The following is a 72,089-nucleotide window of genomic DNA, read 5'->3' as shown; positions in this document are numbered from 1 at the left end:
TTAAACTTAAAATTGTGAGTGCAGATTTTTATGTAAAATTCCAGTGCTAGGAATTTTGTGTTGATAGTGGATAGATACAAAGAAAAATGACATAATTTCTCCCAGTGAAGTAAGCTGAGTTCCAACCAAAGGAGACAGGCACAAATGCAGGTAGTGATCCATGAAAGGAGGAGGAGAAAGGAGTGAGTGCTTTGGACACAGGATGTAGGCAGTCTTAGGACTGAAGATGAGACTATTGGTGTTCTATGGACAGAGTCACTTCTTTCCAGCTTACTCATCTGAAAAAACATCCTCAACCTGAAGGCAGGGTGTATCATGGGTAAAGTCTATTTTTAAACTTAGGCCCTAAGGTAGGGTGGCATCCTTCCAGATATGGACACAAGCAGCTGTCTGGGCTACTTTTAAATTTCCTTCCAATGTGTTGTCCTCTTAGGGCCAGGAAAATAAAGCAATCAAAATTCCTGGAAATGAAAATTTTGCCATTGAGTTGAATGAGAAATCTATTTAAACATTGTGATTTTCCTCAATAATGAAGATACTAAGTGATAATAAATATCTTTCCATTGCATATACCAGTGGGAAATTAATTGATCAGGATTGATACAATAAACAAGCAATTGAGGAGAATGTTTGAGCAGAAATTTAGCAGTCAAGCCTCAAACTGAAGAACTGTTTCCACTAGACCGTGATTCTGTTCTGTGCAAACATCGTAGACTTTTGCATATTTTGATTGATAAAATATGCTGAATGAGATACTTTCAGATTTGCATAAACCAAACATATTATAAAAATAAAGTTTTGGGGAGTTTTAAAATTATCTTTATGACTAATAATAGGAAAGGTAAAATGGTGGTTGAAAGGAAAAACTCTCATTTACCTGCTGATTTGTTTTGTTCGACTTGAAATATTTCCTTAATATTATCTATAAGATGTTAGAAAATATCTATGTCCAGTTTAATTTGAAGTTATTCAAGTGTTCTTTTTTAGTTTTCATGAAAATCTGTGTATGTAGAAAAATGCATTATAAAAAAAAGCAACCATATGAATCACATCAGTTTGCTGTCTCCATGTCAACTATTTCTCACCTTACTTTTATTAACTGTAAGATTAAAGGTGGGGAGCAACCAAATGCTGGGCAGGATTTTAAACAAGTGAGTCAAAAGCTCCCAAAGGGAGACTCCACTTGAGGTTCTTCTTCAACTGAGACCTTTGCTGTCCTCTTCTAACCAACATCCTCCCCTGGTTCTTAGAACATCACATGTCCAAATTAGAACCATTGACAATGTTCTGAAAGCTTGAGAGCTCTTGACTCTGAGTGTTTCTCTGAAAAGCAATACACAGCCCCCTTCCAGAAAGACCCATAATAACTTAGGACAAAACTTAACCCAAAGAGGGACCTCTCTGCCTCTTGACCAGGTTAGACACTGCTAGGGAGCCTTATCCAGTTCTGATACAAAAAAGTGAGATAATTGAGGACAGCCCCTTTTGACTAAGCATTTAGTCCCTGTTATCCAAGGTCATCCACCAAAAGGCAACTACTTCCTCAAGGATGTTGCATACTTCCCTATCTTTGGTTCCTCCTACTCTGGGATCACCTCTCACAAGGTTTTCTACATGTGGTCTATAATCTCATTTCATTAGAGTAACTAATCTGTTTTTCCTTTAATTGAACATTTTTATAGAGATGATTCTAGATTTAAATCTAGTTGTGAAAAATAGTACAGAGAGATCCTTTCCTCACTTTGCCCATTTTTCCCTAATGTTAACATTTTGGAAAACTATAGTATTTTATCACAACCAGGATATTGACACTGATGAAATCCACCATCTTACTCAGATTTCCATGGCTTTACTTATATTCGTTGTGTATGTGTGCATTTAGTTCTATACAATCTAATTACTAGCATAGTTTCCTGGATCCGCCATCACAGTGAGGAATTGCACAGCTCCAACATGCTCTCTTCTGTTGCTCTTGTATAACCCTGAATAACACCTATCTCCCTCCTGCACCCTCTACCTCTGCACCTAAACCCTGGTAAGAAGTAATCTGTCTTCCATTTCTAAAATTTTTAAATGTCATTAAAATCAAATATAAAAAATGACTTGTTTAACCATTCACCTTTTGAAGGAGAGCTGGACTCTTTCCAGCTTTTGGCTGTTGAAAATAATACTGCTATGAACATTTATGAACAGGTTTTATGTAGACATAAGTTTTCATTTCTCTTGGATAAATGCCCAAGTGTAAAGTTGCTGGGTTGTATGATAGTTGAATGTTTGGTTTTATAGAAACTACCAAACTGTTTTCCAGAGTGGGTGTACCATTTCACATTCCACTAGCAATGTATGAATGATACGGTTTCTTTGCAACCTCATCAGGATTTGGTGTTGTCACTGTTTTTTATTTCAGCCATTTTGATAGATGATATCTCATTATGTTTTAATTTTCATTTCCCTGAGGGCTAATGTTGTGATTATTTACCACCTGTATATATTCTTCTTCTTCTTTTTTTTTGAGGAAGATTAGCCCTGAGCTAACTGCTGTCAATCCTCCTCTTTTTGCTGAGGAAGACCGGCCCTGAGCTAATATCTGTGCCTATCTTCCTCTACTTTATATGTGGGACACCTACCACAGCATGGCTTGCCAAGTGGTGCCATGTCCGAACCCGGGATCCGGGGCGGGTGAACCCCAGGCTGCCGGGAAGTAGAACGTGTGAAATTAACTGCTGCACCACTGGGCTGGCCCCCACCATCTGTATTTATTCTTCAGTGAAATGTCTGTTCACATCTTTTACCCATTGTTTAATTGGATTGTTTGTTTCTACCATTGCTTTCTGAGAGTTTTTCTATTCTAGATACTAGTCCTTTGTTGGGTACGTGTAAGTATTTTCTACCAGTCTTTAGCTTGTCATTTTATTCTCTTCATATGGGCTTTCATAAAACAAAAGCTTTCAATTTTGATGTGGTCCAATTTATCAATTTCTCCTTTATGGATCATGCTTTTGTGCTAATCCCATCTTGACTAGACTAAATCTCAAAGATTTTCTCCTCACAGTTTTATACTTCTACATTTACATTTAACCCCATTATCCATTTTGAGCTAATTTTTGTATAAGGTGTGAGCTTTACATCAAGGTTCTCATTTTTTTGCATATGGCTGTCCAATTTCTCCAGCACCACTTGTTGAAAGAGCTGTATTTCTGCTATTGCACCTTTGTCAATAAATTCAGCATATTTGTGTGGGTCTGCTTTTTTGTTTCCTACTCTGTTCCATTGGTCTACGTCTCTATCCCTCTGCCAATACAACCCTGTCTTGATTACCATAGCTATATAGTAAGGCTTAATATTTGGAAAAGTGATTTCTCTCACTTTATTCTTTAGTGTTAAGATTGTTTTACCACTTCAATAGCCTGTGCCCTTCTATACAAATTTTAGAATAAGCTTATCCATGTTGACAAAAATCCTTCCTGGGATTTGGATAGAAATTACATGGAATTACATCGAACATATACATCTATGTTTGTTAGTATATGTATTTATATTTATGTAATATTTATATGGTATATTATTATATAAATCATATAAATATTTATATATATTCATTTGTTTATATGTATATATAACTTTAGGGATAATTGACATCCCATTACTATTTTGAATCTTTCAATCTATGAATGTGGTATGTCTCACTATTTGACTAGGTGTTCTTTGATTTCTTTCACCAGCATTTTGCAATTTTCTGCATACAGATTCTGTATGTATTCCATTAGGTGCATACCTAAATATTTCATTTTCTTTGTGTTTTTAATTTTGGTTTTCATATGTCCATTGTTATTGTATAGAAATGTGATTGATTTTTATGTGTTGGTCTTGTATTCTGTGACCTTCTTGAACTCACTTTTTAGTTCTAGGAGGATATTTTTGTGTGTAAATTCTCTGGGATTCTCTATGTAGACAATCATATCATCTCCAAATAAGTACAGTGTTATTTCTTCTTTCTCAGTCTATATAATTTTTATTTCTTTTTCTTGCCTTATTGCAGTGGCTAGAAATTCCAGTGTTGAGTAAGAGTGGTGAGAACAGACAACCTTGTCTTGTTTCTTATCTTGAGTCGAAAGGATTCAAGTTTTTCACTGTTATATATGATGTTAACTACAGGCTTTTTTTCTAAATTCTCTTTATCAAACTGAAGTAATTAACCTGTCTTTCTAACTTGTTGAGAATTTTTATTGTAAATGGAATCAGATTTTGTCAAATGCTTTTTCTTCATTAATTGATATACTAATCTAGTTTTTCTTCTTTTTCTTCTTGATAGGGTGAATTGCATTGAATGATTTTCAAATGTTGAACCAGTCTTGCATACCTGGAATACATCCCAGTTGGTTATGATGTATAATTGTTTTTATACTTTTTTGGATTTGGTTTGCTAATATTTTATTGAAGATTTTTTTCATCTAAGCACATAAGACATATTAGTCTGTAGTTTCTTATTTTGTAATCTTTGATATCAGGTTAATATTGGTGTTTTAAGATGAGTTGGATAGTGTTTCCCCCTCATTTATTTTCTGGAGGAAATCATGTAAAAATGGTATTAATTCTTCTTTAAATATTTGATAGACTTTCCAGTTAGACCACCTGGGTCTGAAGATTTCTTTTTGGGGGGTTTTATTTTTATGAATTCAGTTTCTTTAACGGTTACAGGGTGATTCGGATTGTCTTGGTTGAATTTTAGCAGTTTGCAGTTTTATTCCAATTTTTAAGGAATTGTTCCATTTCTTCTAACTTGTAGAATTTATGATCTTGTTGTAGTATTCACTTACCATCTTTTTAATTGAGGTCAGATCTTTATGATATATTTTATTTCATTCTTTATGTTAGCGATTTGTGTGTTCTCTATTTTTGTCAGTCTTGCTAGAGAGTTATAATTTTACTGATGTTTTTCATAGAACCAGCTTTTTTCCCACTAATTTTCTCTGTAGTTCTCCTATTTTAAATTTCATTGTTTTATGATTTATCTTTATCATTTCTTTCCTTATAATCACTATGGGTTTATTGTACTCTTCTTTTCTTTATCCTTGAAGTAGGAACTTAGGTTATTGATTTGAGACCTTTCTTCATTTCTAATGTAAGTATTTAGTGCTATAAATTTCCCTCTCTAAGAACTACTTTAGTTGCATCTCACATATTTTGATATGTTGGTTTTTTTCATTGATTTCTATGTAATTCTTATTTCATTTGAGCATGCATCTTTGATCCATGCAAATTTTAGAACTGTGTCTTTTAATTTCCAAATGTTTGGAGATGTTCCTCTTATTTTTCTGTTATTGGTTACTACTTTGATTCTATTATTGACAGAAACACATTCTGTATCATTTCAATTCTTTTAATTTATTGAGGTTTGTATTATAACCCAGATTACAATCTATTTTGGTCAATGTTTTATAGGATCTTGAAAAAAAGGTATATCTTGCTGTTGTTGAGTGAAGTATTCTATAAACGTCAATTAGATCATAGTGATTGATTGAATTTTTCAGATCTTCTATAGTCTTGCAGTTTTCTACCTAGTAGTTCTGCTGGTTGTTAAGAGGGGAGTTTTGAAGTCTCCACCTATAGCTGTGGATTTCTTCATTTTTCCTTTCAGCTGTATCAGTTTTTGTGTCTCTGTGATTGAATGAGAAGAGAATTTCTTCTAAGCAGCATATAATTGGAACTTGTGTTTTTATGCACTCTGATGATCTTTTGTCTTTCAGTTGCTGTATTAGATCTTTTACATTTATGGTGCTTATTGACATGATAGCACATAAATTTGCCATTCTCTTTTTTGTTTTCTCTTTATTTCTGTTGGTTCATCTTCCTTTGCTTATTTTTTCTTGTCTTCCTATGGAATACTTAAAATTTTTGGGGGGATTCCATATTGATTTGTTTATAGTGTTTTGGATATTATCTCTTTGTATAGTTTTAATATTCATTGCTCTGGTTATAACTATACACCTATGTGACTTATACCAGTTTACTGGTATCAGCAATTTACCACTTCAAGTGAAGTGTGGAAAACTCAATTCCACATCTTTTATAAGCTATCCAATTTGTCTCTTCACTTTCATATGTAATCCACTGCCTACTTCAGATTTTGTCAACTCTTCCTGGGACTAAAATCATGTGCCATATAATGACATTTTGGTCAATCTTGGACCACATATTCAACAGTGGTCCTGTTAGATTAGTACCATATAGCCTAGGTGTGTAGTACCTTGTGCCATCTAGGTTTGTGTAAGTACTGCAGAGGAAGAAGAAATTTTTCTCTACCCTTCTAGGTTCTTCTGCCTGGCCTAAGAATTAAATTGACATGAAAAAGATTAACAGGAAAAAAACAAAGAAAAGTTTAATAACATGTATACATGGGAGAAACCCAGGAAAATCAAATAACTTGCCAAAATGGCTGAAGTTCTCACCTTAAACCCCATCCTCAGCTAAAGACAAAAGATGTTGGGGATGGGGGGATTCAGGGACTTCAAAGGGAAGGAAGGCAATTCACAGGTATATGAAAAGGAGTAAATGTTTGGAAAACAAATGTGTGGGCACACAGAAACAGAAGAACATGGAGGGAGCCCAACAACTGGGCTTTTCTAGGTTCCTCCCTGTGTGCCACCTAGTTCAAGTTATGTTAAGACGATAGCTTTCTTCCTGAGATGTGTCGTTTTTTCATTCTGAATTCTTTTAGGCAACTAAGGGAGGGGTAATAAGAAAAACTTTCTGATTTTTTTTCTTAAAAATAACTAGCCTAAAGCAATCCTTATGTTAAGGAGTAACAAATTTTGTTCCCCTTCAGTATACTCTATAATGTTTGCACGAAGAGAAAATTGCGTGAGACACATTTCTCAGAAGTATCCCCATCGTTAAATGACATGACTGTATAGTAACAGCTGCAAAACTGAGCTCCCTCCCTTCATATTTTAGCCCCTTGGTCTGTCCTCCTCACTGAGCCACTAATCTAGGACCTTCGCATGCTTTCTGCTGAGACATCAGATGAGCCCCTCTAGGCTCACTGCCTTGGGATTGCCTCTCACTTCTTCCTCACTTGTACACCTGGCTGCTTGGAGTCCCCCACATACCACTGTCTGTTTCACTTTAATGCTTTGCTTGTTCTGTTTCCTCTGCCTAATTCGTTTATTCTTTACCTTTTTTCCCTGGCTAATTTTAACTCACCCTTACAAGCTGAGTTAGGCATGACCTCTCCAGAGATGCCTTTCATAATTCCTCAGGATTGGTAAGGTGCCATTTTTCAGGGCTTTCCCAACGTCTTACCCATTTTTCTGTTTCTGAGCTGTATTTATGTGGCTGTCTCCCCTAAGGCTGGCGCCACATCAGTCATCCCCATCATTGCAATTGCTACACTCTCTTACAATTAATTGCCTGTTTACTCACTTATTTACTCAGTTAGATTATAAACTTTCTGAAGGCAGAACTTATGATTTATTTATTCCTGTATCCCCAGAACCCTTTAAACATTAGACATTTAATCTTTGTTGAATGGCTAACTGAATTAATTTCACCTCTCATTCATTTTTTTCTTCCTTTTCAGATTTCTAATGTCTTTTCCTGGTTTTTTCTTTTCTTTTTTGAATTGGAAATTAATATCTTTTATTTCCATGTTACTGAATAAGGAATTCAAAACAAGAGTGAGATATAATGTATTTTGCAAGCCTTTTTCCTATAGGAACTTGATTCAGGAAATATATTCTGTAAATATATACTTTCCTTACACACAATGAACAGTGTTTACATAGTTCAAATAGGAATTCTGATGCAAAAGAGGAAGTACCTCAGGACAATGGACTCCAAGTGAAAATGGAATCTGTGAGGATCTAAATCTGTGCGTCAGAGTCAGCCACTGGGCATGATTTAAGTCCATTTACTCAGTAATACTCCCTGAGTACCTTCACACAGTGGAGTTCAGAAAGAAAAGATACATTTCTTTGTTTAATGACACTTTTAATGACTAAGTTGACTCTAAGCAAGTTTCACAGTCATATTCTTCCAATATATATAAAGTCAGGTTAATTTCTCACCACTTCACATAAATTATGCCCAGTGGTCTAATAGGCTAGTTCTTACTAAAGATAGCTAAGAAAAGCAATAAAAGAAAATAGGTTCCTCTCACTCATAATAAGCTTAAATGATAAACTTAAGTTGCCTTTTTTCCCCCCTCAGGTTAGTCAAAGAACAATGATTTGAATTTCCTCTGCCATGTCACTTAAATATTCCCTGTATCGATGAAAATATTCTGGAAAATCACTATAACAAATCATTTTGGGCACTTGTAGATGGTTTGTATCAATACAATCAAGAAGTTGATTGGTAAACTTTGAGATAAGATACTGGCCAAAAGTTTGAGATCAAATCCATCTCCTGTAGAAGTTTATCATCATCAGCTTTTATGACTCTCCATGTCTGTGCTGATACCCTGATATCGTGCCACATGTAGGAGTTGCAATTTGAGTGGATAGGGGAGCCCTGAAGAAGGCTGTAGTAGGAAGGACTTGGGCTCTGGACTCCTGTAGACCCCCACACAGATCTAGGTTCTGTAACTTGACATGAAGTGACTTTGGGCCATCGGTGACTTCACCCAACCCTGTCCTCTTATCTATAAGTTGCATATAACAAAACTCGACTCTCATGTATATCCTAAACATTAAAAAGGACAGCTTATCCCAAGTTGCTGGCACAGGTTTGGACTCAGGACCTATTGGTTTCTGTCCTACCTGTGCTCTACCCCAGGATTTCAATGCTGTGAGGATCTGTCTCTTGGAAAGAAGCATTTGTGTTCACTGTCAGCTTCAAGGGGGGAGGCAGAGAATAGGCTCTTCCCTCATGAGTTTTATAGCTATGTTGGCACCTTAGTCCCACCCCTAGACCAGAGGAGGGAGAGGGGCAGCCCCCACACCACCCCATGAACACCCCACACAAGGGTCTCTCTGGATGTTTACGGCTCTGCCTTGAATGCGAAGAGGCTCCCAGGGAAGGGACACACAAATACAGCAGAAACAGAGAGTTTGGGAACACAGCATCCCTGCTTGGCACAGAAGCCAAGTGTACTGATATCTGACTGAAATCTTGACTCAACCAAAAGTGGTATTTAAAATATTTGGCTATTACTTTTATATTAGTCACACACACACACTCTTATTTGTAGAACAAGGCTTATTACTTTTCAATATCCTAACCTGGGGTGCATATGGAGAGAGAATGGATAGCCATTTATCAGGAGAGGTGAGGAGGGGCATTAGTGAGAGAGGAATTAGAGAACTTGAGAACATTGGGGAGAGACAAGAAATGAGTAAGAGGCACACCCTGGGCAGATATTAAAAGGGCGTGAGGAAACAGTGAAGGTGTGAAGGGGAGGATCAGAATCACCACCAGTGCTACCTAGATGGCAGCAAACAGCTCGCTTTTACACTAGATTAGGTAGAATTTCTATGCTTCCTTCGTGTTCCATCCTGCCGCATGAACATTCTCCTGGTCTGCTGAGGAGGTAGGGTGGCTCTTGAATGCCACACTGTACTCAGAAGGACACATCTTGTGCTAATTTAAGCTCAGAGCAGTCAGAGAAGAAAGGGGGTTCTGCTCTACACAGGTGTCTCAGGGTTGTCCTGGGGTCTGCATTGTTCAGAGGCCATGTCCTTTGACCATGCTAACCCCTCATCTCTGGAGAAAGGTGGGATGGAAACGAGGACCTGAGCTGTATTTTTCTAACAATAAGTGGGAAGCTGTGTTCCTGGCTCTCATTTGAGAGTGTTGCTGTTGGAACTTGCTCTCTCACTGAAGTGTGCTGTGTAACGTGACACAACATGGATTCCAACCCTGGTGCATGGGTTCACTGTGCTTTCTTTTCAGAGCCAAGAATGTGCCACATAAAACAAAACAGCTTTTAAATAGGCATTAAAAACCCTTATAGCTTTCTGCCTCATTGCCCAAAGGCAGAAGAGCCATCAGTGGTTTTAACCTGGACCTCGACAAGCCTTGGATTTTAATGTTATAGTTGTCCACTTGATGTAATGAGGATGGTAAAGTCCAGGTCAGAGAGTTCTGAGTTCTCTCAAGGAGGACAGGGCTGGAATATCACACACAGTGCCTTTGGTTGACCAGTGTGATTACCCCTAAATAAATAAAGTTGCCTGGAGAGGAAGTGAAGTGTGACCAACACAGGTGTTGGTCTCAGCTCTTCTTCTAGTGAGCTTTGTTGCTGTGGCTGGTTCATGGAAGTTTTTTGGGCCTCAGTTTCTTCTTTTGCACACCTGGGTGGGTTAGACGACACACCCCCTAATGTTCCTCAGGTATCAAGTCTCCATGTTTCCCAGGTGTGATTCTGGCCATCACTCTCCTGCTTACTATGGGTAAGCAAGCAGATTCTGGAAGTTACTTTTGCATACGCAGGCACTAAAACAGTAGGCATTGGGCAATGCATCCTGCAGAGCCTTGGGAATGCCTTCTCTCAGTGTGAGTGGGATTAACAGAGCCAGGATCTCTTCCTGGTTGGGGAAAGCCCTTGAATATGTTTGTGTACCATGCAAGAAGTAGGCAGTCTTTTCTCCTACTGCTGTTTGTCTGGTTGAATATTTCTCATGAAAATGAAACAGTATTATATAGATTTCTACAGAAATGGCTTCCTCTCCATCTTCTCTCCAAACAGCATTCCATTATTTTCCTCTTTAAAAGGATGAACACTTAAACCCAGGAGTTACTGAAACCTCTATCACCTTTGTTTTTTGGAACTGTTGAAAATTCTGCTGAAAGACTATAATTCAATCCTAATTCTAAAAAAAAATAACAATAAATTTGGCTTTGCCTGCATCACATTTAAGGAAATTGCTTATGCTTTTTTTCTACTAAATTTTTTTCCATTAAATTTTCTATTAGATTTAAATGATTAACAATAAGTAAAGCCGCTGGGTTTTATATATTCTTTAAAGTGTGACGGAGGGCTTTTTTTCCTAGTCACTTGAGCGTAGGTATTATCATCAAACATCTGACATTATCTTGCCATCAAACAAGAAATGAGCAATAGTGTTCAAGCCAGTATAGTTACAAGACTTTGAAAAATTTAAGATTCAGAATGAGGAGGGAATAGTTACAGAGTACTTTCTGCAGAGAGTTCCGCATGCTGATGATCTTACACTGAGGGTAAAATTTGTGGAATATGATGTTTACTGTAGGCATGTCAGGCACACAGGGTGGGAGAGGCCTCCATTCAAGTCACTGAACATTGACTGAGCACCTGCTGTACGCTGCATGTGATGGTTGGCTATGAGGACACCACAGACAGTGTCTTCTTTTTCAGGGATGGTTCATTTCTTCTTGGGGACATCATACCTCAGATGACAACAATGGAAGATTTTGTATAATCAGACACTGGAGTATAAACTCATCCATTTATTCCATATTTATTTAGCACCTACTATGCACTAGGCAACTATAATTCCATATTGTTACACTGAATGTACTTTAAAATTCAGGGAGGTTTTGATTAGTTGGCAAACCTGAGAGTGTTTGTTGAATTATATGAAAAGGAAGAGTTGTCTGATCTTATCTGTCCCCCTGACAATATCTATCATGCCGACATCCCAAACCTTCTCGTTGTCACTGGGTGTCCACAGCACTATAGCCTGGTAGACTCACCCACTTGTCCCTAGTAGATGTCTGCCAGCCTTGTACTGCTGTGTCGTGTGCCTGTCCCATCTCTTCTAACCATTCAGAGAGGAAGCATGAGGGTGAATAATTGTGAAAGAGAGCAAAACAGAGGCTGCACTGAGAGTGATAGTTGTTTGGAGGAAATGGGGATGGCTCTGAGAAGTGAATTTCCTAGTTATGTAATAGTTTGATGAGAGGGAATGGGAGAATGCCAAGCAGAGGGGAAAGAGAGCAGAGACTAAAAGTCGGTAAGTGGGCAAGAGTATTTGAAAGGCGGGAAAGGAACATGTGTTTACATTGATCACTTACAATGAACACAGACACTTTTTCCACAGTGCAGGAAGGCCAGTCAATGAAACAGTATCTTCTCTATCTAATCTAATAGCATTTTCTTCCAAACTTTTGCAGTGCCTCAGTTTATTCCATGCTGTGGTGATGTGCCAGGCAGGATATTATAAATTATGCCTTGAAAGCAAACTTTATGAAAATCTCAAGGGCATAAAACAGCAGAGTTTATTTGTTACAAAGACTAAGTGTCCAGGGCAGATCAGCAAGGTGGTCAGGCCATTGCTGTCACATGGTGACAGTGGGTCCACGTGGAAATATGCATGCATATTTAGGAAACTACCAATTTAAGGTAAGGGGTGGAACGAAGACCTTCCAGCTCCTGCTTTCATTTTCGTAATGAGATAGAAAACTGCAGATTGTAGATTTAAATCCAGTTATTATCCCATAAACCTGTCTTAGTTTTTTTACAAATGAAATACTTCATTTCAAAAATTATACTCAACATTACATTAAAGACTGCATAGTGATAAATAGATTATTGTCAGCTTCCAGTGAATTCTATAGAGTGGTATGGCCTTGGAGGCTGGAGCGGGGTTGGGGGGGCACATTTACTTTGCTAATCTTAAAAATCTTTTACATTAGGAATTTATACCCACCTTATATGAATTATTTGAATGTTCTATGTTAGACATATCCACTTGGTATTCTGTAGATGCTTAGAGACTACAAACAAACCAGAATTTTGTGGGACTTATCTCTTTCTTCCATTTTGCAGTTAGAAGAATTTTGCAAAAAACTTAATTTAAAAGTACAAGAAACAGGTGATCCCTTCCTAGCATTCTTAAAATGATGCTGCTCCAGGAAATGTAGGATTCCACTAATTACACAGGAATTCTGGCAGCATTTGTGGTATTTTTCATATTTTTGGACTTAGTGGGAATTCCTAACAATTTTCTAACCCATTGATTATTTGCATCCTGCTATTTAGGAAATCAGTCCTACGAGAACACTGCTGTTGGCTAATGGCATAACAGAGAGCAAGTGTAACATTTGTACGGTAGAGTGTTTGCCTTTATTGTTAATATTCATCATATCCAGTGGTTCAGTTCTCAGATTTTTCCTTGCCCCAGTGTTCACAGTCCCACCTGTTCCTTTGGAAGCAAGCGTCCTTGCTGAGAAGCACTCCCCCTGGCATATGTGATACAGTCCACCTGGCCTTGCCTTCTTGCACTGCACTCTCCGAGGTAATTGACCTTGTAAGCCACAACAAGAAAAAGCCTGAACAAACCAGCAGGCATGCTTGCAGGTCATGGCACCAACCCTGATACATACTTTTAAATGATGCCCTGCCACAGGGTTCTCAGAATGGAATGCAGCCAAATAACTCTTAATTCATATAATTTAAACAGCAGCCTAAATGACTAACTGCAAAGGGCAAAATATAGCAGAGGTATTAAGAAAATAATCTAAACTGAGTTGCAAAATCAAATGAAATCGCACTTCCTGTGTGATTGAAATTAGCTGACTTTGAAAGGATGAGCCTCATCGTCACTCTGCTTTAATGAGCATTTGCATGGCTCTGGGACCAGAAAGATAAGTATGCTCGGTACACAGAGGAAGTGAGAGCTTCCCAAAGCTTCCTGGGCCTTGAGCAGTAGATGCAAACGTGCATCTTCCTCCAGGGAATTACCAGCTCCCCATTGTGATCTGCCCAACTTGTTTTCCTGATCAATGGCACTAACATATCTTACAAATATTTTTTAAAACATTTTAGTGGAACTTTAGTAGATTAAGTCATTTTTGTGTTTTTAAAAGATAATAAGCAGAAGGAGATTCAAAGAAAAGGATACTCATTCATTCATTCAACTGATATATGCTGGGGGACAATTTTGTATTTAATATTGGATTGTTGTTACTGATAGAGAGAAGAAAGAGACCACACTGTGTCCTCAGGATGCCCACAGCTTGGGCAGACGTGCAGAGATGAAACTGGAAGATTGAACATTGTGTCTGCATCCTGCGCTTTGCAGATTCGTGTTCCTGTATGCTATTGAAGGACTTATATTTTCCTGAAATGGGCTTCCCTCTCCTAATCTCGAGGGTTTCTGGATATTCTTGGTGTGTCCCATGTGCTGGGACATGCTTTCTTCTCCCCTGATCTGGCCTCCTGTGCCCACCATACCCACCATATCACAGCACTGCTGCTCTGCTGGGCCCCAAGGCGGTGGGAATGCCAGGCCCCCAAAGTGCTTAGGTGGGTAATGTCGACTCTGAGGCACCCAGGTTTTTTCTCAAAATGAAGTGGGGTGAGTCCTGACCTCTGCACTCCAGAGCCATCCCTTGGGTCCTCGTTTATCACCTCACAGAGCTGTCTTCTCATAAACCAGATTTGAGCATTTGTGTGGCTCCATAGGCAGGAAAAGAATAAAAGTAAAGATACTAGTGAGGAGGCCGAGAAGGACAGCTAATGTTTCCTGAGCTCTTACTAGCTGCCCCGGCTGTTAACTTCTAACCCTCTCACCATCCCAACATCAGATAGGCAGCACAGGCAAGCTGTGCACAGCAAAGGCAGGTGCACTGGTTCATGCCAGGGACTCAACCAGCAGAGACAGAGCTGTGAGACCCTAGAAGTTGTGCCACCGTCAGGTGATTTACACCCAATCCTCATTCTACATCCCCCTCCTCCCTACCCTGCTGGGTTCCCTGTTGGCTACACCCAAAGCCGGTGGGCACAAATGTGACAGAGAGCAGGGTAGGGGTTGGGGACTGGATTTCCAAATCCAACCAGAAGAAATACAGAATGGATTTCAAGGCCAACCAGAAGACGTCAGACACAAACCCTGTAAAGCAGGTGCTCTCCCAGCCCCTCATCCCCAATTTGATAGGAAAGTGAAATTTTCTAGGCAAGCAATGGAACCAGAAAAGAAGCTTCCTGATTTTAGAGGCAAAGTATTTTAGAGCCACTGGCCTAGAATTCAAATCACACACCCTATTCTGAGCAGTCACCCCTCTCCTCTAGACACCATTCCTAGTTACTAGCCAAGCTTTTCTGCCCCATTCTTTCCTCTCTTAGGATGCAGTGTTCCCCTGAAGGATCCCATATTTCTCATGGAAGTAGACATCTGGTAGGCCTGCAGTGCCCAGACATGTGTGTTGGCATCTCTGGGTGAACACACCTGGTCCCTCCCCTGGAGATGCTCAAACTCCATGAGAATCACAGGGCAGAGTCATGGAGAAATGGACCCAAAATATGCCTAACATAAAACTGAGCTAAAGTGTTAATGTTGAGTAAAAATCCCTCCTCCTTTGCCCACAGTTACCTCCACCACCCCCACCCCCTGGCCCTGCTCAGTGTCACATTAGTCTCTCCAAAACAAAAATCTGGCCTTGTCTATCCCTTGGTTAAAACTCCCTATGGCTCCTCAAACTCCCAGCAGAGCAGGCACTGCACATAGGACCTGACTTGCCTGTCTCCTCAGTTGCCTCTCCTGGGAGCATCATACAGTGCCATACAGGGCCTGCTCTCTAGCCATGCTGAACCACTTTTATTTTCTAGAAAGTGCCATATCCCTCCACACCTTCGTGTTTGTGTTCGTCTCTGCCTGAGATGTCCATCTTCACCACAGTCAAAGACCACATATGCATCCTTCGAGATTCAGCTCCAACATCAGCTCTTCTGCAGATCTCCCTTGCTCCTCTTTAAGCAAGTTAAGACTTTCCCCTTCTATGCTCTCCAAAGCTTGCACTAGCATCATCACAGCCACCAGTATAGTACTGTAGTGTATTTATTCTTCACCTGTGCTCGCTCAGCCAGCCAGGAGGGTAGGGACTCTGTTCATTTTTACCTTCAATAATCAGCATGTGCTCAAATATTAAAGACAGGAAAAATACTTACATTTAATCATTAAATATTGATACTTACTAGTTAACTTAACGCAGAATGCATAGTTTTTAAACTTCAAACCTATAGAGGACCTGAAATAGATATTTTCCAAAGAAGACAATACAAATGGCCAACAGGTAGATGAAAAAGGTGTCCGACATCACTAATCATCAGGGAAATGCAAATCAAAACCACAATGAGATATCACCTCACACCTGTTAGAATGGCTATTAGAAAAAGACAAGAGATAATAAGTGTTGGAGAGAATGTGGAGAAAAGAGAATGCTCGTTCATAGTTGGTGGGATTGTAAATTGGTGCAGTCACTATGGGAAACAGTATGGAGTTTCCTCAAAAAATTAAAAATAGAGCTACCATATGATCCAGCAATGCCACTTCTGGATGTATATCCAAAGGAAATGAAATCACTATCTCAAAGAGATATCTATATCCCCATGTTGATTGCATTATTTACAAAAGCTAAGCTATGGAAACAACTAATAAATATTTGCAAAAGTAAAAGTAATTATTTTTATAAAAACATAACTTTTACACAGAACTTATTTTATGAGCTATAAAATGAGTTCACAACAGAAAATGAAATCAATGATTTAGTGATCTTTCAGTGCCGTAATATATCTGAACAATCTGCTCCTTTTTACTTACTGAAAAAGAAGAAAGCCTAGCTCCAAGGTTTGTTTCAGCCATGGAGAGTAAGAACTGTCTCAGCTGAGAAGTGGAAGACTGTGAGTAGAACAGAAATTGGAGGGGGGCAGGGGCAGGATCAGGAGTTTGGTTTGGGTTATGTTAAGTTTGTGTTATCTGTAGACACTGTTGTGGGTTGAATTATGTACCCCCGGAAATTCATATGTTGAAGTCCTAATCCCCATACCTCAAAACGTGGCCTTATTTGGAAACAGAGTCACTGTAGATATAATTAGTTGATGAGATCATGGTGGAGTATGGTGGGCCCCTAATCCAGTATCACTGGAGTGCTTATAAAAGGAGAACATTTGGATATGGACATGCATGCAAGGAGAATGCCATGTGAAGAGGAATGCAGACATCAGGTGCTGCTTCTACATACCAAGGAATGAAAGATTGCCAGTGAACCACCAGAAACTAGGGGACAAGCATGGAACAGATCGTTTCTCAGAATCCTTAGGAAAAACCAAGCCTGCTAACATCTTGATTTCTGGCTCCAGAACTGTGAGACAATAAATTTCTGTTGTTTGAGCCACTCAGTCTGTGGTACTTCGTTATGGCAGCCCTGGCAAACTAATACAGCATCCAAGTGGAGACTGTAAGTAGATGTTAGAGTCAGGAATTTTGGAGAGTAGACTGGGCTGGAGATAAAAATGTGAGATTCGCTGATGGATAGGTGGCATTTAAAACCATGAGGCCAGATGAGATCACTGGAAGAGAGCATCTATGGAGCAGAGCAAAGCGCAGAGGTGTGACTCCTAAGCTCTGCAACCCAGCAAACGAAGACCCCGTGAGGCAGCAGGGAAACTGGGGCTCCCTAACCTGGGGAATAAGTGATCAGGCTTGTCTTCCTCCAGGTGACCCCAGAAGCTAGAGCAATGTCTGATACGTGGGAGACCTTCAGTGAATAGTTGCCAAATTAGTCAATGGCTGTGTTATCCTGTGAATTATGCTGTTGGAATGGCAACTTCTGTTATTTGGTTACTAGCTCTGTTTTATATAGCAGCATAAACTTAAAAGTGTTGATTTTAAAGCAAGTATTTATGATTTATAGCAAGATAACTGATTATTCACACATTCCTGAAGATCAATAGACTTAACAAGAGCTGATTTTTTTAATAAGCCTGCATTCAAGGTTGGGAAATCCAAATGGTACAAACCATTGTATAGGGAAACTTACTCATCACTGCCCAGTGGCCACTCAGCTGGGATGGATCCAACAAAGGCAGCCAATATCATTGACCCATGCCTGTTTGTGTCTCCAGCAATACTTTGTGCATATAGTAGACACACACACAAGTGCACACACACACTCAGTATTTCACTTTCCTTTCTTTAAACACAGATGAGCATCCTACGCACACTGCTATGCACCTTGTTTTTTCCTCTTTTTCTGTTTTACTCTATTTCTTGGAGTTTCTCCCATCTCTGTACATAAACGGTTTCACCCCCTACCATTGCCTGCAAAGTATTCCATTTTCTGGATATAACACAATTTATTTAAACATTCCTTCATGATGGGCATTTAGGTTATTTCCAGTCTTTTGTTACCACAACCAGTGTTTCCATGAGTAACCTTGGCATCTTCCATTTCCCATGTGTACAAATGTATCTGTAAAATACACTTCTAAAAGTGGAATTTCTGGGTCAATGGATATGTTAGTTGTAATTGGAACTGATTTTGCCAAATTGCCCTCCAGACACTTGGGCCAGTTCACATTCTCACCAACAAGTGCTTGTTCCTGGACACCTTGCCAAAATTGTGTTCTCTCCAAAATTTTGGTCTTTGTTTTAATCTAAGTGAAAAATTGAATTTTCAAGTAGCTTTTATTTGCATTTTTCTCAGCATGAAATTGAGAACTGTTTCATATGCTTAAGAACCATTTGAGTTTTGTCTTTTGTCAACTGTTTATATCCTATACTCATTTTTCCATTAGTTTATAGGATCTCTTCATACATGTCAGGAAAATAGGTCTTTTTTTTATGGAATGAATTTCAAAGGTATTTTTTCTAGCTTCTCCTTTGCCTTTTGTTTTCACCTATGATGGTTTTTGACATTGATAACTTTATTTTTATGCAATAAAATTATCAATCCTTTTTTTTATGGCTTCTGAATTTGTTTCTTTGCTATAAAGGCCTTTGCTTCTCTGGGATTATAAAATAATCATCTTAATGTTTTTCACTATACTTTTAAATTTTTACTTTTTACTTATATGATTGGTTTATTTTATGCTGTTGATGTGAATCCAGTGTTTTTTTTTTCCCAGATGGCTATCCACTTGTCCCAATGTCAATCACTGAATAGTCATTATTTCTTTTTTTAATTTTTATTTTTTTTCGGATGTACATCATATTTCAAATTCTGGATACATTACATCATGTTCACCACCTGAACACTAATTATAGGGAATCCCCTCACATGTGACCCTAATCACCCCTTTTGCCCTCCTCCCTCTCCCCTTCCCCAATGGTAACCACCAGTCCAATCTCCAATGCTATGTGTTTTTTTTTTTTTTGTCGTTTTTATCTTCTAGTTATGAGTGAGATCATATGGTATTTGACTTTCTCCCTCTGATTTATTTCACTCAGCATGATACCCTCAAGGTCCATCCATGTTGTCACAAATGGCTGGATTTCGTCATTTCTTATGGCTGAGTAGTAGTCCATCGTGTATAAATACCACATCTTCTTTATCCATTCGTCCCTTGATGGGCACCTAGGTTGCTTCCAAATCTAGGCTATTGTGTATAATGCCACAATGAACATAGGGGTGCAAGTATCTTTATGCCTTTGTGTTCTCAAGTTCTTTGGATAAATACCCAGCAGTGGAATAGCTGGATCATATGCGAGATCTATCCTTAATTTTCTGAGGATACTCCAAACTGCTTTCCATAGTGGCTGCACCAGTTTGCACTGCCACCAGCAGTGAACAAGGGTTCCCTTCTCTCCACACCCTCTCCAACATTTGTTGTTTCCTGTCTTGTTAATTATAGCCATTCTGACTGGAGTGAGGTGATACCTCATTGTAGTTTTGATTTGCATTTCCCTGATAGCTAATGATCTTGAGCATCTTTTCATATGCCTGTTGGCCATCTGAATATCTTCTTTTGAGAAATCTCTGTTCAGATCTTTTGCCCATTTTCTAATTGGATTGTTGGTTTTTTTGTTGTTGAGCTGTATGAGTTCTTTGTATATTTTGGATATTAACCCCTTATCTGATATATGGTTTGCAAATATCTTCTCCCAATTGTTAGATTGTCTTTTCGTTTTGTTGATGGTTTCCTTTGCTGTGCAGAAACTTTTTAGTTTGATGTAGTCCCATTTGTTCATTTTTTCTCTTGTTTCCCTTGCCTGGTCAGACATGGGACTTGAAAATATGCTGCTCATACCAATGTCATAGAGCGTACTGCCTATGTTTTCTTCTAGAAGTCTCGTGGTTTCGGGTCTTACATTCAAGTCTTTAATCCATTTTGAGTTGATTTTTGTGCATGGTGTAAGGGAATGGTCTACTTTCATTCTTTTGCATGTGGCTGTCCAGTTTTCCCAACACCGTTTATTGAAGAGACTCTCCTTTCTCCATCATATGCTCTTGGCTCCCTTGTCGAATATTAGCTGTCCATAAACGTGCAGGTTTACATCTGGGCTCTCAATTTTGTTCCATTTATCTGTGTGTTTTTGTGCCAGTACCATGCTGTTTTGGATACTATGGCTTTGTAGTATAATTTGAAATTGGGGAGTGTGATACCTCCAGCTTTGTTCTTTTTTCTCAGGAATCCTTTGGCTATTCGGGGTCTTTTATTGTTCCATATAAATTTTAGGATTCTTTGTTCTATTTCTGTAAAAAGTGTTGTTGGAACTTTGATAGGGATTACATTCAATCTATAGATTGCTTTAGGAAGTATGGACATTTTAACAATGATGTTAATTCTTCCAATCCAAGAGCACAGAATATCTTTCCATTTCTTTGTGTCTTCTTCGATTTCTTTCAATAATGTTTTATAGTTTTTGGTGTACAGATCTTTCACTTCTTTCGTTAATTTTATTCCTAGGTATTTTATTCTTTTTGTTGCAATTGTAAATGGGATTGTATTCTTAATTTCTCTTTCTGCTACTTCATTGTTAGTGTATAGAAACACAACGGATTTTTGTACATTGATTTTGTATCCCGCAACTTGACTGTATTCCTTTATTATTTCTAAAAGTTTTTTAGTGGACTCTTTAGGGTTTTCTAAATATAAAATCATGTCATCTGCAAAGAGTAACCGTTTCACTTCTTCTTTTCCAATGTGGATCCCTTTTATTTCTTTTTCTTGCCTGATTGTTCTGGCTAGGACTTCCAATAGTATGTTAAATAAGAGTGGTGACAGTGGGCATCCTTGTCTGGTTCCTGTTCTTAGAGGGATAGCTTTCAGTTTTTCTCCATTGAGAATGATATTTGCTGTGGGTTTGTCATATATGGCCTTTATTATGTTGAGGTATTTTCCTTCTATACCCAATTTATTTAGAGTTTTTATCATAAATAGATGCTGTATCTTGTCAAATGCTTTCTCTGCATCTACTGAGATGATCATGTGATTTTTATTCTCCATTTTGTTAATGTGGTGTATCACGTTGATAGATTTGCGGATGTTGAAACATCCCTGCATCCCCAGAATGAAACCCACTTGATCATGATGTATGATCTTTTTAATGTATTGTTGTATTTGATTTGCTAGTATTTTTTGAGGACTTTTGCATCGATGTTCATCAGTGATATTGGCCTGTAATTTTCTTTTTTTGTGTTGTCCTTGTCTGGTTTTGGTAGCAGGATAATGTTTGCTTCGTAGAACGAGTTAGGAAGCCTCCCCTCCTCTTCAATTTTTTGGAAGAGTTTGACTAGGATAGGTATTAAGTCTTCTTTGAATGTTTGGTAGCATTCACCAGGGAAGCCATCTGGTCCTGGACTTTTATTTTTGGGGAGGTTTTTAATTGCTGTTTCTCTCTCCTTACTGGTGATCAGTCTATTCAAATTTTCTACGTCTTCTTGGTCCAGCTTTGGAAGGTTGTATGTTTCTAAGAATTTATCCATTTCTGCTAGATTATCCAATTTGTTGGCATATGCCTTTTCATAGTATTCTCTTATCTTTTGTATTTCTGAGGTGTCTGTTGTAATCTCTCCTCTTTTGTTTCTGATTTTATTTATTTGAGCCTTCTCTCTTTTTTTCTTGGTGAGTCTAGCTAAGGGTTTGTCAATTTTGTTTATCTTTTCGAAGAACCAGCTCTTGGTTTCATTAATTTTTTCTATTGTTTTTTTAGTCTCTATTTCGTTTATTTCTGCTCTGATTTTTATTATTTCCTTCCTTCTGCTGATTTAGGGCGTTGTTTGTTCTTCTTTTCCCAGTACCTTTAGGTGTACTTTTAGATTGTCTATTTGGGACTTTTCTTCTTTGTTGAGATAGGCCTGAATTGCTATAAACTTCCCTCGTACACCCGCTTTTGCTGTATCCCACAGGTTTTGGCATGTCGTGTTTTCATTTTAATTTGTCTCCAGGAATTTTTTTGTTTCTCCTTTGATTTCTTCATTGACCCAATCATTGTTCAGTAGCATTTTGTTCAATCTCCACATTTTTGTGGCTTTTCTGGTTTTCTTTCTGTAGTTGATTTCCAGTTTCATACCTTTGTGGTCAGGAAAGATGCATGGTATTATTTTGATCATCTTAAATTTATTGAGACTTGTTTTGTGGCCTAATATGTGATCAATCCTGGAGAATGTTCCATGGGCATTTGAAAAGAATGTGTATTCTGTGGTTTTTGGATGGAATGTTCTGTATATATCTACTAAGTCCATCTGGTCTAATGTGTCCTTTAAGGTGAGTGTTTCCTTATTGATCTTCTGTTTGGATGATCTATCCATTGGTGTAAGTGGAGTGTTAAAGTCCCCTACTATTATTGTGTTACTGTCTATTTCTCCTCTTATGTCTGTTAATAATTGCTTTATATATTTAGGTGCTCCTATGTTGGGTGCGTAGATATTTACAAGTGTTATATTTTCTTGTTGGATTGTTCCCTTTATCATTATGTAGGGCCCGTCTTTGTCTCTTATTACAGTTTTTGATTTAAAGTCTATTTTGTCTGATATAAGTATTGCTACCCCCGCTTTCTTTTCTTTGCCATTTGCATGGAATATCTTTTTCCATCCTTTCACTTTCAGTTTGTGAGTGTCTTTAGGTCTGAAGTGTGTCTCTTGTATGCAGCATATACATGAGTCTTGTTTTTTTATCCAGTTGGCCACCCTACGGCATTTGATTGGAGCATTTAATCCATTGACATTTAAAGTAGCTATTGATAAATATGTATTTATTGCCATTTTGTCACTTTTTCTTTTTCTTTTTGCATGTTTTAGTAGTTCTTCTCAGTTCCTTTCTTCTTCTCTTGCTCTCTTCACTTGTGGTTTGATGGCTAACTTTAGTAATATGTTTGATTTCTTTTGTCTTACTTTTTTTCCTGCTTGTTATAGGTTTCTGGTTTGTGGTTACCATGAGGATCCTATTTAATATACTATGCGTATAACAGTCTATATTGTGTAGATAGACTATTTAACTTGACCTCTTTCTAAAAGCTCTACTTTTCCACTCCCCTCCTCCCGCATTATATGTTTTTCACATCATATATAGTCTTTTGTTTAGTGTGTGTATATCCATTCCCCTCTTATCATTGAAATAGGTAATTTTAATACATTTGTCATTTAAACTTCATATTACCTTCACAGGTAGTTGATCTGCTGCCTTTACTATACTTTGACCTTACAAGTGATTTTATTGCCTGTTTTTTCTTGTTGTTGTTTTGGGATTTTTTGATACTTTTTTTTCTTTTATCTCTATTTGTGGTCATTACTTTCCCACTTAAATAAGTCCCTTCAGCATTTCTTGCAGAACTGGTTTCTTAGTGATAAACTCCTTTAATTTTTGCTTGTCTGGGAAGCTCTTTATCTCTCCTTCCATTTTGAGTGACAGCCTTGATGGATAGAGTATTCTTGATTGTAGGTCTTTTCCTTTTAGCACTTCAAATATGTCATGCCATTCTCTTCTTGCCTGTAGGGTCTCGGCTGAGAAGTCTGCTGACAGCCTGATGGGCTTCCCTTTATATGTCACTTGTGGCCTTTCTCTTGCTGCTTTTAGGATTCTCTCTTTGTCTTTAATTTTTGACATTTTGATTATAATATGTCTTGGTGTGGGCCTCTTTGGGCTTCTCTTGTTTGGAGCTCTCTGTACTTCCTGAACTTGGATGTCTGTTTCCTTCCTCAGGTGAGGAAAATTTTCCTCTATTATTTCAACAAATGAATTTTCTGCCCCTTTGTCTCTCTCTTCTCCTTCTGGGACCCCTATAATCCGAATGTTAGCACGCTTGATATTGTCCCAGAGTTCCCTTACACTGTTCTCATTCTGTCTAATTCTTTTTTCTCTTTTCTGTTCTGCTTGGGTGATTTCCTCTAATCTTTCTTCTAGTTTGCTGATCCGTTCTTCTGCTTCCTCTACTCTGTTATTGAGTCCCTCTAGTGAATTTCTCATTTCCAGTATTGTATTCTTCATTTCTGATTGGTTCTTTTTTATATCTTCCAATTCTTTGCTGATGTGCTCACTGTGTTCATCCATTCTTCTCTGCATATCTGTGAGTATCCTCATTATATTTTGTTTGAATTCTTTGTCGAGTAGGTCGCTAGTTTCTGTTTCACTTAGTCCTTTTTCTGGTGTTTTGTAGTGTTCCCTTGCTTGAAAGTATTCCTTTGCCTCCTCATTATGCCTCTTTCTCTCTGCTATTTTCTTTGTACTAGGTGAGTTGGCTATGTCTCCTGATCTTGGAGAAGTGGCCTTATGTATGAGATGTCTTATGAGGCCCAACAGTGTGCTTCCTTCTCGTCACCAGTCCAGAAGAACCAGGAGTGACCCCTTTGTGGGCTACTTGTGTTCTTCTGCTGTGGCAGGGTTGCTCCCACTGCAGGTACCCAGGGAGTCTGATCTTTCCTTCCCTGGCCAGCTGTTTGTAAATCCGGTTTGGAGAGGCCTCAACATTGTTGGCTACAAAGTCTATTAGCACACTCTTATTGCAAGTGTCCTCTTAATTGGGTTGGTACCCAGTGTAGCTGGTTGCTTGGCTCAGGGGCATATAGTTGTGATAGGCCTGAGGCCAACAAGACTGATGTCAGTTCTCTTAGGAGTGCAGCGGAGTGGAGCTAGCCCTTGGCATGGAGGCACTCAGTTGTTTCAGGCTTTGGAAGGTGGGGCTGATGCTTTTTATGGCTATTTGTGAAGCACAAGTCTTCTGCCGCTGATAAGCCTCACCCCCCCCCCCCCCCCACTGGACCACATACACTGTCAACACAGTCCTGGTCCGTGCACACTTCTCAACCCCCTGGAGCGTACCCCGCCACTACACTTCAGAGGCCCCCATCTCTGCCCCAAGGCCCCCCACAGTTCACCTGGTCCTCACACAAGCCCTGCCCCACAGAGGCAGACACCCTTGCCTGCCTGTAGAGGATCAAGGCACTCAGTCAATGCAGGCTGAAAAGTAGCCTGAGGGCTTGCTGTTAGGTGGGGCCCGTCCCTAGGGCGGGTTGCCTGCCCTGGCTGAACTGGATTAAATCTGTGCTCTAGTGGGTGTGGCAGACCCCTGGGCTAACAGCCCAAGGGATGCACCTCAATGGCCCCCACCCATGTCCATATCAGCACACCTGGACCAGCTCAGAACAACGGCCCCCACCAATGTCTCAGTCTCATGAGAGGATCCTCCTCTCACCACGATGCCCCCAGAGCCCACCAGGTGAGTCCCGCTCCACCAAAGGACAGTCAGCCCTCTCTCTGGTGATTCCAGGTCACTGCAATGAGTGAGTCTGTGCGTGGGCCCCCCAAGACCCAGATCCCTTCGGCTTTCGGCTGATAGCCCCTCTGGGGTGTCCTCGCTGCAGTCAACAGCCAGCAAAGCCAGATAGCAAGACCCCCATCCCAGCTGGGCCGAGTCCGAAGGATGGTTACAGCAGCACTGCCCCTGCTCCGGACCCCACTCCTCCAGGGAGGGCTGCGCCTCGCCAGCTGAGAAGCTCCGCTGCTCCCAAAGGTGGCTTTTTTCCTCTCCGGCCGAAGTCACTGCCTCTTCTGCTCTCGCCAGGACCGTCCCTTGTCGTGGGGGTTCCTCTCATTCAGTTTTCAGCTTTCAATCCAGGGTGATTCCCCCCAAAATTGCTGCAACCCGGTTGTGTTTATGGGAGGAGGCGAGCCCAACATCTGCTCACAGTGCCATCTTGACGAGAACTCTGAATAGTCATTACTTTTCTTCTTCAATATCAAATAATTCCTTTATTACACATAATACTCACAAATACATTTGAGTCTACACCAGAATGTTTTATTCTATTCCATTGCTCTGTTTGTTTGCTCTTGTATCAGACCACATTAATTTTAATTATCATGGATTTATAGTATGCTAATTTCCTCGAAGCATTGTTACCCTCTTTTTTCTCTTTCTTTTCCAGAACTTTTCCTGATAATCTTGTTCTTTTGGTGTTTCAATAAATTAATCTAATTTAAAAATATCTCATCCTGTTTTTAATGAGAGTATGTTAAATTTTAGATTTACTTAGAATGGATAGCTTCATAGAAACAATCATTTCATGCATATGCATGTTGCAAACGTTCTCTGTAGATTTGTTTTAGTCTTGAAGAAGTAATTATAATCTTTATGTTTTAGAATGCTCCGTAGTTTCCTGAAATTTAAATACATTTAAATAAAATATTAAAAATGTTTTATTTGTGCTTGTTGTGATTTCTCATGCATTTCTCTGTGTAGGGGTACCAGAAATATTATGAAGTGTTTTTATAATCATTGTTGGTGTAAGGATCTCCATAATGTGACTGAGATTTATATCCAGTGTATCAGTAGAGATGACTAACATCTTATGAAATACTATTTTTTGCACATAAGTCTCATTCTTCAGGAAAATCCATTAAAATGTCAATAAACTAGGATCAAATTACAGTACAAAAGTGTTTACACATCCTAGGGCTTAGTGAATTTCCCAAGATCATCTCAAAATAGTATATGTGTTTATAAATAAAAGTTTTACTATAGTGGAACAATGGGGACAAGAGCAGAACTTCATTGAGGACAGTGTAAAATATTTTTTCTTTGGTATAAATTCTGTTTTACAGTTTCTGATAATGGATAATTAAATATAGGAGTCTGTTTCTGAGCACATCAGGCCTGTATGGTTCCCCTTGGAAAGATGTTATAAAATTTCTTCTAATTAGTCTAACAAAATATTTGATGTCATTTCATCCATTTGAATGTGGCATTTTTAGGAGCCATTAGAGAACTATGGCTAATTTAGCATGTTAATTCCTTCTTACTACTGAAAAAAGTTGTCTTGTGTTTTAAAACATCAACAAAATATTTAACAATATACAAGGCTAATTAATTATTGAGAATCAACATGTTTCCACAAGGCAGTGAGTGAACAAGGTGTAGCTGGACTTTTATTTTAACATTACCAACTCTTATTTGCAGACAAGCCCCTTAACTGAGTTGGTCTTCATTCAGTTTGTAAACCATGATGCGGTAGGAAAAATAGATACATGGTCCACTTTAGTGGGACAAATCGGGGTAAAGTTGGGCGTGGCCAAAAGTGAGGAGAAGAGGCATCTGAGAACTTTGTCAAAAACAAAGCAGACATAATAGAGACTCAAATTAGTGAACACAGAATTTGAGTAAAAATTTGATGTGGATGTGGAAAAAAATATTTCATTTGCCACAGACTGTGGTGTCTATAATGAAAGGAAACTAAAATAGTCAAAAGTTTATTCAAGTCAAAAGTAAAGGCTGATGTGCCTGGATTCAAATGCGTTCTTCACTGGGTAAGAGTTCCAACCTCTCTGCAGGTTCTGCTTTGTTGTAAGATCCGATGGAGAATGTGGTCAAGATTTGAGATATCCTTCAAACATTGCCCTTAATCAATAATATATTATGGGATATTTGGGAGAAGTTGAAAGAGAAGGAATGGAGATTGCAATATTTTAAATGCATAAAAAATCTATATGTAATAAATTCACTGATGGGTTTTAATTATCTGCCTCCTCTGATCAAGGAAGCAATTCGTCAATCCCTTAGTAGCTCATTAATGCAATAAGAAATCTAAACTAGACATTGCAGAGAATAAAAGAATTTTTTAAAGGAAACACAGGTATTATGCTTTTTTTCAACACTGGATTTACTTGCTAATATATTGTTTAAAATCTTTATATCTATCTATGGGAGAGATTGGTCTGTAAATTTCCCTTGCAATAATACGCTTGCTGGATTTTGGTATGAAATTTATGCTAGTCTCATAAAATGAATTGATTGCTAGTCTCTATTTTCTATTCTTTAGAAAAATTTGTGTAAAAGTCAATGTTATTTCTCTCAAATTTTTGGAACAAATTACTAAGTAGAATAGTCATGCAGCCTCAACATAGGCACCATTTAGTTCTTTAAACTGAAGTTATTTGCTTAATTTCTCTGTGCCTCTGTCTCTATGTCTGTAAAGAGGATTTTATACCTTCTCGAATTATCTTTCAGACTCATTGTGGAGACAACAAGTTCTTCTTGCTTTACATTTCATGTGTAAGCAAGTAAAGTGCCATGGAAATATATCATAAACATCTTTATAAGTCCTAACACTGTTTTGTGTAAGAAGGCCAGTTAGTGGAGAAGACTAGACAGCAGGGGTCATAAAGTCCAACAGAAGTGTAAGGAGGTAAATGCATCCTCAGAAGGAGGTAAATAGAAGTCATGAAAGAGATCCTTTGCACTATCAAGGTGAGGGACACTACGAACTTTCCCACCAAGGAGTGGATCCGCTTTCCCCCACCATGTTGCCTGGTGTGAAGCCAGGGAACACCATCCCTTCCCTATCTTCCATGTCTATCAGCAAGCACCTATGACATATGGGAAAATATCTGGGATAGGACCTTGGTAGTCCACATTTCAAGATGTACATGAGAATACTTAGACTAAAATTGAACTTTTTTTTAAGAGGAGACTTACTTAAGTTACAAAAATGAAGGAGTGAAGAAGAGGTTTACTCAGCCAACCACAGATTGCTTTCTTTCTGTGCCCCAGAAAATCATAAGAGATTTTTATTCATGAGGGAACCTCTAATAACTACCTTGATCTCAGTAGATCAGTGTCTTTCCAGTGCATGGAGCAGAAGCTGTGGATGCCCTGTCCGTGTCTTCTTAGCCTAAGTCTGGGCTTGCTCTAGAGAGCCGGCAGTTGTCTACACTTGGCCAGGACAGCCTAAAGGAGAGTAGCACCAAGGGAATGCTCAACAAATTAGAAAAGGGAGTCTGTGAATAAATACTTCAGCCTCCTTTCCCCTCAAAGAGATAACACCGAATTGTCTTCTCAGGTCTGCACTGATTGAGCCTAGTGTCCCTTGGGAGTCACTCTTCATTTATTCTTTTATTGACTTTCTTCTTTCTTGTCTCGATTTCCCACTTCTTCAACGTATTTTTTGAGATCACATCCCAAGTAAACTACATGCATATAAATCCTTGTTTCAGTGTCTACTTCTGGGGGATCCCAAACTAAGATAGTGCATTTGACATATTGTCAACTGTCAGCCGCCAGCAGAGTAGTACCATCTTTTATACTGGGACAAGAGAAGGCTCTGTTTTAACATGTTTGCTCCGTATTTCATATTTTCTCTTTACTCCATTGTGACTTAAAAGAAATGTTGGTTGACTTGGGTGAAGCATTGGTGCTCTATTAAAGGATGTTTAGATTGAGTCTAGATTTAATTTTAGTTTGAGTGCTCCATCTTTAAACAAAATAGCAGCTGAAAAATTTCCAAATGGATTGTTTTCAATAATTTATAAACTACATTCTACAAATGTAGTTTGCAAAAGGAATTTTCTACACAGACAGAGGTCTCTTTGGTTGCCTTGAATGAAGCATGTAGTTCACTAAGACACAATATAATATAAGATCCATAAAATTGAAGTTCCCACATGTTTCCATGCAAATAGCTGTCATTTTCACCCACTGGCTGTGATTCAGCCTGAGACTAATTATTCCAAAAAGTGTGTGCTGGAGTAAAAAGACTGAGGGGAGTATGTCAGAAATCTTTATTTATTTGTCCAGTTATTCGTTTATTCATAGAATATTTATTGAACATCAAGTGTATTAAAGGCATTTGCTTTACTCAAATTGTGGGTAAGACTATGTGACATAATTATGAGGACTTAGCTGGTTTGAATTATGTTCTTTGTTTTATTTCGTTTTGGCCTTATTTTCTGATCCACTATTAAGTCAAACTGGAGGAATGATAACCCTGTAATTAGTCTCTGGACTAGAGAAAGGAAGAAGCCCATAAGTCAGTGGGAGGGTGTGAAAAATGAAGCTTGGGGTCTGAGTAAACCTTCGCTATGAGGGCAGTCCCCTTTCCCTGTTGAGTTGTGTGTGTGTGTATGTGTGTGTGTTTGTGTGTGTATGTATGCATGGTGTGTTTTTGTTTTAGGATAGAGAGACAAAAAGAATGATCTACAATTTTTCATTGAGTTTGGGACTGGAGCTGAGAGGATGAGGTTTAGAGTCCAAAATGGGAAAGAGAAGGAGTGAAAGCTGGAATATGTGAGGCTTTTGTCCTGGAGGGTGCAGAGCTGCTCCAGCTGCACTGGGAGACCCACTGCTCTTCAGGATTAGAGTCTCACTTTAGTTTCTCTTTTTCTAAGAGAGCTGTTGTCCCACATTATGAAGCATTACAGGACAGGTTGGGAGGCGATCAAAGTTCCATTCCAGATTTTTTCTCTCCCTTCAAGAAATTTCCTTATTGTGTGTCTTTGGAGAGGGGTGGATGTGTGAAGAGCCATAGCTGGAAGATCTCCCTATGCATGTGAGATGTGATCTGAAGCCAGGTGGATCTAAAAGCAGGCATCTCGCCCACCTGACTGTATGTGTGGATGTGATTCTGTTGCAAGAGGGAATTTACACTGACCTCTAAGATCCCTCTGCATGGAGTGATGTCTGGAGAGGTTTTTTTGTGATGTTGGATGCTAAAAATTGCAGAGACTAGTTTCTACTCCACCTCTCACAAAAATACAGACCCTTATGGCACTTTGTGGATCTCCTGCTTTTCTTTTCATTCTGCCATTTTTTCTCCCTTATTTATTTTTTACATATTTGCATTATATAATTTTGTATACCACTTTGTTGCCTTTTAAGAATAGAATATAATTGAATTAATATATTCAAATAGCATTTAGGGAAGCTTTAAATTCCATAAACCCCAGCACACTAGCAAACAGCTTTAAATTATAACAGAGGAGAGTAAAGTTAAACATTAAGAAGAATGTACTGACTATTAAGATTACTAAATAGCTTGCCAGGGAATGTTGCGAAGTCTCTTTCTCTGGATATTTTTATGGTAGTCTACTCTCTGATGCAGTTTGGTTGGAGCCCTGTTTGTAGAGAGAAGGATATGTTCCATTTTTTTCCCAAATGAAAGAATTAGAAACTCAAATCACTGGGTTTCTTTCCTTTCCTTTGAAAGGATCAGCAGCTGCCAACTCTGAGGTTAAGGGGAGGAATAAAAAAAATTCTGCCCAATCCTTGCAGATAAATTATCGCAAAGAGGGAAACTCCTCTGCCTAACTTATGGCTACACTTGTAAAAGCAGTAAGATACTTGTTTAGATAATTAAAGCCAAGTCCATTCCTCTTACAATTGCTCCAGTTCCTCTTAGTCAAGTGGCCTGGAGCTCACTTTGGATGGGCCGACACTGCTGGGACATACATGCACAGCTGCTCTTCAAGTTCTGGCACCAGACTGGACTGGGGGAGGCAGCCCAACTATATCACAGTGCAACAATATATTCCATGAGATAAGTTGTGCTATGATACAGTAACCAATTGCTGGCCCAAAGTGCAGTGCTGGGAAATAGCAGTTTATCGTCAGACTGGCTACACACCGGTTGAAGTTCAGTAGGGGCTCTGCTTATTTTTGTTGCTCAGAAACCAGGATGATGGAGCTATCATCTTCTTGAAAGTTGCCAGCTGAGGGTCAGAGGGAGGGAGAACTCTGGAAAGTCTTGCATTAGCAATTACATGTTTGGCTAGAAAGTGATACATATCAATTCCACTCATGACTCATAGGGTAGAACAATTATATGGTCTCATCCATCCAATAGAGTTTCAGAAGTACAATCCTACGAGGGGAAAGAACTAAAAATAATTAAGAACAGGGGCTGTCCTGATGGTGTTAAGTTCAGCCTGCTCTGCTTTGGTGACCCGGGTTCACAGGTTCAGATCCCAGGTGCAGACCTATACCACTCATCAAGTCATACTGTGGTGGTGTCCCATATGAAAAATAGAGGAAGATGGGCACAGATGTTATCTCAGGGATACACTTCCTCAATCAAAAAGAGGAAGATTGGCAACAGGTGTTACTTCAGGGCTAATCTCACAAAAAAAAAAAAAAATATGAGGACAGCACTAATTATTAGAGATTAAGCATCTATTACTCTCTCTCAATCTCTCTCTCTCTCTTCATTTTGTGGACTGTAAAATTGGGCAAAATTGTTGGGCACTTGTTCCATGAGTATGCACACTACAGAATATGTGTCCTTCCTGACTTCAGGAAAGATTGTAAATATCTGCTGATAATGTAGAGTGCTGAGAGCCTCAAGATCATTTATTTGAGGAACAAGATATGATTTACAATATGAATTGGACACTAGCAATATAGGTAAGAATGTTAAAAATCTTATTCCTGTATATTTTTCCTTTCAAAGATCAATAAGGAAGTCTTACAGTTCTAAGGAAGAGAACCATTTTGGCTTTCACTGACTTAATAAAATCACTTGATTCCTTTTTTAGTGCTAAGCTAGTCAACATGCCAAGAAGGGGTAATTAACTGAACCATGAGATAGAAACGGAAAGAATAGACGTTTGTTCTAATCAAATGTTACGCAAATCTAAACTGTGTGATGGCCACCAGGCAGGCATGATGTATCTTGCTGAGTTGGCTACAAGGAACAAGTTGTAGGTTAGCTGGAGAATGTTGTAGCATCCATATTCTGAAAAACTACAAGTACTTTAAAGATTTCATTCTTTGGCTGTGTATGTAGCTGCAGTATTGTTAAACTTGGAATGGAAAATAAACCCTAATCACATAAGTATGTAAGTACGAGTTATTTGGGTCCAAACATACTGTCATGTGTTTATTTGGTGTTTTAAATCAGTGTGTGTGTGTGTGTGTATGTGTGTACTTATTCTGTGTTATTCTCTATAGTGTTCCATTTCCTCTGGGAGGGACTCTTTCCTTGGGAATGGTCTAAGAAGCTAATACTCCCATTGCCCTCCTTCTGAAAAGGCCATCTCATCATTTGATGTTTAAACAGTGATCAGTACAGACCTGAGTTCCTTCACTTGAGAACATGTGACGGGTTTAATTTTCTTACCCTTCCTCGGAGAACTACTGCTACAAAGCGTAAAAGTGGTGAGTCCAGTATCAGTATAATTTTCCCTCTCTGGTTCACACTCACAGAACACAGAATCCTTTGTTTAACTCAGTTAAATAAGCATTTTGGGGGGATATCAGCTATAGGTCCTGTATTTACTGTTAAGGAGAGTAAAACTTATAGTTCTTGTCCGCAAAGAGCTTAGTCTATCTTGAGAAAGATGATATTTGTGTGTTACTATGTAAGAAAACTTAGAGCATATTTAACTTATTGTTAAAGTAGTTAGGCATTCTGACTCCTCACAAATAACAAGTAAGACCTGGAAAAGGCATAATTAGTTGGAGTAACACCACAGCAGGACAAATATATGTTGGGGGATCTTTCGAGCATTTGTAACTCACTTCCAATCCATATGCTGGACAATTGGTTTTCATAGTGCAATTGTAAAACTAGCCGTGAGCTGTATTGTTTTACCTATCTTGGTCCTAGGATCTGAGTTTGCATAACAACCTAAGGCAATTTTGATTTTTTTTTTAGTTTTCACTTTCTGCATGTTCTGTAGACTGCTTGTTTTATGCAGTTATGTACCTTCTCAAAGTAATGATTTTATATTGATTGCACTAACCCAAATGTTGCACTTATCAACCCAAGCTTTTGCAAACTTACGGGTATGGCCTAAAATAGTTTCAGTGAATAAATTTTGCTTTATAAAGAGTATGTCTAGGTTTTCCTTTTCAGTATTTTCTTTAAAATGTGCAGACTTGGTATTCAGTGTTTCCTACACAGGATTAACATCCTGAAGTCACACAGGAGGTGTAGTCTGAGGAAGATGTATTAGAATGAGGCATCTTAATTTTGGTATTGTAGCCACACTTGGCTCTGGGTAAGTCAATATTATCTTGGCAGAATGTTTTGAGAGGACCCCACGTTTCTGCCATAGCCAATTGCAGTGTTTGTTTCAGGAAACAGTGCCTTGCTTCTAACAATCCCTTTCCAAAATATCTTTTAGTGTTTGGCGTGCAGTTATTACTGACTCAGGGATCTAATGGGAAAGTTGTAACCGACCCAGGTTGAGTCCCAAATTGAACTGAGACATATTTCAGCATCAGGCTCCTTACATGAAAAGTCAGAAGATGAAGCACCATGTATGTGGATAGAAGCTTAAAAGCCAAGATCTGGTGGCCTCCTTCCAATGGTCTCTCAGAGACTCAGGAGAACAGCAGGAATTACAAAACTGGGGTCAGAAACCTCCTGGTCTCAATCCATGCCTAGTCTATTAACTTGGCTTTGCTCTGTGATGATGACATTTCAAGCCCCTCTCACAGTATTCAGCTTTTCAGTTGCTGGACATAACAAATAGATTCCGTCCTTTATTAGCCGTGAAACTTTAAACAAAATTTTAGCCGCATCTATGCCTCCATGTCGTTTTCTGAAAAATGGGCAAGATAATAGCATCTACCTGATAAGATGGGAAATACATAAAATACTCAATAATGTCTAGTTATTAATACTGTTTATATGGTATTATTCTAGGAAGAAATGTTATATGATAACTGATAGTGGATTGCAAACACATTCAATTGTAATTCACGTTACAATTAATTATGGCCTATTCCAAAGTCCACTCTGCACTGGTGATCTTTAGATCTTGTAATAGTAATATTGAAGTTCAAACTCGCATTTATGTTTTTAAAAATAGTTCATATTGATGGGACAGCATACAATAGCTTTCACATTATTAGATTGTTTTACTTGATTTAATCATCGGATTTCCAAACTACATATAATATATATATTTACATAAATCTTACATTCTATCAGTCTGAAATGTAAATGTCTAGTCTGAGGTAACTCAGAGAGATTTGCACATGAACTAACCTAAAATTCAATTGCATTAAAAGATAAGATATACTAGTTGGAACTAATACTAACACTGCACCTATAGTTAGCACGTTACTGATATTAACTATACTAATACAAAATTTAATCGGAGAGTTAAAAGATAAAAGTTAATATGAACACTTTGACACATGAGATTATTTTTTCTCCTGGAGTTATGAAGATCTAGATTGATTTCTTTATATAGAAACAATCTTAACTCCTTTCAGGAATGGAAATTGCTAAATAAAAGTAAGAGTTGAAAAGTACGAGAATATGGTTTAAAATGGCAGTCTAGGCACATGCTTTTACTTCCAATTCCTCCTTAGATCCCACCATACTGACAACAGAGGAAAGGAAAAAGGAGTAAAGTCTTACTACATAAGATAGTAGGGGAGGTCAGGGCATGGGGCTTGGGGCAGATAAGCTCACCTATAAACAAGATATCTCTATAAATTTCCCAGGATGGGAAATGAGTGGGAGTGGGAAGGCAGAACAGCCTCACAATATCCTCTAACAGGGCTGGAGAGCCCCAGGGCTTCAAGTCAGCAGGTGCACAGAGGGTGAAGACCCAGGTGATGGGAGAGGAAACAGAGGGTCAACACGTGAGATTCTTGCACTGATGACATTCCCTAGCTCTTGTCATAGGAAACATTATTTTCAAGGCCACTGCCATTGCCATTTGTTTATTGTTGTGGATATGTATATGACATCAAATTCTTGCCTTTTTTTAATATATTTCTTTCACAGAGACAATAAACCTTACCCATGATGTCTAGTTTTAATGATAGAAAGACTTCAGGGCAAAATGGAATCACTGAGAGAAAAATACAAAGGTGATGTTAAAAATGTTTTCTCATTAGAATACAGATCAAGTGTGATGGCAGATTAGACATACATCCTCCCTTAAGAAGTCAGTTGAGAATGACTTTCAGCAGTATTAGGAAATAAAACAAAGGAAGAGAAAGACATGATAAGTAGATCCATCCCTCCTGGGATGGGTCTTCAAGTACAGAGCATCTTGAAGAGCCTGAGTTTCAAGCTTGGGAAGTATCTTACAAGACTAAAGTAGGAGGAAGGTAGCTTTAGAAGGGAAGTCCTCAGTAAAGAAGGGAACTTGATGAAATAGGAAGTATGATTTGAGCTTAGAAAAGCATGCAGCTCTAATAATGTCAAATAATGCAAATACAAAAAAGGCAATCAGAATTTTGGATAAAGAAAATCTGTATGAGAAAGTTATTGCTCAAATATGGAGCAAACTCAAATGTGGAATGTTCAAGAAAGTAAAACCATCTTAGAAGAGAGAATCCATTTGCTCTTGGGGACAGCAAACACATAATTTGGGTTGTCCAGATGTTAAGACACTGGATTCAGAGGAAGAATTTCTGGCCTACCAATTGACTTAGTGAGAAGTATTTATACAATCATAATACTGTAAATGCTTTATTGGTTTTCACTCTTTTGAGCCAACTCATGGACAAAGTCGTGGAGACTAACTTGTGCTACAGAGTGTGTGTAAAGGAAAGCTTTAGTGGGCACAGTGTGGGTAGGAGAAAGGTAAGGACATTCACATTTATACTCACCCAAAGTTTGGGGGAAAAGGCCAATAGTTGGTGAAAAAAGTAAATAGACTTTTAAATACATGTAATAAGTAGAAGAACTAAAATGCACATTTCAAAACTGAGGGGAAGGAGGTGGGAGTATAAGTGAGCCAAAATCTCATGTCTTGCAGGGAAGTCAGTGACTATTGTCTAAAGCTATACATCAAGAATAGATGCATGCATTTATTATCTAGATTTGTGGAAGTAACCATCAGGAGAAATAAAAAATAACAACAGTAGGAAACATTTAAAATAGTTTGCTTTAACAATGAGACGAGGAGGAAAAGTTTGGACGGAAGTCTATTTTTCTTTATAAGTCTTTTTTGTACTATTTGACTTATTACATGTGCATATATTATTTTGATAGTAATTTTGAAATAAAATTAATTTAAAAGAACTGTTTTCTCACTTAAGTACTGTGTGACCTAGGGAAAGTTACTTAACTTCCCTGTGCCTCAGTTTTTCCACTTGTAATCTGGAGATAAAAGTAATACCTACCTCACATGGTTGAGTTAAGAATAGCACCTACCTCTCAAGAACAGTGCTTGGTATATAAGCACTCGATCAATATTAGCTTCCATTAATAGTATCAGCTCCATCTTGATGTAGGTAAGTTGGCTAATGGGAAACTCTACCTCATTTGAGTAATTTCAGTGCTTTCAGAAACCCTTAGAGAAGCTAAATTTGTCAATAAAGAAATTGACTTGTTTGTGCCAAGTTTTCACATAGAAGAAGATCAAAAATAACCTCTCTCTCTCTCTCTCTCTATCGACTTTTCTCTCTGTTCATCCTCAGGCTGGAAGTGAGGTGGCCGCAGTGGTCACATATTCATTTCTTGTCACAACCGTCTTTAAGGAGGGAGTGAAGCGATGGCTCTGTTTTAAGAGAAGGAAAACTTTTCCTGGAAGTTCTCAACCAACAGCACGTGGGCCAGTTTTCAACCCACTCACTGAGGCTGGGAGACCAGGCAGCTTCCCTGAAGCACTGGTTTCCATGGGAATGAGCTGGACATTGATACAAGGATCATGTCCTGAAGGTGGATGCTGGGTATCCTATACCTGGTGATGACCTAAGGAAACTACAAACAGAGGGAAAGGGCTCATGAAAACTAAAATAAGAAAGTCTGAGGCAGCAATAGCATTGTAATAAGCCAGGAACCAATGTGGAAATAATCAGACAAGGCCGTGGCATAGGAGTGATCTCCCTTCCTTTTACGACATGTCTGATACCAGGAACTATAGATCCATTATATTCCCACTGGTAAACTGTTTCAGAGATAGAGTAACATACAGCAAAGCCTCCCAACTTTAGTCTTGTTATTACTATGGTTGGCCATGGCATATGTGGAAAAAATATTACGTGACATGCTGGGATAAATGGGTAATGCTGCTCAGGACTAGTACCAGCTGACTCTGTGGTCATGCCAGGACTTCAAAACAGGTGCCATGGAAGCATCTCCCTTCCAACTGGTAAATGGCAATAGAGAGAGCAATTGAACCGGGTTTTGAACATAAATATTCTGCCATCTAGATTCAGATCTCAGTTGGACCACTCTGTCTGCAGAGCTCCCAATGGGTGTGTGAATGTTCCTATCCTTATAAGGATAGGATTTCTTGGATTTTCCATATGCTTCTCTTCCTTTCAGAGAGATCCTGGAAGTTTCCATGATGATTCTGTTACTGAAGGGGAAATATAAGTAACGACCCTGTAAATACATCCTAGTACAGATCTATCTATGCCTCAAAATTTTCTTACTGAAGGATATATTTTGCTCCAGTAAATAGTATGATCTTAGCTCAAACTCAAGGTTCTAAATACTAGCTATCCAACCATTTTCAGCTATCAACAGAGATCACAGAAGTTTTAAAATTAGGCATTGTGACAAGTGTTTTCTGTTATCTATAGATCTCAACTCCCATGGGCCCATCCAGTGGAGTTGTTTTTGGATGGCCATTATGAAGTAAAACAACAGAGTCCATAAGAGGACGTGGATTAAGAGGAATAGGCTTATTTCTGGCAGTCTCCAGGTTTATGTCCAAGACTGAGTGTAGTGCCTGGGTAAGGATTTTGTGTTATAACTCCTACACATTGATTCTTGTAATGATGAAAATTTACTATGGGGATAAAATCAGTATGGAACATATAAAGTGGATTTCAGAAAACCCAATTCCTCCATCTTTAAATAAGTATTCCAACCTAATTGTGAATGTGTGTTTCAAAGATGGAGTCTCTGTTTTGACAGTCTCCCAATTACGGGGTGGGATCCTCATCTGCATAGAAAAGACATTAGATTAGTGAGTGATATTTTTTCTTGCTCTATTTTATTTCCTCTAACTCTTTTCTCTCATGGAGACGCTGACCAGGATATAAATGGTATTTTATGATGGTAAATAACAAAAGCCAAGGTTATCTCTCTCTGCTGAAATATCACAAAAACAATGGCAATGTGGAGAATTTTCAAAGCAGTGCTTTGAGGGGAAACAACTGAGGGTCTGTGTGTGTGTGCAGCAGAATGTGTAACTGCTGATGGGGATTTCCAGCCCAGAAGACCTAATAGTGATGCCCTCCTGACAGAATCTGGGCTGATCTAGAGCCAAAGGGCATCTATGTGATGAGACTGCCCATCCGGCTGCACAGAGCTCTCTCTCCTCTGTAACCACCTCCTGACTCTCCCCTCTGTCACTCTCTCCACTTTTTTCTTGGAAAACTTTGAATATGGAGCAATTTTCTTTTAATGAAATTTCCCCCAGGCCTTTCCCTCTTCTAATCCCTGAATAGTTGCCTGATGCAAAGACAACGGCTCGAGAGCCACATGCCCTGGGCTTTCTCCCTGGACACCTGCTTGGCACCTTTGCACTATTAACCTTCAGCGTCAGGATTTTTTTTTAGTAGTTTGGTGTTATGTAAATATTAATTAGTATTTTGATAGCCACTCCAAAAGGGGGAGGGTGGTTTCACCAGCAGAGAGCATTCATATTTGGTAAAACCTTTGAAAGGAAAAAATAGCATAAAGGTAAATGATTTAAATTCCTTATGTGTAATAATATAAGGTGTTTGGAAACAATTTCATAGAGAATTTTCTTTCTTTTTAAAAATCATTTTGATAGTCTAGTAGAAAAGTTACTATCTTAAGAGAATTCATTATGTTTTTCATATCATGGACTAGTTTTGGTAAAATAAGATGTATGTTAGTATTTTTGAATAGCTCAGCAAGTGGGAGGCATGACAGGGTTGTTAAAAGCACAGGATACAGAACTGCATGGATTTGAGTTCAGTTCCTGAGTCAGTTGCTTACATCTTGTGTGAACGTGGCCAAGTTACTTAATCTCCTTACGTCTCAGTTTCTTCATTCCTAAATGGGATGATAACAGATTCTACCTTGCTAGATTTTAGGAAATTAAATGAGATAATATCTATAAATTGTTAAGCACAGATGTTGACACCTCATATGCCTGAATAAATGTGAGGTAATGTTAATAAAACATTTTATTTTCCTACCATGTCAATAATAGCCTATATGTCCATGGCAATGCTTCATAATGAGTCTTCCATTCTTTGTCCCTGGAGCAAGTTAATAAGGCGCTACTCATCTTTCCCTTTAATCTCTTGCCATGCCAAACTCCAGCATCGAAAATCTGGGATGTTTTCCATTGATTTCTGGTAGTCTAGGATGAAAAATAAAAAGGAAAGTGTGTAGGTATGAAAAAGGGAAGGCGTATCTGGATTTAGGGTCATGAACAAAAATGACCCACCCCTATCAGAAGTAAGCTGTATGATCCAACAACTTAAAACTTCTCTGAGCTTTAATTTCCTCATCTGCAAAATTTGAGGATAAGACCTATCTTTCCAAATAAAAGAAATAACATGAACAAAAGCAGTCAAAATTATAGTTAAAGCATAGTACATTTTTAATAAAAATCTCTCCCATTCATCTATTCATCCATGTATCATTCATGAATCCAGCCATGCATTCATTAATTGACTTCTACAATATTTACGAAACATAAGGGAGTGGGGAGGAGGGCTATACTCTGTCATTAACACCTCTACCTTTCACACTCTGCCTACAACAAATCAGAGACTTAAGCAGACTGGGAACACCTGTCAGAGAGCAAAGAAATAAAAGAGAGAGGTATTAGTAATTGTGATAGACAGAATAATGGTCGCCAAAGATGTCCACATCCTGATCCCCAGAACCTGTGAATATATTGCCCTACATGGCAAAAAGGGACTTTAAAATGTGATTAAGATTAAGTGTCTTGATATGGAGAAATTTTTCTGGTTTACCCTGGTGAGCCCAATCTAATCAGGTGAGCCTTTAAAAGCAGAGAGCTTTCCCGAACTGTGGCCAGAGAGAAAGACGGGAAAACAGAAAAAGAGGCAGGAGGAATTTGAAGCATGGAAGGGACTTGACTCACCACTGCTGACTTTGAAGATGGAGGAAGTGGCCATGAGCCAAGGAATGAGGTGGTCTCTGAAACTGGGAATGACAGGAAACAGATTCTCCCCTTGAGCTTCCAGAAGCAACCAGCCCTGCCAACACCTGGATTTTAGCCCAGTAAGACTCTTGTTGGACTTCTGATCTCCAAAATTGTAAGATAAAAAGTTTGTCTTGTTTTGAACCCCTATTTTGTGGTACTGTGTTCTGGCAGCAATAGAAAGCAAATACAGTAACTGAAGGGCAGTGGGTTCAGACACAGAGAGGAGCATTAGATCCCAGGGATCAGAGTGGGTATTGGGACTAGATGGAGCTCATGGGCATGCGAAGAAAATGCAGGCTGAATGCAGCCATCCTAGACTGACCACACATAGCTCCTTTCAGAATTAGGGGCACAGTTTGCAAATGTGTGCACTAAATAAAAGTCTGTGAGATTTGGCCAAACACATGTGGTAGGTGTGTGAGACAGGCTGAGAGGGTGGTCATAGAAGAAGCAGGGAAGGAGCAAAAGGAAGTGAATGGAATTGGCAGAACACGCACGCTTGATATCATGATGGAGATGCAGCACGACCATGCTAAGGAGCCATACAAGATTAAAGCAAGGGCTATCACTCCAATCAAAGTGAATGTCTGAATACCTAGATTGACATGAGATGTATTGAGGGTGTTGTAATTTACTGTATTGAAGAGGCCTTTAAATAACATGTATCTACTTATAACTATGTTTTTAAAAGTCCTGTTGATAATAATAACCTTTAATTTATCCCAGAGCCAGATCATGTGTGTGGTTTAAGAAGGCTAATAATTTGGTAACCGTTGAAATTGGTATGCTTTAAACATATATTTATCATTTACCAGTGGGGATAGGAAGAAACTGAATTTTTTACTGATAAATAAAAAATTGTATTAGGGGCCAGTCTGGTAGCATTGTGGTTAAGTTCGTGGGCTCTGCTTCAGCAGCCTCGGGTTCGCAGGTTCAGATCCCTGGTGCAGACCTACACACCGCTCATCAAACTATGCTGTGGTGGTATCCCACATACAAGACAGAAGAAGATTGGCACAGATGTTAGCTCAGCAGCAATCTTTCTCAAGCAAAAAAAAAAAAAATGTATTAACCAAAAAATATTTGTGGAGCATCTAGTCATGCTAAATACTATGTGCTGTGAGCTAGAGGCACTGAGGGAGCAACACAGTCTGTAGAAACAGATCCACTGGCCAAAGCAGTCACTATCAGAAATCTATAATATGTATGCCATATCTGTATGTACATTTCCAGTATGGCCACATGGTCCCCACCGTAATGCTCCTCCTAGCCTTCCAATCAGCCACTTCCCACAGTCCATCTTTGAGGTGTCTGGGGACTTCTGCTCCTATTCCTGCCATGTGGGAACTAAGAGGGGGGAAGCTAACTACCTCCTGCTGTCCTTCCTTCCACCTTACTGTGCCTCATTGCATTTTGAGTGTGACTTTTGTGTGTGTGTGTGTGTGTGAAAAGGCGGTGGGCAGCCTGACAGGCAGCATGTTTTCCAGAGCTCCAAACATCAGGTAGAAAGGTGCTCTTGCTCTCAGTTGCTCTCCCTTCAGTTATCTGAAAGTTATCCCATGCTGACCCTTCTGCAAGGCCAAAGCCTAGACAAGGGAGATGGAAACTCCCTGCCTCCCATGACAGGCCCAACTTCTTCCTCCTACCTTGGCCAGCAGGCCTAGTAGCTGAGAAACGTAACTGAGATGTTTATTGTCTTTACTCAATGAAATGAACACAATGATCTGAGTCTCCCTGACTTTATTCTCATTTTCTTTTTAAACCAGCATGTGGATTACTAGCTTTTCCACTGAAAACTTCAGGCCTGGTAATTTCCTCACCCTTGACGTCAGTGGGGTCCTCAGGTGGAGTTCTTGAGATACTCTAGGAATGTGGGACACATTCACCTACTTTCAGGTTTATTGTCCTGCTGCAAAGTCCTGTTGTGTTTGCCACAGGTTGCGTATGAGCTACATTCAACTTTCTCTGCATTCCTGATGACCAACTTAAGCCTCTTCCCCTTACCCACCAGACCCCTGCCCTCTTGGGGATGGGGTGACTTGAACAGCTGACAAAGAAAAGGTCAGGAACGTCAAAATGCAAAAGACAAAGGAGCCGCCCAGGTGGCACAGTGGTTAAGTTTGCACGGTCCTCTTTGGCTGCCCGGGGTTCACCAGTTCGGATCCTGGGTGTGGACATGGCAATGCTTGGCAAGCCATGCTGTAGCAGATGTCCCGCATATAACGTAGAGGAAGATGGGCATGGATGTTAGCTCTGGGCCAGTCTTCTTCAACAAAAAGAGGAGGATTAGCAGCATATGTTAGCTCAGGGCTAATCTTCCTAAAAAGAAAAAAATGCAAAAGAAAGAAGCATGGCAATTCTGAGTCTCAGTTTCTTCTTCTGTAAAACAAAGGGATATTGGGAGGATGAGAGATGAGTGGTGATCTGGCCATCTTGGTGTGATGGACATGAGATTCTGTAAGAATCTGTAGCTACTGGTGGGTAACATGTATGTATGAACCTGTGTAGAAAAATGGTGCTGGGGAGAAATTTCCACCAAAGGTGGGCAATATTTCATTACCAGGAGATACTGACATTGCATCTTCTGATCCCACATGCAAAGTTCCCAGATTATTTTCAGTCTAATTAAAAGACCCAATTTTTTGGAAGATATAGGGTAGTCTCAACTTCCAGAGTCTATTTGATGAGATTTTGTGTTCTTTAAAAATCCCACTCCATTAGGTGTGAATAACAGTTGGCTGAAGGGTAGACTCTCTTTATGATTTGATAACATTCTTCTATAGAAACTCTAGTGTAATATGCCCCAAGGAGGTTTAAATAATCTGTGAACTTGAGAGAGGAGTGGATCTCTGCTTCAGGATGTACTTCTTAAACTCATGCGACCCAGGTGTTTCTACCAAATGGAGATAAAATTTACTAGCTCTTGGTGGGGCCTGAGACTCGTGATAGTGATGCTGCTTGTCCACGGGCCCCGCAGTGAGTAGAGGCTGAAATGCTGGTGGGGATTTGAAGTGTGGGGTATACCAGCAATGCCCTGCTGCTGGTCCATGGCCCCCCTGTGATTGGACTGGGGAAGCATACACTGGAGGGCATTCCAGGTGATGCCTGGCTGCTGTTACTGACCCCCTTGTGAATGGTGGGCAGTGCTGCGCGTGGTGTTTGGGAACCCATATGATGTTCCTGCTACTTAGGCTTATGGAGAGCAGTGTGAGGTGCCCCAGGAGGAGCCAGCATGCTGGTTCACAGCCTCAGTGAGCAGAGAAGGTGTAGAACACAAAGCTGGATCCAAAGTGGTGTCAGTGCTGCTGCACTATGGACCACAGTGTGATCAGTGGGTGTAAGTATAGGGTTTCCCAGAAGAAGTCCATTCTGCTTTTCATTGACCACACTGAGCTTTGAGAGAGCAGAGCCCATCTCTCTCCTGGGCATTCTGTGAGGCCTGTGCAATATCTCCATGGCCCGTGCTGGGAAGAGTGGGGGTTTACAGCACTGGGCTTAGTGTACTCAGTGATGCCCAAGTCCTTGCAAAGCAATCATGCCAAGGGGCGGGGCGTGGTGCAGAGTGTAGAGGTTCTTAGCAGCTGACCCACTGTGGGTAAGGGCAGAGAGCATAATACTGGCAGCCTTCCAGGGGTCTTTGCTGCTTTTCCACAGAGCCTACCATGAGGACCAGGTCTTAGAGTGCTGTGATGGTTAACATTGTGTGCCAACTTGACAAGCCCATGGTAGGCAGATATTTGGTCAAACAACAGTCTAGATGTTGCTTTGAAGGTATTTTTTAAATGTGATTAACACTTAACATCAGTAGACTTTGAGTAAAATAGATTGCCCTCCATAATGTAGGTGGGCTCATCCAATCTGTTGAGGGTCTTAATGACTAATGTCTTCCAAGGAAGATGGAATTCTGCTCAAGACCACCTTCAGACTGGAGCAGCAATATCAGCTCTTCCCTGGATCTCCAGGCTTCTGGCCTGCTCTGCAGAATTGGGATTAATAGCCCCAACAATGACATGAGCCAATTCCTTACAGTATATCTGCCTCTCTCTGCATGTAAACATCTATTGGATATTTCTCTGGAGAACACTGACAAGCAAGTGTGGTGCTGGGCAACCTCAGTGATGCCCATGCAGCTTTCCCACAGACGCCCCATGAGGAGTGTTCTGAGGAGCAGAGATGCATGTGGGTGAGCATCTTCCCTCTCCCTGGATCACAGAATGAAACTGGAGATTGGAGCGCAGCATGGGAAACCCAGGGGCTGCCACAGTGCTGCTCCATGGACCCCACTGTGAGTGGTGGATGTGGAGAGAATATTGTGAAATCTCAAAGGATACCCATGGTGATCTGTTACAGAACCATGTGATTTATCTCTGTAGGGGGCACAGTGTGGGGTCTCCAGGATGTGGGTACTATTGTATATGGGGTATAGCGTAGGGTCCCCATGGGCATCGATGCCGTTCATCAACAAACTGCCCTGAAAGGAATTGGGGTAGAGGTCACAGATTCCAGTATCCCAAAGATGCATGTGGTGCTGGCCTATGGGTCACACTGTGAGTCCCAGCTGTAGAGCACAGGGTTGTGTCAGCACAAGATATCTGTTACCAATTTCCGTGGACCACCCTGTGTGGTTGGGGTCACAGCACAATTTTTGGTATCCAGATGGTGTTGATGCTGCTTATCCATGAACTATACTGTGAGTTTGGGGGTATATAGCATAGTGGGGTGCCCCACGCAATGCTGTGCTAAACTCAGGGACCGCATGATGAAGATGTGTGGAGTCCATGGCGTGTGTTCCAGGTGACATGGAGGCTGCTTTCCAAAGTGCTCACTGTGCCTGGTGGCTGTGCAGTTCTCAGAGTGAATATTTTGGGTGGTACCCATACTGCTGACCCACAGACCACTATCGAAATGTTTGGTTTACAATGCAGTATCATGTATCTCCGGAGATACCTTCTTGCTTTTCCACGAACCACCCTATGATTAGTGGGGTATAGAGCACAGGGTTGAGTGTCCCAGCTAGTGTCGTGCTCTACTGCTCCACAGACCACATTGGGAATGGCTGTGGACCACATCTCAGTGTTGGGTATTCAGGTGTTGCTTGTACTGCTGCTCCATGCACCACAGTCTGATTCACATAATGTCCTGCGTGTCCTGGAATGCATTTCTGCATTGTTATTCCCATAGCCCTGCCTGAATTGCTCAACTCAACTCTGCTGTAATTGTGTTTCAGTACAACCAAATGCCATCCTTCTTGTGCATTGCAAGATGAATTTGTGACCGATAAAAATGTTCACAATGTTTGACACTGAAATTGACCCCCTTGGAAGAACTTAGAATGTTCAAACTGCTTTGGAATTACCACCCCCTTCATGAGTATCTTGGCTGGATAAACAGCAGGAGAAGAGGAGAGAGAAGGTGAATTCCAAAGTTCTGAAGAATGAGAAGATATTTGTAACCTTTCTTATTGTATTTTGAAGATCCTCACAGAGTTTGGTTCATGTTGTTCTTCTGTACACACTCTTGGAGAACTAAGAAACCCTGGTTCTAAGAAGAAGGGTCCCACAGGCCTCTTCCCCTTTCTGTCCAAGCGTTTGCAGTTCCCTGTAGGAGACAAAGAAAAGGACTCCTGCTTGCAGAGAAGACGTCATGAAAGATAAACCTGTCTCCCAGCAAAATGTTTTCTTCATGAGCACACGTGTCTCATGGCATTTTCCTGTTAGCCTCACACTAGTGTTTGTGAATCTTTCAGAAGGGTGTTTTTGCACTTTGCAAAAGATTTAATGGGCCCCTGTGAAGTCTGTGTCTTCATATGATGTTCTTCATTGTGCCTCCCACACGGGTGACTGCAGTCAAGTCAGGTCTAATGCCTGCCTCTTACTAACACTCGTAAAATGGATATAAATCCCTTGCTGTCTGCTTAGCCTGCTGTAAGTGGTGATAGAGAAGCAGGGCTGGGAAGAATTCTGGTGGATCCTTGGCTGTTGGAGCTAAAGGAGGATAAAGTGTCCAGTATGAGAAAGACTCGTGCTCAGGCCAATTCAACCTCATCCCAAGAAACACATTCAGAACAGCAGGAAAGTCCTTCTCCTTAGATGGCAGAAAGCATGGATTGCCAACAGTGAAACAGCTGCTCAGAACAGTTCCTAATAATATTTCAATAGCTGACTTTGGACTTGAATTTTTTAAAGGAGGAATGAGAAGTTTCCTCTTGGAGACTTTTGAGAGGTTCACAGCAAGTGTAAATTCCCATGGGAAGCATCTGTGCAGAAGGACAGAGGGCGGAGGAGTTAGTATGATGTCTCAAGGCCTGGGGAACAAAACATGGGGTAAGGGAAGCATGTGGGGCTGCATGAGTGCTTGGACAAGGCCTTGATTTCTTCCACAAACTCCCAGAGAAATTCACGCTACCCCAGGGCATGCAACCAGTACCAGAGGTTTCCAGGGCCACTCCGACAGGGCTGGGGTTCACCTCCATCCCACCACTGTGAAACCTGTCTTCAGTTTTTGCCCCCAATCATATAAGGGTTTTTTGAGGGGCAGAAGCCTGATATCTGTGTAGGGCCAGTACTCCCTCAGGAGTCATGCTGCAATGAGGGAAGGAGGCAGGCACTGGGCACTAGCTGTCCCCCAGTGACAGGAACATCCCTATCTGGCTGACACTGTACCCCTGGATAGCTAGAACTGTGCTTACAATCCCTGCTCAGTGACATCTCTTTTAACATCCCAATTAGCCCCTGCAATGTTTAAAAAGAGTGGTAAGAATGGACTTTCTTTCCCCCAGGCTCTGCGTCTGCCAAGGGAAACAGCATTTGACATTTTACCAGCATAATGATTTGTTCAAGAAATAGCTGAGAAAAAAATGAAAGTGAGGGCCACATTGAAGTTCATGAGAAGGGTACACTGAGAGCAGGTGCGGAGAAGGCATGGGGTCTGCATACAGCCTGGGAGTGGCATGGTCCAGAGGGCTTTGCTGACCTGAGGGTATGAAAGATTGGTGGTTCTGTGGAGTCCCCAACACCATCAGGACACCACCCCACTGCAGAGGCCTCCCCTCTGCCTGCTGGGACAGCAATGGCAGTAGCTCACCCTGAGGACAGCTCAGCTGGTTTGGGATCCTGTGACATGAAGCAGGCAGGTGCTCAGGGAGGGTGCCTTCTTCTCTCATTCCTGCTCCACTTGCTTTTAGTGGGGTGTCTACATCCAGCCCTCCACCAGCTTTCTTTCTCTCCTCCTCTGCACAAGTCATGGCACCTTTGGGAAATTCAAATGGGGCTGTGCAAGGTCTATATCTATACACATGCATGTATAGTGTGTGAGGGTGTGTATGTGTACTTGTGTACATATATGCATATATGTATGCATGTGTGTATATAAATATATATATATATTTTGCCCACATACTGTTATATAAGAGAGTGCACTCTGCAGTTGACACACTCAAGGAGAGAGGCGAGCAGCAGAACAACTACACACTCGCTTCTTGCTTTAGCTGTTTCCATCTTGTTTTTTCTGAGGAGAAAAGATGGAGTCCTAAGGCTCAGATTCCGTGGGAGTAACAGAGCAGGGCTTTCTAAACAGGTGGAATGGCATCAATGTTAGAACAGGAGATTATAGTCCTGTAGGTAACATTCAGTGGCTGTGAAGAAGGAGGGTCCCAGAAAAGGAGACAGACCTTCTGTCAGAGGAGCCAGTTGTGATGGGAGGAGTAGGGCTGCATTCCACCCCTGCAGGTGCCAACTTCCTTCCTTCTGCTCCACGGGCCAAACTCCAGTCATGACTACACACACCCTTTCCACTTGGGTAGATCAGGCTGGACAGGTGACTACTGTTCTCTGTTCCTGCTCTTACAGGTGTCTGCATTCCTGAGAGCGTCGTCACCACAGCAGCGCTTGCTGCAGGCTACACATTTGTCTGGGCTCTGGGTGGGGGTGGATGGCCTGCTCTGCTCGAAAAATGTCTTCTAGGTCTGAATTAGAGCTCAAAATAGCCCTGCTGGCTGCCCAGCTTCACAGGGAAGGACTGGGTACTGAGGGTGTAGGCTCAGCCTCATATTACATTTCTGTGCGAGTCAGAGTTAGGGAATGAAAAGATGGAGATTTGGGTGATTTCTATTGAAAAGGTCCAAAGTTTGTCCCCCCATAGGTTCTGGTGACACTTTAAAAAAAAATTTCAGATGCTATTAGCACAAAAAACCAATTATATTTCATGGAAATCTGTTAGAGTTTCAGTAAACCATGTGTGCATAATTTCTATCAAGTGTGCCTGTCTCCTAGAAGTCAGAAGCCCCAAGAGGGCCGGCCATTGGGTAGCGCTGGCTTTAATAGATCCTTGCAGCACTCTTCCATGGTATTTGAGTGTCGGTATGCCAATATGAACATTTCTAGGTTATATTGCATTCATCCTAGAAGTGAGGAATTGTAGAGGCTAAACCCTTTGCTAATAGTGGGATCTACCCAATTAACTTGAGTTCTAGTTCAAGCTTTGCTACTACTGAGCTCTGTGTCCTTGGGCAAGCTGCTCATTGTTTGTTAGTGGAGGAGGGTATTTTACTGATGGTCCTCACGTTTGTGATGCTGCATCCACCTGTGTCAATTTCAGGCTCAGCATCCGCCACATAATGGTGCTCTGTGAATGTGAACTCTCCTCCTTTCCCTCACCCAGAGACTTCTATCTATAAGAAGATGTTGTCCACACTGCCCATGATAGCAATGCAACTTTAGTTATCATTGCATCCAAGACAGGTTTAAAAGAGGACCTCAGTTACTTAGGCGGAGAAACTAATAACAAAGAGAATGGTGTAAAAAAGGAAGACTGGGAAATAAATGAGAGGTCTAAAAAATAGAGAATAATTTCTTTTATCAGAGGGTACTGTACCATAAATTAATTTGATAAATGAGAGATAACAAACCAATTCCTCAGACAGTCAGGTTGTTTTTATTGTCACAAAAAACATGATGTTACTTTGTATAAATCCATCAGGAGGTATTATATTAGATGCACATTTCTCAAAAGAATGACATGGATGCCTTTCAAATGGCTATGAGAGAAATATCTAACTGCCCAGGCATTCCAGGCCATGCACCACTGACCCACCTGTCCTTCCTGCCTTCTAGCCCACCTCTCACCTCCCTGAACCCTCTGAGCCTCCCTCTACACTTGGGCTCTGACAGAAGGTCTGTCTCCTTTTCTGGGACCCTCCTTCTTCACAGCCACTGAATGTTACCTACAGGACTATAATCTCCTGTTCTAACATTGATGCCATTCCACCTGTTTAGAAAGCCCTGCTCTGTTACTCCCACGGAATCTGAGCCTTAGGGCTCCATCTTTTCCACTGTGCTTTGTTCTACTCTATGGAATCCTCTCCCACTATATCTTGCAGGTTGATCACCTCCTTCTTAACCGTTCTGTGATGTTTTTAAAAATAGACTTCATTTTTTAGAGCAGTTTTAGCTTCACATAAAAATTGAGAGGAAGATGCAGAGATCACCCATATACCTCCTGTCTTCCCATGCACAGCCTCCCCCATTGTCAACATTCCCCTAGATGTACCAAAGCCATACATTTGTTAGAATCCATGAACCTGGACTGACACATCACAGTCACCGGAGTCCACAGTTTACCTCCAGGGTCATTCTTGGTGATGGACATTCTATGTTTTGGACACATGTATGTTGACGTGGATCCACTATGTGAGATTGTTTTTAACCCCAAGTGTTCCTGATATCCTTCCTGCCTACTTACTCTGTTTGACAAATTGTAAGGCATTATGAGCCTGTTGTGATCTCCTTTCCATCATCATTGGTTTACTGATTAAGTCATGCATAGTTAGAACACCATTGCTTGGGCTGTGCTTCAGAGCGGGATCTGTCCACTTCAGGGCACCCTCAATTGTCATCTCTGGTAATCATCAAGAAGTGTCTGTAAACTTGATTTTACTCTGTTCATGTGCCTACCTCTACTTCACATCTCCTCTTTGATGTTTCTCCCAGTTTTGTCACTCTTGGGCCATACAGATTTTAATCCTATTTCTTGCCCCTTTAGATTATATAGATGAACTCTCCAATATGGTGGCTACTAGTGATAGGTGGCTATTTAATTTTAAATAAATTAAATTTGAATTAAATTAAAATTTAGTTCCTCAGTGGGACTAGCTGCTGAAATTTCATGTGCTCAATAGCCACATGTGGCTAATAGCCATCATATGGGTCAGCACTAATTACAGAACATTCCTATCATCCAAAAAAGTTCTATTGGACAGCATTTTTGTATATTTAAAGGTCAATATATACTGTGATCTTTTAAAAGTGGAAAACAGATCAAAGTTTCCACATTCATTGCCCTAGACAATGCATTTTAATGTAGTCACTTTCTTTTTTAATGTTACATAGTCAATAGATTGCCTTATAGCAAATTTTTTCTGGCTAGAGAATGAGCCATTCAATTTGGGGAGCATTTTCATATTATTATTTATCAAATCAAATGAAAAGTGTTATAACCTAAATGATGTTTATGTATTAAGTTCATACTTTGGAACAGATGAAAGTTCTCCCCTAATAAATGGAAGACCAAATAAGAGCAGAGGTCATGGGCAGTATCTCTTGTTTTTAGGTTGGAGAAGAACGTTCTAGACATGTTTATTATCAATTTGTAATTATTTGACTTCTGCTTTAACAGAGGAGTAGAAAGTTGCCCCCTTTTGAAGGAAGATGTAATTCACTTCAAGTTTAAAACTGCACCAAACAGAAACAGCTGTGTCCATATGTTACTTAACAATTATTTTCTAAATAGTAACACTAAAATTAAACTTTGTGTTAGAAAGAAACTCACAGATGATTGAGGACACTGTGGGCTTCCTCGTTGCCAAAATGCCTTTACTTTGATTCTACAAGAGCCCACTGAGGTGGGGAATGGGAGCATATTGGTCAAATTGCCACTAGGTTACTTATTTATTTTTTTTCTGAGGAAGATTTGCCCTGAACTAACATCTGTTGCCAATCTTCCTCTATTTCGTATGTGGGTCACTGCCACAGCGTGGCCACTGACAAGTGATGGAGGTGTATGCCCAGAAACTGAGGAACCCGGGCTGCCAAAGTGGAGTTCACCAAACTTAACTACTTAGGCCGTGGGACCAGCCCACCACTGGGTTATTTAATGAGTAACAGATTACAGTTGTTGGTGTGGAGCGATGTATCAGCACTAACAAGTACTCTTATTGGTCTTAGTTTCAGCCTGCCATAATTTCCCTTCTTACAGTGGGGAAAAAAAATCAATAAATTTCTAAAAACTAGCTTGCATTCTCTTCACATTTGACATTTTAAGAGTTAGGAGATTGGAGTCATCTTTTGTATTTTTTTCTTGAATAAAATTAACGTTAATTTCCTCAGACTTTGTAGTGGATCTACTGCTTGTAAGAATCAACTGGCTTTAGGAAAAACTGTTAAATTTGCTCAGATAGAATGGATTCTTAATCTTCATCAATTTAACTGAAGTTTCCAAAATACTTTCCCCCTACATCCTATATGAACAAGTAGCTTTTAGTTGGCATAAAAATGCACATGACACGATGTCCTTCTACCCCATGACCCCGACACGATGTCTGTCTTTCACATCAGCAGCTCCCACAGCCATCTTTATTTTCTGTAGTTAGATAGAAGTTTGTGAGGTCCAGCAGATCTGGAGGCTAGGCCACATGTGGCTGCTTGACGGGTGATCATTTGCAGGATGTGCAGGGAAAGATCTTCACGTGAATACTCAAGTCTAGCTCCTTTTTTTTGTTTGGTTTTTTTTAATTTACCAGTAAGGGGACTTTGTATTTCCAGACATATTTAAGCCTATTTTCTCTATTCCTCCCTAATAAACATACAGAAAATATGCTTAACCTGTGAAATATGTAAGTTGGCTCCTCCTACTGTTTTCAAATCAGCATCAAGCAACTGGTTTTTCAGTCTAAAAGTAAGGAGGGAAATAGAGTCATGGAGAACCAGTTTCACGCTAAAACAAATAAGAATTAGCAAAGAAAATATACCCATAACACCTAGCTCCTTTAGGACAGGACTTTCTTTAACCTTGCTGAAACAAAATGGTTATTTATTCAGTTTTAATCACAGGGATTTTGCAGCTTATGAACACATTGTGATCTGAAAGTTAATTTATGAGTTGGTTGTTCAAGAGTCGGAATTCATTTCGTTATAGACATGTTATTGACTGTGGCTGTATTCCCAGGTTAGCTCACACAATCCTGTTGAAGTCACGGTATGTCAGGATTATATTCCCAGTTGTAGTCCAGTGACCCAGATTCTAGTGAGCCCACAGTCCTCTGACCTCCAAAGCCAGCAGTGGGCAGAGAGATGAGAAAGGAGGTGGGGAACCAGACGGAAGTTCTGGAAGCCAAGCAACTCTCCAAGCATTAATAGAACCAGGTCCTGGAAGTAGCCAAGTGAGAAGGTGGGAAGGGGTAGGACCTCATGATGGGGCTCTGCTGGTGGCAGTGACTTTGGGGGTGGGAGAGCCAGCTGTGGGGCATCTATCTGTAGTGAATGGGAAAGGTCTTGGCTGCAGGAGTGGCCCTGAACAGAAAGCAATGTGGAGATTGGTTACAGACCAGGATGGGGGTTGGGAGAAGGGATGCAGGTAGAACTGCAGTGATGTTTGAATGTTCCGGATCCTTTCTAAGTCGAATATCCCGCAGCTGAGCCCTTTCATATCAATGTTGATTTTCTCCGCTGAACCATGGTGGGCTGGGATCAACAATTTCTACATTGTAGGATCCTGGGATGCCCTAAATATGAGGATGTTTTATTCCTACCCTTACTAGGTGTGTATGAAATATTTTTGGACAAATAAGAGTCTCAATTTCTTCATTCATAAACTAGAGATAATACTTGTTCTTTGCTGCATACCTCGCAGGAATCTTGTGAAGATGTAAAAAAATAAATTTTAAAATATTTAAAATAATATATGTAGCTTATGCTAAAGCCAATATATTTAAAGAGATAATATATATAATTTAGGTAATAAATATGAGAGTCCTAGTTAACTAATTGCTTTGCAAAATTATTTATATCTGCAAAATTAGTTCTCATGATGTTCCAAATTACCAAAAATGGGATACATGTGATTCAGATGGTCCATATATTTTAATAGAGAATTTTGCTTTAACTGTCGATTCCAAAGTGCGTATCTGACATGTATAAAAATGTGTACAGAGACGATACAGAAGCAAGAGAGCAAGAGCAAATTGCTGGAATAACTTTCAGTATTTAAGGAATGCAAAGAGGATTCTGATCTGCACTTGTCTCTTAATTAGGAAGAGTTGAAACGCATGCTGTGAACACTTGCCCAAGGTCTCTACCAGAGCTACAGAAATCCCGAGCGGAAGCGTGAACGTGTGGACATGAAACTGCCTGGGTCCACCCTCAAGCCCACTCTCCACCCCTCCCGGTGTTCTCGTAGCCCCCAGCCTTGCCAGCGACTGGCGGAGGATACCGACGGCTGGCCGCGCCTCCATCTCTCCAGGGTGAGCCATGTGACACGGGGCAGGCTCTCAGCGCGCGGTTCACCGGAAGGTCCCGGCACAGCCCGGGCATGTCAGCGGAGGATCGGCAGGCAGTGCAGAGACTTGTCATCGGCAGCCCAGGCGGAGGTCCGCTCTAAGAGGCTTTGTTTCCCTGCTCGCCCAGTGGGCATCCTGCCTCACCAAGCGCCTACCCGAGGCCGGGCCGCGGGAGGCGCGGGGCACAGAGGCATGTACAGGGAGGAAAACAGGTATGAGCCTTCAAGTCTGGGCAGGGCGCCCCATTAGTCATGTCGTCGTGAAGTGGGCAGCACCCGCCGTTCTGTTAGTCAGAGCAACAGGTAAATAAAGAACTTAGTGTCTAAGGGGCTTTTGCCCCGAGTGGTGAGCTGTGTCATTCTGTTTCCAAAACAAATGCTCCCGCAGCTCTTCTTAAATGATTTCCTTACGTGAAGTGAGCACTTGAGGCAGAGTGTTGAGACAGGTCGGCTGTGGCATCTACTGCCAAACAGCCAAAGGCCCAGGCTCCTGCGGGCACAGGGAACCCTCCAAAGGCCCTTCCTCTCTCCTCCCTCCTTTCCTTCACCTGCCCCAACTGCCCTACAAAGAGCATCCTTCTGAAGCAGGGCTTGGGCAATGTGGTGGATGCAGGAATCATACATTGTTTTGTTTTTTTCTCCCCACAAGATTTGGAAAGGGTTAGAGAGAAAAGAGGAAAATGAGCTTGTTTGTTAGAAAATTAAAGCAAAATCCTTGTCAGATGTAAACGTTCAAGCATATTTTAACACTGTTGCTAGAAGAGTTCTATTATCGTGATTATTCCTGGTCACACTGTAATTTATTAGATTCCTATGTGATAACCAGAGGACATTGATTGGACATGTGTAGAAATGACACTGTGTACTTTATTGCACGTAACTTTCTTTGCAGTGAATGCTTTTGGTTCTTCTAGGTAATAGTGGAAAAGATGCCATGTCTGAAAATTTCCATGAAGCTCCTTGAGACCGTGGGGCACTGAGAGGGAGCTCCATGAGACAAGCATTTGAGCTCCTGTAAGCCTGACACTCTTGTCAAACTTCCCACAATAGACAGAGACTGGGAGGGATCATAAACTGCAGGCTTGTCGGAGAAGGAAATCCTAAGGTTCAGACTATGATGATGAAGCAGGAATCTATGTCAGGGAGCAGACCATGGTCTTACCTCAGAAACGTTTAGTTTCTCACAGGGGCAAATGAGAAGGCAGTGTTTGCAAATGTCAGCTGACACTTTTGCCATATCTCAATCTTTTTAGAGCAGCAAGTGTGTACTGATGGACAGGACGTGACAGCTGAATGCATTTAGAAATTTGCTTACTTTTTATTGCTTCCTTTATTACTATTGTTTTCTGGATAAAATCTTTCCACACTGAAGAGAGGGAAGGCATTACTAAGCTCATAGAGAGAAACACCCACGGTTGACTTCAGTTTGAATTTGCTTCATCTAGTAGACCTGATTTCCTTCTTTTTTCTTGTAGCTTATAGTCCCTGTCTAATCAGAGATCCTTGTGGAGGTGGGGAAGCAACCTCTCTCTTCTGTGATACATGTTTGATGAGGGTAATACAGTGCAGGAAAGGATGCCATTTCCCTTATGCTCCACATGCTTTCGTAAGATTTTCTTTCTTTCTTTTTTTTGATTTTATAAACTATTACATACTCATTGTCTATAATAAATGTGCTTAAAAATAATGGTAATATATACTAATAATTCTGCCACCCACCTCTCACTGTTTTGCCATATTTCTGGGACTCTACCCCGCCTTCTCCTTAGTGACTGAGAGATCTTTGAAATGTGCATGGCTTCAGTACCATCTCTATGCAGATAATTCCTTAACTTTCATTTTCAGTTTTGCTGCTGCTTCCTGCCATAATCCCCTATCTTCTTAGCTGCAATTTTACATCTCCCTGGGCATGGCCATTTTCAATTTTAATTTCTTTTTTTCTTTTATTTTGGTGAGGAAGATTGGCCCTGAGCCAACGTCTGTTGCCAATCTTCCTCTTTTTGTTAGAGGAAGATTGTTGCTGAGCTAACAGCTGCACCAGTCTTCCTCTATTTTATGTGGGATGCTGCCACAGCATGGCTCAATGAGTGGTGCTAGGTCTGCACCCAGGATCTGAACCTGTGAACCCCAGGTGGCCAAAGTGGAGCAAGTGAACTTAACCACTATGCCACCTGGCCAGCCCCTTCAGTTTTAATTTCTAAATGTCCAAGACTGAGTTCCAGGCCTTCTGGTCCAGACAAGACAGTATTTACTCATTTTTTCTCATGTCCACAAGTTCAACTACAAACTCTGGAAACAACAGAAAGATGGTCACAGGAGGACTCTAAAGCGGAAAGAGGGAAGCACACTGGTCTGGGATTCAGGAAGGAGTGGCACAGTGCAGGCTTAGGGCCCCATCCAACAGAAGGTGGCCCAGGTGTGCCCATTCCTCCCTGGATGACACAAGGTCAGCCCACAGAACCTACAGGGGTGTTGGTGCAGAGGTTTGCTGACACCAAGAGACCAGGTAATGGGTTGTCCTTCCCACTGAGGATGCCAACACACGCTCTTTATCCCTAGAGGATAAAGAATCCTTGGAGACCCCCTTTCCCTTCCTAGAGGCACTGTGGGGCCAGGAAGATCCACTAAAACTGGTTCTCAGGCCCAGAAGTGCTCTTCAAGCCCAAGAGCAGAAATTCCTTATACCATCTGAAGATGCGAGGCAACTGGGCAGCCAGGGACCAGCAGATTCAGCCACAACAAGCAGCCTCTCACCCAGGGAATGCTCTCTGCCAGGCTGAACCTGAGACTTCTTTTCTCTCCTTAGGGACGAGGGACAGCCAGGTAGCAACATTGGGCTATCTTGTTACAGTAAGCACTGGCCTAGAAAATGTTTTTTTTTTGCCCGAGAAGGTCTGAGACGCCCTTCTCCTTCAGAGGCCCAGTGCTTCCTGGTCTTGGGGGCTCCTCTTGCACCCTCAGCCAGCATCATCAGGGATCACCCTCAGCAGGGATCATCAGCAGTGGAGCACCAGTGGCCCCAAACAAACCAACCAGACCAAAATAATATCGCAAGGACTCTGAACTTAAATTGTCATTGGAGCCATTGCCCACAAAATTACTTAGGACCTGCCAGTTGTCCTAGACAGGCTGACTGCTTGTTAAAATGGAGGATTGGAATAGGACCCAGAGACTCCTAATATAACAGGCAAAAAATCCAGGATACAAACAAAATTCACCCATCATGCAAAGAACCAAGAAAAATCACAAACTGAATGACAAAAGATGATTAATAGATCCCAACACAGAGCTGAATCAGATGTTGGGATTAGCTGACAAGAGTTTTAAAGTAGCCGTCATAAAAATGCTTTACCATGTAATTTCAAATTCTTTTGAAATAAATGAAAAGTAGAAATAAAAAATTATAGAAGTAAAGGAAGGAAGTTATAAGAAGAACCAATGGAATTATAAAGCTGAAAAATACAACAAAAATAAAAACACATTGGATGAGCTCAATAGCAGCAAGGAGAAGACAGAGGATAGAATCACTGAACTTAACCACAGATCAACAGTATTTGCCCAGTCTGAACAAAGGACAGAAAATAAATAGAAAAGAAAATGGAGAGAATCTCAGAAACCCCAGTGAAAATAGCAAAAGCTCCAAGATCCGTGTTGTCAGAATCCCAGAAAGAGAGGAGAAAAGGGCTTGGGTTGAAAGAGTTTCAAAGAAATAAAGGATGCAAACTTCCTAAATGTGAAAGATTTACAAAGAGCTGAGCCAATCTCAAGTTGGACGAACCTGTGGAAATTCATGCCAAGAGACATCATAAGCAAATGTCTGAAAACTAAAGCCAGAGAAAAACTGTTGTTAGCAGCCGGAAGGAAACACCATTTGAATGACAGCAGATTTCTTATCTGAAAAGTGGAGGCCAGAAAGAAAAAACGCAACCTTTGATAAGTGCTGAAGTAAGAGAACGGTACACTAGAAATTCTGTATCTGGCAAAACATCTTTCAGGAATGAAGGCGGGGAAAAGAAGAAAACTAAGAGCACTTGTTACTAGCAAACTAGCCCTTAGAGAATGACCGGAACTTCTCTAAACAGGAGGAAAAGGACATTAACGAATCCTAAGAACTTTAGAAAGAAAAGAAGAACTGTCCAATGGATAAAAATAGGGGTAAATATAGTAGATTCTTCTTCTTATGATTTACTTAAATGATATGTGATGATTGAAGCAAAATTTATGAAACAATCTGATATGATGTTCACAATATGTTGAAGAAAAACCTAAGAGAATTGTGAATAAAGTTGAGTAAAAGATGACTAAAAGGTGAAAAGGTGAGTAAAGAGATCTAAAAGGATGTATGGTTTCTATACTTCGCTATAATTGGTAAAACATTGATACCAGCAGGCTGTGATAACTTAGGTATGCATACTGTAATACTTACAGCAACCACTAAGAAAAACATACAAAACAATGTCGTAACAATCACTATAAAGAAATCAAGATGGAATTAGTAAATTAAGCTTCATAATATGCAGTTACTATAAGTCCCACCAATTGCACTGCCAGGCATTTATCTCACAGAAATAAAACTTATGTTCACACAAAATCTGTACTTGAATGTTCATAACAACTTTTTTTGTAATAGCTCCAAACAGAAAACAACCCAGAAGTCCTTCAATGGGTGAATGATTAAACAAACTATGGTATATCTGTACCATGGAATACTACTCGACAATAAAAGAGAATGAACTTCTGATACATGAAACAACTTGGATGAGTCTCCAGGGAATTATGGTGAGTGAAAAAACTAATTCAACAGATTACATATTGTACGATTCTATTCCTAAGACCTTCTTGAAATGGCAAATTCATGGAGTTGGAGAACAGATTAGTGATTTCTCTGGGCCAGGGATAGTGTCAGCAAGGGAAGGAGGTGGAGTGTACGGATAAAACAGCAACGGGGAGGAAGGGTTCTTGTAGTGATGGAACATCTGTGTCACAACCATATCAATGTCAGTATCCTGGTTGTGATATAGTATTATAGTTTTGCAAGGTGTTCCCATTGAAAGGAACTGGGCAAAATGCACGAGGCCTATCTTTATTATTTTTATAACTGCATGTGAATCTACAGTTAGGTAAAATATTTTTAAAAGCTAGGCCAAAATTTAACCCTAATTTAATAAGATGAAGGAACCAAAAGTTTCTAACACCAGGGAACGTCTGGCTAACATTTCTATCTTTTGTTTAAATTGGAATGCTTGTGTTAATTTTCATGATGGTGATATATAGCAACAAATTAAGATTGCTTGATTGCTGTTTAGAAAACTGCCTTTTGTTTATAGTTTTTTATATTAATACCTCATCTCCTTGGGCAATATGCCACATGAAAATTATACCCACAAGGTGACAATACTTAGAACAAGAATAGAAACAGCTAAATAAATCAAATTATAATAAGGGTGATTGGTAGAATAAAAATTGGTGTTTGAATTCCTTTTTTACTTCAGAAACACTTTAAATAAGATAGGAAATTTGAACTAATTTGATATGAAAAATATGTATCTTTTTCAGTAAGATCTGTGTTTTTTAAAGTAAGAGAAGGCTTTCATTTGAAGGGTTTTTTTTTTTTTTTTGCCCCATGACATTTAATTGAAAACATAATAAACACTGTGTGGCAACCACACACTGTTAAATGTGCAATTTCGTTAAGCAATATGTGGGAGAAGCATTTGGCTAGTTGACAATAAACTGAGGTAACATTCAGGATACTTTTGTTTATAAACAGAAACAGAGCACTTAAAATGATGGTGTTTGATAGCATTTGAGACTGAAGCTTAGCTATATTCATTCTTTCGACTGGGTTGTCATTTCTTGGTTTATGGAGATGGCTTTGTTGGTAAGCACAGGGAGGTGGTCAAGAGTAATTGTACCAGATGTCACAAGATTTCCAGGCCTGCTGCTGAGCAGACAGGGGTGCAGCTAACACTCAAACACCAACATTTCAGTGCTCGTGTAAATAATCTGAACCACACACATGTCTTAGCAGACTTTTTTCCAGCCAGCTCAAAAATCGTTTTGAAGACCATTGCTACACTGATTTAAAAGAACAAACTTGATATATCAGCTAAATGGATTTTCATTCTAAATAGAACAGCTAGCATATTAATCCAACTTCTTGCAGGTAAAAAAATTAGAGATAACTGTTACTGTTGACTCCTATTCTTAATGTAGTATCCCAAGAGACCTCAAATACACAAGGAGAACAATTCATAATGAATTGTATATAAATCCAACTTGGCAAGTCCTATTACATTAACTAGGACAGTACCAAAGGATCTTAAACTTAAATTTACCAGCCGAGATTTAAAAAGAGAAAAAAAAGATACATAGCACAAATGCTTGCAGCATAGTATAAATATTATTGTTAAAAAATAAATTAAGATTTTTCCTCTTTATCTTTATCCCAAATGCATTACCTTTGGCCCAAATTGTCAAACCTTTGAAAATGATAAATAAGCTAAAAATAACAGTAATTGGAGTGTTCTGTAATTATATGCGTCAAAGGAATTTTGTTCCTTGAGTTTTTAGTAAACATTGACTTTGAAAGAAAGGAGAAGGATCACCCTAAGAAGCAATTTTTTCAAGTTCAGATGCAACTTGCCTATCAGCTTTTCTATTAGGGATTAGTTCTCAATATTTTTTTAGAAGAAAAGAATTTAACTTTTTAAGATAAAGAATATTTTTAACTACTTAAGGCCACTCTATGAGTTTTCATCACTGTACCTTCTCCAAATCGACTATTTCATATTATTATATGAGGTGAAATAGGCAGTAACAACATGCAGGTGTTTGGACATGTTCCTTATGTTTGTTAATCCATCTCAGTATTATAATGCCAGCTAGAGAGGAACCTAATGACAGAAAACAAGACGCTTTGTCAGTAGTCACTTGCTACTGCTAGAATTTGGAAAGCAGCTGTCTGTTTTGAAACTATAACTTAATAATTAGAATCAACATGGGTCCCACGACCAGCTTTTTTTTTTTTTTTTTTTTTGAGGAAGATTAGCCCTGAGCTAACTACTGCCAATCCTCCTCATTTTTGCTGAAGAAGCCTGGCCCTGAGCTAACATCTGTGCCCATCTTCCTCTACTTTATATGTGGGATGCCTACCACAGCATGGCGTGCCAAGTGGTGCCACATCCGCACCAGGGATCCGAACCGGCGAACCCCGGGACGCCGAGAAGCGGAACGTGCAAACTTAACCGCTGCACCACCGGGCCGGCCCCCCAAGACCAGCTTTTGATATTTGCCATTGGGTACACAATTATTTTACACATAAAGCATTCATCTTGTGCCCTGGCTTTGGGATCTATGAGGACATGTGGCAGGGCCAGTCCCCACCACCGCACATTTGCAGCACAGTTGACAAAGACAGCCCATTGAGGATGTATCTCCACACAATTGGATCTTGAAGAGGATGGGAAAATTGTCAAAACTCCCATAAGTTACAAGGAATGCTGCTTTTCCTTTTAATCTACCTACCTATTCTTCAAAAGTCAGACCAGAATGGATCCTGAAACCTCCCAGGTCCCCGGGGCCCATCAGGAGGCAAGCACTTGTGGCTGAGGCTGGGATAAGACCACCGGGAGGCTCAGAGCCTGGGGGGTTGGGGACCGCATGCCTCTCTGAAAGCACTTTCAGTGATTTTTACAACTTTGTAGAGGTCAAAGAAAGCATGACTACCAACAATTTTGGGCTCTCACACTACCAAACTTTGATCCCTGTTTTAAGTAAAAACAGATCAGAGAGCAATATAACTCCCATTCCCTCACTCTTACAATGAGGCAGCCCCATGTCAGCATTAACATTATTGCATTTAATCTTAACAAAGTCTTATGAATTAAATGTTATAATTCTCTTTTTTTAGTTTTGAGGAAACCAAGGCTCAGAGGTAAGTAACTGGCCTAAGGTACATGGTGAGTAAACGACAAAGATTTCTACCCAGCTCTGCCTCAAAATTCTAGTTCTTAGCACTCTGCCCTACTGGCTCCAATAAAGAAGACCATGCGACGCAGATGGCTTAGGGAACAGCCAGTGGAGGAGATGAGCAAAACACAAATAACCACTGTGCAGGCATTCACCTTTGTTCTAAGGAGGCCAGCCTCTCAGCAGGGAAGACTAGGTCTTTATCTTTTTAATTTTAATTTTATTTTTATTGAACCAAAACCAGATGGCACAAAACTCGCATTTGCAGCATAGTGCCTGGAAGTCAGGCAAATTCTTATTCCCTAGGATCTTACCCACAGGTGAAGACTACCTGGGATGTCTTGTCTTTAATTCAGTCCCTGGACACATTCCCACCTGGCCTGATCTCATATCCTTTAAAGTGCTGTGGATGTGGATATGGCCTGGACTGCTCTTGCGGTTCTCACCAAATTTGATTTTCATTATGCTTATTCTATGCTTTTCTAACTCAAGACATCGGTGTTAGAGTCCAAGAGAGCTAGGGTTGGAACTAAGTTCTGTCATTTACTTGCTGTGTGACTTTGGGAAATTTAGTTAAATACTTAAAATCTTGATGTTCTCATGTAAAATGGGCATAATGGTATTACCCACTTTCTTGGATGTTGTAAGGATTAAATCTTGGACCGTTGTAAGTTTGAAATCAAGTACTTAACACAGAACTGGTACATAGTAAGCTCTCAACAACAGCTTTTTGTAAATTTTATTAATGATAATATATGTTAATATTAGTGATTTTATTTCATAGCCTGTTTTGTTCAAAGCCAGTCTAGTTTAAGACCTATCTGCATCTATTCCATTTAGTAAGTAAACAAAAATAAACCTGAATCATATTAAGTATCTCATTAAAGCATGGTATCACACATGAAAATTATTAATATAACTAATTCTTGTTTTCTTTCATATCTTCAACAAATATTAGTTTGAGCACTCTTGTGTAACCACTATTCTATTCTCTGTAGATATAGCCATACCTCTGGGAACTCACAATTTTTTATTTAGATAGGAACCTCAAAAATTAAATTAAAGATTTAAATTTTAAATACATACTTTTCTTTTGGCTATCAGTTTCAGACAATGTGCTTGAAAATGGGCCTTAGAATAGTCTGTTTAGCAACTAAGTTTTTAATATTTTAACCCACAGAAAATTTTATAATTATTTATTTAGAATATCCTACATTTCCACATAAACTATTCCAGATAAACTATAAAACTATTCCAGATAAACTATAAAACTAAAAATAGAATTAATATTTGATGTGTTTCTCTCAGACAAGGGAGCCTTGAAAGTGTGGGTTTTCAAAGGGGAATTATGCTACTCCCAAATAAAATCAGAGTTGTGTGACTCAAGAAGAATATGGATGTTGGGGACAGCCTGCATTCACTGCTGCAATATTAGGAAGTAACCAAGCCAGATGCTGAAGGACAAGATAGACCTAGATGATAAGTTGGTGAGCACAACAGGAAGGTTACATACTATATGAATCAATGCTTACAGGATTCTTGAAATGACAAAATTATAGAGATGGAGGACTCTGTGTGTTTTTGCTTCATGAATTTGAGGCTCTAATGTTTGGTGCATATACATTTTGGATCATTATATGACTCAGTGAATTGGTCCTTTTAGCAGCATATTTGTTTCCTAATGAAAAATAAGATTTTGCATCATAAATTCCCACAAACTGGTTGGCTTCTTTCATGCTTCTGGAAGTTAGAAGTCTGAAATCAAAGTGTTGGCAGGGCCACGTCCCTCTGAAAGCTCTCAGAAAGAGTCCTTCCCCACTTCCCTACTAGTTGGGAACTTTTAGTGGTTGCCAGTAATACTTCCAGTGGTTGCCAGTGGTTGGAGTTCCTTGATTTGTGCATTCATTACTCCAATCTCTGCCTCTGCTGTTGCATGATGTTCTCCCTGTGTGTCTATCTGTGTCCAAATTTCCCTCTTCTCGTAAGGACAAGTTATATTGTACTAAATTCTACCTAATCTGGAAAGACAGCATCTTAACTTGATTACATATGCAAAGACCATATTTCCAAATAAGGACACGTCACAGTCACTGGGCATTAGGACTTGAACACATCTTTTTGGGGGTCACAATTCAACCTACAAAAAGCAGTATATCATACCCCTCTTTGCCTCTAGTAATTTTCTTTTTCCCTCAAGTATACGTAGTTAGATGTTAAGATAGCCACTCCTGGTTTTTTCCTTTTATTATTAATGTTACATGGCATATCTTTTCCCATCTTTTAACTTCTAACTGCCTGTGTCATTGTAATTGAAGTAAATTTCTTCTTTTTATTTTTTAGCTTACAACAGTAAAGTTTTATTTATCACTCATAGGACATATTGACTGTGGGCTGGCTTTGGCATTGCTCCATATATCTTCTTCATTCTGAGCTCTAGACTGCTAATAAGGCCATGTTGTTATCTGGAGTAGAGAAAGGGACAGAACTGGAAACAGCAATCGTTCTCAAAGTTTCTGCTAGGAATGGGACACACCACTTCTACTCATATTTCATTAGCCAAGTCTTGTATCCAAACAGGAACAAGGGTTTATTTCTCATTCGTGTTCGTGTTGGCTGCAGATAAGCTGTGGCTCTGCTCCTCATGTCTTCTTCATTCTGGGACCCAGGCTGAAGGAGAAGCCCCTATCTGAGACTAGCAGCACACCACTGCTGCCTTTGGTTGTTGCTCTCAAGCTGAAATCATGTGGAAACGAGAGCTTCACATCTCTCTCCCCTGGATATTTGCATCCAGATTCTTGGCATAATTCCAGATTTCCCAAGAAAATGATGAAGACAGTTTCCCCATGCGATGTTTATATGTACCACCTAAGTAGCTGTGTTGTAAGCTCTTTTGTAGTCTCTGGGCCTGGCCAGGGTTTAAAGCAGACTTTTTCCTTAATAGAGAGCTTTGATGGGTGTTCTGGAGAATCCTTCTGTATATATCTCTCCCCTGCTGTCCCCTTGCTGTGAACAGACACATCTCTGTTTTGGTGGGTGGGTTAATCTTTCGGTAGCACAGCAGGAATCTGGTGGTCCCTCTCAAGGTTTTCCCTGCTGAGTTCCGCTCAGCCTTGCAGGCAGACTTATTGCTCAGGAATGAAGATGGCCCAGACTAGCTCCCTTCCTTGTAAAGCCTTCATCCGCTCAGCAGAAAACACTCAGGCAGCCCTTGCTCTAGTACATTCTGGGAACATGAGGTGAATTTCTTATAGACAGCTTATTGTTGGATGATTTTTTTGTATCCTTTCTTGCCAATTTCTGTCTCTTGATTGGTATATTTAAGACAGTTGAAGTTATCATTGCTATGCTAGGGCTGAAGTGTGCCATTGTATTGTTTGTTTTCTGTTTCCTCTTTCTCATTCCTTAGTTTCTACTTTCTTGCCTTTTTGTGGGTTACATGAACACCTTTAAGATTCCATTTTGATTTATTTATAGTGTTTTTGAGTGTATCACATCTTATGTTTTAATTAATGGTTACTTTAGGTATTACCATATGTATAACATATCATGTCTACTGGTATCTATCTTTTATGACTCCAAGTGTAGAAAGTGTACTTCTATTTACTTCGCATTCGTCACCCTCTCCACTTTCAAAAAACAACTGCCTGAAGTATTTCTTCTGTATACGCATTTAGCACCACATTAGATGGTGTTATATATTTTGTTTTAACCATCAAATATGATTTAGGAAATTCATCAGAAGGAGAGCCTGTTATATTTACCCCCATTTTTACTCATTCCAATGGTTTTCTTTCCTTTCTGTTTTTTTTTTCCTGAGGAAGATTCACCCTGAGCTAACATCTGTTGCCAATCTTCCTCATTTTTTTTTTGCTTGAGGAAGATTAGCCCGAACTAACATCTGTGCCTATCTTCTTCTATTTTGTATGTGGGATGCCACCACAGTATGGCTGACCAGTGGCATAGGTCCACACCTGGGATCCGAACCTGCAAACCCAGGCCATCAAAGTGGTGTGTGCCAAACTTAACCACCGCACCATGGGGCCAGCCCATTCTTTCCATTCTGAAGTTATGAGCAGTCTGATATTTCTTTATTGTTTAGAGAACTTCCTTTGTCTGTTATTCAAGAGCCAGTTTGCTAGCAGCAGTTGCTCTTGGTTTTCCTTTGTTAGAGAATGCCTTTAATTCCCCTTCATTCTTGAAGGATGTTTTCACTGCATATGGAATTCATGGTTCACATTTCTTTTCTTTTTCTCCAACAGTTAAAAAATGATGTATCAATTTCTTCTGGCCTCCAGAGGTTTGGATAAGAAATTTGCCATCATTCAAATTGGTGTTTTTCTATAAGTATAAGCCATTTCTCTGGCCCCTAACAACGTTTTTCCTTTGCCTTTAGTTTTCAGACATTTGATTATGATGTGTATTGGCGTAGATTTCCATGGGTTCATACAATTTGAGGTTAGCTCAGCTTTTTGAAAATGTAGGTATATGTCTTTCACCTTTCACATTTGGAAAGTTTGTATCCATTATTTCTTTGAAACTCTTTCAACCCAAGCCCTTTTCTCTTCTCCTTCTGGGATTCTGACAACATGGATCTTGGAGCTTTTGCTATTTTCACTGGGGTTTCTGAGATTCTCTCCATTTTCTTTTCTATTTATTTTCTGTCCTTTGTTCAGACTGGGCAAATACTGTTGATCTGTGGTTAAGTTCAGTGATTCTATCCTCTGTCTTCTCCTTGCTGCTATTGAGCTCATCCAATGTGTTTTTATTTTTGTTGTATTTTTCAGCTTTATAATTCCATTGGTTCTTCTTATAACTTCCTTCCTTTGCTTCTATAATTTTTATTTCTATTTTTCATTTATTTCAAAAGAATTTGAAATTACATGGTAAAGCATTTTTATGACGGCTACTTTAAAACTCTTGTCAGCTAATCCCAACATCTGATTCAGCTCTGTGTTGGGATCTATTAATCATCTTTTGTCATTCAGTTTGTGATTTTTCTTGGTTCTTTGCATGATGGGTGAATTTTGTTTGTATCCTGGATTTTTTGCCTGTTATATTAGGAGTCTCTGGGTCCTATTCCAATCCTCCATTTTAACAAGCAGTCAGCCTGTCTAGGACAACTGGCAGGTCCTAAGTAATTTTGTGGGCAATGGCTCCAATGACAATTTAAGTTCAGAGTCCTTGCGATATTATTTTGGTCTGGTTGGTTTGTTTGGGGCCACTGGTGCTCCACTGCTGGTGATCCCTGCTGAGGGTGATCCCTGATGATGCTGGCTGAGGGTGCAGGAGGAGCCCCCAAGACCAGGAAACCTGGAGCCTCTGGATGGGAAAGGTGTCTCAGGCCCTCAGGCTGACACTAGGGGGAGGTGGATGAGTTACATCAATCATCCACCTCAGACCACTTCTTTAAGTGCCTGGGTGGGAGTCCAGGCTCAGCTGGCTGCTGGACTCTTTTGACACTACTGTGGTAGGGAATGGGAGATCAGCTGTCTGCTCAGTTCTGCTGACACTACACCAGCTGGGGAGTTGGAGCACCAGAGGGCAGGAGGGGATGTGGAAGTTCAAATCCTCTTTTGGGTGACTGAAAACGTAGAGATGGTGTTGGCATGTGGTTCTCTATTTGTGCTTGCCTGCAGTGGAGAACATACTACTAAAAAGGTTTTCTGTTGTTAGGCACCCTCTTCCTGGTTCATTGGCCAAGAGAAACAGACTTTTCTTGGAATTCTTTTTGTGCTGCTGGTGGTTCTGGATTGGAGATTTCTATAGCACTTTATCTAAAATATGAGAGAGGTAATAAGAAAATCCAGAGGACTCCCTGCCATATTGTTTCTCAAGTACTGAGCTCTCTAGGCTGTCTTCCTTCTTCTTTTCACCTTTTGAGTGTTCATATGCTTGTTTTTTTGTATTATGGCCAAGATATTTTACATATAGAAGGGAGGGCCTGGTAGGAACAGGGCTACTCTACCCTGGAATAACTGGAGGTCACCCCTGGGCCTATTTTGTGAGTCCTGTTTTACTCTTCATAACTGACTATTCTCATATACTATTGCGATGTCATTCAATCAGGTAAACCATGCAATGATACTCAACTCTGGAAGGTTTTGCAGTTATGTCAAATCTATAGTTGAATAAGGGAGTGGAATGGGGAAGCCATTTGTCCAACTGTCTTTATGTGGGTAAAGTACATGCTTCCTCTTTGCAAAGTGCCAATTGAAGGTGAGATTTCATAAGCCAAGGTAAGCAAAACCCCAACCACAGAATGAAAAGCTCATGCAAACCAAGACTGTAATAGTTTTATGGACAAGTTGCAGCTGGAAAAGTGCTAGGTAGGATCAAGATAAACAGGAAAAAGGGACTTTAGGGTTGGGAATTACCTAATGATTGAAGATGACCAAATTTTGTTGAATTGAGTAAAAGGAAAATTTCATATTCTCCCCTTTGGTATTGTCTAACTGAACACAGCAGCTCTAAGTCCTTTAGGCCTTAGCAAGAACGAGAGAGACATTTACATGTGATCCATCTTATAATTACACATTGCAGTGCTGTGACGCACATGGAAAAAAGTAAAATAACTGAGCACATAGAGCTAGTATCCTTAATCTAGCTGCTACCTCTTTCTCATAGTCACTAGTCAATAGTCCTCTCTAGGTTGAGTGCTTTTAATATCGCAGGAATTCCCCATAGTGTGAGAATCAGCCATGGGCAGCCCATATTTTTCTCTCTAAGAGGAAAACTAAAGGAGAAAGAAGACTGCGATGTGGTAACAAAATGATGCACATCAGGTTTGTTGAGAGCATTCTCACCCTGCTTCCACTTTCCAGAAATTTTTCCTATTAAAGTCTTCAGTAATGTTCTTAATTGCCTTAGGTTAGATTTAGCACAGCCTAAGAACAGCCTAAGCCTGCTATTCTAAAGGAGTGTTAGGCATGAATAACCTGGACATGGTAGTTTAAACCAAGCTCAAGCTTTTATCATGAAACAATATCACCTCTACTTAAAGTTTGATTTTTCATATTGTTTTATATATGTCTGAAAGGATGCTAACCTTATATTTGCTTTTGGTAGCATTTAAACGTCTATTAAACTTCAAAACACCATACAAGCAAGTAACCAAGAACATTTTTATAACATTATCAATATAGCTGTAATCTATTTAGAATTTATTGCATTTTATCAGCTCAACATATAACCTCCTTGGAAAGTCCTTTCCTGCAGACCCTGTGTAAGTCAGCTTCACACACAGTTCATCAGCACAGTTTCTTATTTAATTTCTTCCTAGCACTAATCGTCACAATCTGAATTTATCTATTTATTTTTGTCTTTACATTTCTAATGTGTGGTTCTACAACTAGGATCTTAGTTCCATGAGTGTAGCAATGTCATTTATCTTTTACTGCCTTGTCACTGTGCCTCAATCAGTGCCTAACATACATGAGAACCTCAGTAATAATTGTTGAATTAATCAATCAATCAATTCACCAATGTATTCTGTAAGGGTAAGCATTGCTACCCTATTCAATAGATTAAGATATTGAAACTCTCAGAGGTGTAAAGTGGACATTTTGGTGGCTTTGATCATCATTAGAAGGGGTTATGACCGCGCCAAGACAAGGGAGGCTGGAGGACACTAAAGACAGGTGTGTTTTCTGTGGCTTAGGTTTCTTACATATAAGTGTTGAGTAATAAGCATTTGCATTTTTGTGTTAAATGTTAAATGTTTCCCCTTGCTCCTCATCACCACCCTCTGATTACTGTCCCTCTTATTACTCTCAAAGCTCTAAGCTTTGAACTTTACCGCCAAATTATTCTATTTCCTGTCTAATCCTGATTTCAGCCAGCTATAGACTCTCTGGTCATGCACCTGGAATTCCTCAAGATTTTACCCCCTAGCTTATTGTTATTCTTTCTAACACCACAGTGATGATTACATCATTACTGCCTGTTTCAGAATCCATACAGAGGATGACTCAGATATTCTGGCTTCTCAGCTCCTGCAGTGATCTTGTTTCAACTCTTAATCTGCTTCTGACACTCATATCTAGATCCAGGTCTCATCCACACCTCCCATTATCTCAGGTTCAAGCATCCTACTCTCCATCTATGTGTTCAATCTTTCTAGCACATGTTGCCTAAGAATCCCTATTCTGGTCACTCTTTGACCCAACTAGGATCTAAAATCCATTGGCCCTACTGTCTTTCACTTTAACCCACCTTCCTAATGTTCTCTCCGCCTTCCATGACTAGCTTAAATTCCGTAATCCACATTATAATTCCTCCTTTTATCCTCTGTTAATCCTCTTGCTTTTCTTTCCCAACTTCAGACTCTTTTGGCTAAACCCTAAGCCTGGTTGTATCCAGCTCTACCTACTCTGTGCCTGTGCCTGAGCACCTGAGTATGGCAAGAGACAAACACACAATCAATAACTTCAGGTGGGATTTACTGACTGGAAATCATATCACGTTTCTCTAGATGAGTATTTTACACCTTTTACTCTTTCTTCAAATTTTTAATACCTCATTCTCAGCTGATAACTTTATTTTCTATTTCACTGAGAAAAGCAAACTTTGATTTGCTTCCACCACTATATCTGTGTCCACATTCCCTCGGTGTTCTCTTGTTACTATGGATGAATGCGCCTACATAATAATAACTCCTCTACGTGTGCACTAGATCCTGTTCCTTCTCACACACTCAATAAAACAATTCCAAAAAATATCTCCTTCTCCTGTATCTTCAAATCTTCTTCGTTACTTTATTAAACACATCAGAAGCATGTTGTAATACCTCCCATCTTAAAAAAACAAAATCAGTCAACCCTCCCTTGACCTCACATTACCCTTTAGATCCTGTTTAGCTCCCTTTTTCTGTTCTTTAAAGATAAGTCTGCGACAGAGTTGTCTGTGTTCATTATCTTCAATTTCTCTCCTCCTGTGTCCTGTTTTGATTACTCCAATCTAAGCAGCCCTTGTCTGGGTCATCAATAAACTCCACTTGGCAAAATCTAATAGTTAAGTCTCAATTCCCATCTTTGCAAGCCTAGCAGTGACATTTGACACAGGTGATCATTGCCTCTACTTGAGACTCATTCTTCCCTTAGTTTTCTGGAAAATATTTGCGGCAGACTATGTTCTCCAAATATGCCCACAGCAACATTTCCCATCTTATAGGTTTTTTTATAATGTGACCTTGACATTCTTTCTATTGAGAAGTGAGGGTCTATGTTCCCTCCCTGTGAAGCTGGGAAAGCTCAAGGTTGTTCTCACCATGGCATATGATTGAAGTGGCACTAAGTGACTTTTTAAGATAGATCATAAATGGCCATGCAGCTGTATGCTAGCCACTGGAAAAATAGAGGAAAAAAATGTGAAGATGTGTGCATTGCCCCCAGAGTGCTCCCTTATAGATTGTTTCTGTATACTTACCCTCCCAGAGATAAAACTATTATTATTACTACTCTAGAAATTACTGTTCTGTTTTCTCTTCAAATTAAACATGGATTGGACTTTTAACATGTACTCAGAATCAAATACTTTGCTGCTATGTTGCTTTTTTATTTATGTCATGGACATAAGCTCTAGATGAGGA

At 39.9% G+C, this 72,089-nt stretch overlaps 1 long non-coding RNA gene across 1 annotated transcript; it reads left to right on the top strand.

Annotated features, from left to right (window-relative positions):
- Positions 1 to 54,341: 54,341 nt before the first annotated feature.
- On the top strand, positions 54,342 to 63,376 carry LOC139085068 (uncharacterized). The gene is made up of 3 exons (XR_011543074.1): positions 54,342 to 54,745; positions 59,163 to 59,311; positions 61,579 to 63,376. It is a non-coding gene; the product is annotated as an uncharacterized lncRNA (long non-coding RNA).
- The last annotated feature ends 8,713 nt before the right edge of the window (positions 63,377 to 72,089 follow it).

Source organism: Equus przewalskii, chromosome 8 (genome assembly GCF_037783145.1).
Source record: "Equus przewalskii isolate Varuska chromosome 8, EquPr2, whole genome shotgun sequence".
NCBI classification, from domain to species: domain Eukaryota; kingdom Metazoa; phylum Chordata; class Mammalia; order Perissodactyla; family Equidae; genus Equus; species Equus przewalskii.
The sequence above is the reverse complement of the archived record's forward strand: the minus strand, read 5'-3'. Positions and strand labels throughout refer to the sequence as shown.